Raw genomic sequence first — 60,948 nt, forward strand, 5'->3', positions numbered from 1 at the left:
AGTACCCGAGCAGCACAAGTCAGACGAAATGGGTTACAACAACTTGATTGTGACTGATTCAGGTCACATATGAGTTGCAGTAACCTATGTGAAATATGTGTGCTGCTAGGGTATGAGAAAGAAGGAAGGAAGTAGAAAGCATGGAAAAAAGTTAGAGAAAAGAAAAAAGTGAAAGCAGAAGGAAGAATTAGGAAGAAAGGAGGGAGATGGAAAAAAGAAAGACAGGACAGATAAAAAAAGTTATACAAAAGTAAATAGGAGAAAGGGAAAGTAGAAAATATATAGAAGAGAGATAAAAGGAAAAGAGGTAAGGAGAAGTCAGACAGACAGATAAGACAGTATTTATGTTTACTGGTCAGGAGGTCAGATAAATATAGACCACAGATTTTTTCATTGCCAATGAAAAAAAGAGGAAGAAAGAGCAACGAAAAGGGAAGAAGGAAGGAAGTTAAGCAAGATTAAAAACGTAAAATGGTAAAATGAACATGGAGAAAGAAAAGCAGCAAAAAATGAGGAACAAAGAAAATTAATGAAGAAAGATGAAAAGAAATGTAAAAAAGAAAGGAAATAAGAACGAGAAGTGAAAGACTAAAGAAATGGGAAAAGAAAGAAATGTGAAGCAAAAGGAAGCAAAAAAAAGGCAGTGTTTATTTTTATTTGTGCTGTAGATGTGGAGCATCGAAAACAAAACCGGTCGACAAAAAGGTTAAATTGGAAAATCCTTTTTCAATTGTAAGAATCGTGAATGATATGCTCGAAAATAAGAAAAAAGTAGGAAGTGCGAATATATGAAAAATGGTACTTGAGCCTTCCACCAAAAACTAGTTTTAGGAGTAAATATTTTCATACAATATTCACGGAAATCATAGAAATCACAGAAATTACAGAAAACACAGCAACCGCAGAAACCACAGATCGAAAATCGCAGTGATTACAGAAATCACTGAATTTAAAAAATTCAAGAAAGCAAAAAAATCACAGAATACACAAAAAACACAAAAATCACAGGAACCGCAGAATTTACAGAAATTGCAGAATTTACAGAACTCACAGGAAAACCATGACATGAATGTTGTGCTCGAAAATAAGAAAAAAGTAGGAAGTGTGAATATATGAAAAATGATACTTGATAGTCGGCCGGAACCCACATGAAGACTAAAAAAGCCGAAAACACCATCTTCAAGAAAAAAAATCATAAAGAAGAAAACCAAAAGGGAAAAGATAGACGAAAGAAAAATTAAGTGAGAAAAGAGAACATGAAAAGAAAAAGAAGAGTAGGAACGACAGTCGGGCTTTTGGGCATATGTATTAGTATTCGGAGTGTACATGTATTCCATTTTTATACTTCGGTGTATGAGAAAGGCAAAAATAGAATAAAGAATGAAAGAATAAAAGGAACAGAATCGAGAAAAAAATAAAAGAAAGATGAAAGTTCAAAGAAAAAAGAATGAAAGAATATTGAAAAATAATAATGTGGTTATGAGATGAACAAGGCTTGTTATATCTCCAATAATAAGTATTAAAAGAAAACGTGGTGGAATTTAAACAAGAAATAAGAATGAAATGGAAATCAAGCAAAAAACATAACAGTGAAGAACTGATTCTAATCAAAATTCACGTGAAAAAAGATTAAAAAACAAAAAAACATAATGAAGCGAAAAAATGATAATGATTGATAGATCAGGAAAGAAAATAGTGTAATATTCAGATCGAGAAAATAGTTTTAGTATTCGACCAAACGACACTTTCAACCATTTGTCATTTTTACCAGTCCTGACCTGACACCATCACCAAGAGGCAGTATATTAGCTGAACTCGCTTCGGTAATGAATATTTCACAATTATAATCAATTTGCCATTGCCCACTTTTTTAGTATCTGATTAAAGTATACCTCGTCGTCCAACCGCGAAATTCTACGTTGAAATGAAAAGCTCCCTCTAACTAACGAGTTTCATAATTGATGCGATCCATTCACTAATTTGCCTTCGTCCCATATTCACCCTCATGCGCTTCCGGGCCCCAATCAGGGTAGGTACTCACTCTGCTTCGCATGCAGGCTGACAAGTTCATCGAATATTTACGTCAATCAAATCAACTCAATTAGATTCCAAGCCAGTGCCGCCACACTACTACGCTACTACTGTCTCCAGTCAGCAGAGCAGCCGAGAGCTTCGCCACTTGGCCGCAGTGGTGCAATTTATCAACAATGCCTGCTGAGTGTGATTCTTTTGTTTTGTATTTTTCTCTGCTCCTCTTTGCCTATGACGGTGCCTTTCAGTCAGAACGACAAAGCAGGAGTAGCTTAGCAAACTCGGTTTGCCAACAGCGGGCTGAAGCTGATGATCATTCGGCACAAATTTCCTGTCATTGTCTTACAAGTGATAGTATTCACCCATGCATTTATATAGGGCCGTCGCATTCACACAGCAGCGAGTGATCTGAATAGACTGTCAGTGCGGACTGCGTGTGCAATGAGAAGAGAGGTCTTTTGTTTACTTTATCTTTGATTGTTGCTGCTAACCATTTTCAGTTTTCACTGCTAGGAAGTGAGTGTGAAGAGGGAATGGTATCAATATCCAACAAATTTCAGTCACTGAGATTGAGAATTCGCACCACTGCTTGGCCGTTGATATGAACCGTCATTTGCAGCAGCAATGGCAAAAATAAAACAATCTTCCGTTGAAACCCCTTTCAGCTTCAGTTTCGCAGAGTTTCAGCCCAAAAGAAAAGAAAAACAATCTTCAATACCAACATCTTTCCGAGTCTAACTCTAAAGCCAACTCGTGGCAACAGTGTAGCCATACCGACAAGAACGAATCTAATCTGAACGAGTTGATGCTAATTGATCTGGGGGTGGAACGGGTCGGGAAACTTCTCCAACTTCCTGAGTCAAACGGCACTCGACCACTGCTCCCGTTATTGGAGGCAAGTGGGTGGAAAAATGCTCGGAGTCGGTGGATGAAGATGAAGATGAATCATCGGAAAACGCCAACAGCGAACGGTAGAAAACCGATTCAGGCGGTAAGTTACGGAGTTGCGAGTGGTGGTGCGATTGAGTAACTTTTGATTTATTTATGGAAACTGATTCGGATTGATAGGAAGATAAAGTGATAAGCTGTAGATCAGAAGCAACATTTGGTTAGGATAAAATAATACAAAGAGATTTAGAGCAATATCCTGATAGACGAAGTAATTTATTATCTACAGCAATTCTTTTCCGTAATATGTCCAGAAAAGTAAGAAGCTCTCCTCCTCCTTGTTCATTAATAGTTGTTCGTTCGTTGTCAATAGTTGCGTTCAGTGATAAATAAAGCGCGCCATAATATACCCATTTATCCGAATGCACTCTTAAAAATCATACTTCATTAAGCTAGCAGTTAGTCACTAAGAGAACCACAGTTATTCAATTGAATGTAATACATGTGATACATTTATCCATTTGTGCAATTGAATCCTGTTCATTCAATCAACCTGTGGAAGTACAGATAATTGCCTTTCCAATCCAACGAATGCGTTCCATATGGTTGGTAGTCAAGGGCCGCCTTACTCAATAAAACTCGAACTGACCGCCCGCAAACACGCAACCAATCATGCGGAACGATCCATCATATTTTTCCCCACATAAATAACAACGATTTCATCAATTTCTGCGAACAAAGTACAAATACAAAATTCAATTAGCGTATTTTCGTTGCACTATTCGATCCGGATTCGTTTGACCATCTCATTAAAATTACAAACATTATTAACAGCTTGCACGAACCGATGGTGACCGCCGGAAGCAGCGAGTTCCGGCGTTAGAAAAAAATTTCACCACTTCCAGCACCAGCACACAAAAGGACAACCCAAATGCTACCGGCACGGGCGTTTGTGTGTTTTGGCGTGCCTTAACATTGGAAGCGCCGGAATAGCTATTTAGCCGCCACCACCACGTCGAACTAGAGCGGGTCAATATTGACGCTAATTGTCGGTCGCCGAGTTCCTGAGTTCGATATGAAGCGGTGGCCAGCAGCGTTCGGTAGCAATATGAGCGTCGAAACCAACAGGAGATGCCACTACAAACAGTGCAGTTCCGATTTCCGATCGATTTGTAGGTACTTTGGTCAATATGCGCCGGTTTGGTAAACACCTTTACGCAGAGTGTTAGGTATGATTTATAATGGCAAAATATGACCCCAGCAAATGCCTTCCACAATATCCAACTCCGATGTGCTTATGACGTTGACGGCTTATGTCGTCTCTCGTCACACACTAAATCAGGACTAAACCATGTTTGATGAATTTTGATAAATCCTCCGAAAGTTTCTTCAAATGTTCTTTTCCCCCCTGGAGAAACTCCTATACAAATTCCTGGGGGAAGTCCAGGAAGTCTTGAAGGAATTCATGGAGGAACTTCTGAAGAAATTCAGAGCTGACAGGAACTGATAGAAGTTAAAGCGTTTGAACAGGTACAGAGAACAGCCACGAATGAATTTATTTGACTGCATATAAAATGCAACTTTTCCTAACCCTTTCTGGGCCAAGAAGGTATGGTCATATAGGCCATACAGGTATAACCACAAAAGAAAAATGGTTGCATAAAATCGCACGATACATAAAAGTGAACACTGTGTTCACAGAATATAAAGAGAACACAGAAGAGAGCTCTCCGTCCCGTAGCGTTGATGGCATGACGTTCTCCTTACATGCGAATGGTCATGGGTTCGATTCCTTCCTTGGCGTGATCCGGTGTGTCTTCCTTCTTATGAACATCGATGCAACTTAATGGGCCTGGCATCGCTGGAAAACAGGAGATCTGTAATACAAGCCGCTTTTATCGGTAAAGTGCTAAGAGGAATATTTATATCCCGGAGAAATCCTTGAGACGGCGAAACTTCCTGCTTGTGGTAATAGCAGATTGTAATGAAATTAAAATTAAAACTTTCAGTGAAAAGCATGAGTTATTTGAATCCAAATAAAACTGTTGATCGAAGCAATCGGCTTCTGAATGCATATGTGCCCATCATTATTTAAATGTGAGCACGGTTGACAAAACGGGATAAACTAAAAAGACAACTCTGATACGAACTGATGATACTTGCCTATGTATCACTGAAGCCACATGTTCTTGCTGGACATACTTGTGAGTACACAATCCACGATAATTCAGATGTTCGACGGATGTTCTAAGGATATTCGACACTACTGACACTGCGCGACACTGCTGACAGACGCTCGCAACACCCGATATGGACAACATGACCCCATTAGGTTTATGGTATCCAGGTTCAACGAAAGGTCTCAGCAGTTCAACTTTTTTACCTAGGCTAGGTTACCATATACTGATCATTAATGTTGTGTGCTATTTGTATAATGATCCTTTGACAACATTACTGGCTTAACTGTTTGTTTGTTTTTAATGACGATGTACTTTGACTGATTTCATGATTTATGATTGTACCGAATATTTCTGTAATTTAATTTGGTTTAGTTTTTACTTCATTAAAACATAGGTCAGATGAAGGTGATCAAGTAAATGAATAAAATAAATAAAATAAATTCCCAGCCCCTCCACCAAACCATCGTCAGTCGTCGGAAGCACAGCCCATACGGTAGCGTATTGGGAGACGCTCATTATCGTCACGGCTGCCTGATGACGACTGACAACTTGTTCTTCTCGGAGGCATTCCTCCAACGTTCCCGGATAAATGACAACTGAACAATGCAACAATCATTGGATGCGCACGACATGGACAAACGGACATAATGGACTCACGATGAGATGGACTGGCAACGACAACGACAACGATAATGGGAATGGAAATCTAAAAATAGATTCTGTGTGGATTCTGTACAGCAGAATATCACAGTAGATCTCGGCACAGTAGCGGTTATTACTTAACAGAGGAACATAAAGGAAGGAATAAAAAAACATAAGAGAACTAGGTGCATTCCGTGCCAATAGCTTGTACGAGCCAGACGTGTGTTCTGTGTCTCATCGCGGATTGTGTTCGGTAGTGTGAGTGCTATTTTGTGGTGCATATCCTACCTACGGATCTAAGGCGATCGCTGTGGGCGAGAAAAGTAGCTGCTTCTGGCGACTCCAGTGAAGCAGGCAATTGTTATAACTGCTGCTACCTGCATCAGCAAGCGCATCTAAGGGTCTGTCTCATTTGGCGAATTAAACTGAAATTAAACTTAAAAGTGACATTTCAATAATTATCGAATAACCCTGCTCGCAGAGCAAGATTACTTTTGACAGATATCGAATCATTTTGCATCGATGTCTTATTGGAATTGCTGGGTAGCACCAGCCATTCTTATGACTGGCTGATTTTCTTATTTCCGAACTGTCACTTTTAAGTTTAATTCTCCAAATGAGACAGATCCTAAGGAAGTGTTTTATTGTTTTCTCATCTCTTTGATGCAGGGTGGAATTAATTATAAAAAATTGAATAAGTCTTTCTTTGTAAGTTTTTTTTCCCTCTAATTGGCTGTTAGTTCTAAGTTAGCTTAAGAAATGGAGTCTACCGTGATTATTCTGGATTGCAAGGAATTGCATTCAGCAGCCACGGTAGATGGGAAAAAGGTTTATTCTAAGTCAGGCTCGCTTCGGGTGATGCGACGTTTGCCGGTTCGATGCTCTCAAAATATGTCGATTTATAGAACACGTTGTTTCCGGTGCGTCTCTTTGAGCCAAGGGTATTTAATTGTACCAACTGCAAACAACTTGGTCACACTACCGAGTTTTGTGACAGCAAATCACGTTGTGGTAAATGTTGCGAAAGACATCGGGAAGAATCCTGCCAGCAACAAGCCACAAAATGTGCTTATTGTGGTATGGCCTCTGTTCATGGTTTGCAAGATTGCCTGGTGTACAGAAAGCGCACCCAAAACGTGAAGCGCTCGTTGGTACAGCACTCCGAGCAGATTTAATAGGAAATGGTTTAGGCGCAAGACACATCCGCTGATGTAGCCGGGATCGCGCCATACGAAATCAAAAGTCTGAAAAAAATCTGAAGGCAATGGGGGATTATTTAAAATCCCGAAGCAACCTGCATTCACTGCTCCTTTGGATCCATCTTGCAGCAAGACTTTCCCGCCATTTTTCGTCACTCTAAGCTTGGATATGTATTCAACCATGTCCATAACATATTCCTAAAGATCAAAAGACATGGTCCAAAGACTAATTAAGACGTCACTGTACACTGAGTTAATTTCGCATCTGAAATATATGTGCACTGCACATATATTTTTGCAATCAAGCTTTGCATATGTACTTTATTAATGCCGCACATAGAATTAGAAATTTTGCTACTCTTATATTTTATGTGCAAGCATAAATAAAATTTGAATGCATGTGAAATATTTTTCATTGGCTCCTTTTAATATATTTTATGTGCGGCCGCCAATATTAATCATTAGACCTGTTATTAAAACCGGTTCAAGCTGATTTTTCGAATTTTACAAAAATAAGAATTGCGTTAAGATGAAAATGTTTATTTTATATATTCGCAAATGTTGCAGTTTGGGAAACATTGAGAAACGTAAACAAGACGTTTTTAACAAATTTTCAAATTTGAGTTTGGCTTCGATATTTTGTAAATCATCCTTGGTTCGACAGGTGGTCGGACTTGTTCCATTTACTGGGCGAAATACTACATGGAAACCTTCTGGCTCAACGAGATAGTTGATGAATTTTCCGCTGTAGGAACCCGACGAAGACGCTGCGCGATTATTCGCCTTTTTGAATTATTTTACCAAAACCAGCCAATCCGTTGCACAAAAAATAACGTTAATCGAATTAAAAAAAACGTTGGTTAAAATAAAAATTTTCGTTGGTTCTTTTTCGTAGAGAGTCGCGGATCATTAAATTAAAAGTTCGTCAACTTTCGATTCATAATCGGTAAGGTTGTCATATATGAAATTAAAAGTTTGAACTTTTAAAAATCAATTGTAGAACTGTCAAATAGAAACTATGAAAAATAAAAGTACGAATACTTTTAAATTGATAAAAAGTATGTTTCGTTTATAGTTTTTTAATACTGTCAAACCATTAAAGAATAAAATAGGGAAAATTTATGGATTCTTGTTATTGATAATGGTTAGTTTTTATTTTACATTAACATAATTTATTTATTTATTTGGATGAGATTTGATGTCCAGGCGATCAACTCCAGTTTTCCCGATATGTTGATTGAAGACAATGCTGATTAGGTGGCCACTGCAGGACAGTTGGGGGCTCGGTTTCGCCATCGCCATATCGGGTGAAGTTTGCTGCGCCGGAAGAATAGAAGAGTCGGAAAGATGCTGTAAATAAATAATGTCTTGATAACTTTCATAAGATTAAAAAAACAACATCTCAAGTGACACTTTTTTAATGTATTAAAGCCTTAATTAAAGTGTTACTTACCACCAAAACCTTGACCATAGCGCGATTTGCATCGGCTGCACTCGCTGCACTACTTTTGTTCGATTGTGGATTCTCAAAGACGAAAACAAACTGTTTGTGAGTGAAGAAAAATACAAACATTTGTTTTCTCTTTCCATCGTTCGGTGTCACAGCACCGGCTATGTGTTGTTTACGTAAGGTGATTTAACATTTCTTGAACTTCTGTGACGAAAACGCGTACTTTTAATTTTACACACAGCCTCGAAACAAAATACTTTTACATAAAATACAAACATTTTACGGAGACGATTTTTACTCTCATTTTAAAGAAAATAAGCCGCTTTTCAGATAGAAAGCGCATTACATTTGTTTGTATAGTTTTATTTTTTTCTGTGTGGTAACCCAAATCTAGCAAAATAAGCTACCAATTTCTTCACCACTTTTGCACAATCCGTGCCCTTCTTCATCCATTCTACCTCCAACCACTTTGAGAAAGAATCAACAATCAGTAGAAAAGTGTGGTGAGAAAAATAAAAGAAGTCAATGTGAACTCGGCTGAAGGGTCTTGTTGTAGGTTTCCAGTTGGATAAAACTTTTGTTTTTGGTACTATTACCATACTTCCACACACATCACAATTCGATACATACTTCTCAATGTCTTTATTAATGCCAAACCAGTACACTTGCCTTCTTGCCAATTGTTTCATTTTAACTATCCCTGCGTGGTTGGCGTGTAAAAGCTTCAAAATTCCGTTTTGCATTTTATGTGGAATTACCACCCTGTTCTGGTACAAAATGCACCCTTCAACAATTTCCAAATCATTTTGATTTGCAAAAACGTCCATTAGACATTTATCCAGCTTTTTTGGCCATCCATCACGCAAATATTTCATAAGTTGTTGTAAAAACTCGTCGTCCTTTGTCCATTTGGCAATCGAAACAAAATCAATGGGAAATTCATCACCAAAGTTTATACTTTTTATAAACTCGTGATCTAACTCAATGGGAACCTTCTGCTCCAAAGGGAATCTCGAACAAAAATCCGCGTTTCCCATTTTTGCAGAAAGTATGTACCGTATTTCAAAATCGTAAATCGGGAGTTCAAGTATGTATCGTTGGAGTCTTGTTACAAATATGGAACTTTTACCTTCTTTGCCAAAAATCCCTATCAATGGTTTGTGATCAGTATAAGCAATGAACCTTTGCCCATATAAATATTTATGGAATTTTTTAATAGTACAAACCAAGGCCAAAGCTTCCAGATGAAGAATTGGGTAACCTTTCTGCGCGTCATTTAACGTAAAAGAAGTAAAACTAATAGGCTTTTCGATGCCTTCTATCACATGTGCAATCACTCCTCCTAGGCCATAGCCTGAAGCGTCTGTTACTACTACAATGTCTTTTGATGGATCATAAAAATCTAAAAAATTGGCATTAATCAGTGCGTTTTTGCTTTCTTGGAAAGCTTTTTCACAATTACCGTCCCAAACAAATTTAGAATTTTTCTTCAATAGTTTATACAAATGGAATAACTTGATAGACATATGAGGCACGAAACGATTGTAGTAGTTGATCAAGCCTAAATATGACTTTAACTCAGTCACATTTCCAGGAACCTTTGCTCTTTGTATGGTTGCAATTTTGTCTTGACTAGGTAGTAACCCGTTTTCGCTAAGAATATGGCCCAAATATGGCCCAAATATGGCAATTCTGACACAAAAAAATTACATTTTTCAACATTTACTTTAATATTTGCATTTGCGAGTCTTTCTAAAACAAGAAACAATTTCTCACGACAAACTTCCAAGTTTTCACCTGCTATGAGTACATCATCAAGATAAACATAAACATTTTCAATCCCGTCTAAAATTTGATCCATAACTTGTTGGAAGATCGATGCACTTGAGGAAGCCCCCTGGGGTAAACGATTATATGTGAACAACCCCTTGATTGTGTTAATCACCATAAATTTCTTGGAACGTTCAGTCAATGCTAGCTGTGTATAAGCTCCCTCCAGGTCTAGCGTACAAAAAACTTTGCAGTTTGCCAATTTAGCAAACAAGTCGGCTGCCAAAGGTAAAGGGTAAGTATTTGGTATTAGGGGCCGTTCAAAAATTACGTCCAAGGTTTGAGGGGGGGAGGGGGTCAGAGTTTTGTGACAGTTTGTGACAGGGGGAGGGAGGGGGGTTCGTCTTATGTGACGTCCGTCCACAAGAAAAAAATACTGAAAGCATTTTAGAAACAACTTGCATTTTAAAAACATTCAAACTGTTAGTAAGGGACATAACTCACTATGTTATTGTGAAAATAGTGTACGAAAAAGATAAACCACAGTAATCGCTAAAATATAAATGAGACATGTACGTACAGGGGGAGGGGGGGGTCAATTATTTGTGACAGTTTGTGACAGGAGGGGGGGAGGGGGGTTGAAAATGCCGAAAAACGATGGACGTAATTTTTGAACGATCCCTTAGAACTTTATTTATTGAAACTTTACAATCAATTACGAGTCTTATTTCATTATTTTTTTCTTAACTACAACCACTGGTGATGCCCATTCACTGGTCTTCACCGGTGTAATCACATTTTCTTTTTCTAGTTTTGTCAAATAATCCAGGACTTTTCCCCGCAACCGATAGGGTACATCATAGGCCCTTTTGAAAATAGGAACATCACTTTTTAATACCAAATCAGCCTCAAAATCTTTAATGGGCGTTGAAAAATTTTTCCTAAACACTTCCGCAAATTTGCTTTTGATTTCCCCAATAATACACTCTTTGTCTGCTGAATCTACCTTATTTACCATATGATCACTAAGAAAATTGTTCCTCCATTGAGGAAAGAAAACATCAAGCCAATTTCGGCCAAACAAGGGAATAAATTTAAAATCTGTGTTTAAAATTAAAAGATTTAATTTCATTTTCAATCCATTTAGATTCACTAAAGCATTTGTTTCCCCTTCAATTTTTAGTTTTGACCCATTGACAACTAGCAGTTGCTTCTCACTCATGGTTAAAGGCTTTTTGAATAACGAAAAATATTGAGATTTTCCCATAACGGTTACACTAGAACCACAATCAACCTCCATTTGTACCAAACGATCATCAATTGAGACATTTATAAGACATGGTTCACTTATCTTATTAAGAGACGCAACACACATACACTGCAAATCACCTGAATTCCATTCATCATCATCGCTGTCATTGTCAGCTCCCTGAAACGTCGACATTCTGCCCATTAAAGTGCTCAGGTCTTTCTCCGCGCTCGTACCCGGTTTCGCAACATCCACGAACTTTACTGCATCCCTTTTCATGTTCTTTAACCTAAAACATTTCCTTTTTATGTGTCCTTTGACCCCACAAAAATCGCACGTCATATTAGAGTAGTCTGTCCTACGTCTGTCATTGTTCCGGTAATTGAATCTAATTGTCTTTTGTGCATGATTGTTGTAATCTTGGGTACGTCTTATGTTATTGTATGGTTGTGTGCTCCGGTTGTTTTGTCTGTAGGGCTGGAAACCTAATCTTTCCCTAACTGGTATCCGAACATGATTCGGCCGCTCCGGTGTTCCCACCGGACTATCCCTTGCCGTATTATAAACCTGAAGCAGTTGATTTATCCGAGAACCCTGAGGAAACCCCGTGTTAATCGTTTTTGCATTGTCTTTTGCTATATTCCATGTTGTAATGAATTTGTCCATAGATTCAAGGGTTAAGTTTTCCTCATTAAGAAGCCTTTGCTTCAATGCCTCATCTCTAAGTCCATGCAGAATTCTATCTTGAATAGCAATGTCCTTAAACCCGCCAAAACCGCAGAATTCCGCTTGGAGTTTTACCGCCAAGACGAAATCCTCGGCTGACTCATCTGGTTGTTGGACGCGATGACTAAACCGGAATCGCTGAACTAAATCTGGTTCGGTTTTGTCGAACCTTTGTTTCATTTTATTAACTATTTCGGCATAACTAACTGTCGCTAATGTTCCTTGCTGAAACACTAGTTTCAATTGAGAATAGACATAAGGTCCACATAAATTCATAAAATGTGACTTTTTCTGTACTTCTGATAACTCATTTGCTTCAAAAGAAAACTGCAGACGGTCAACCCAGTCTGAAAAGGACGTTCCCTTGCGGTATGGCTCAATACTAGAGGCCATGCCACCTGGGATCTGATTGCCATACATGTTTGATTCTTTATAAAAGAAATAAAAGGAACAAAAAGTCCAAAATCTTCAGTTGTAGGTTCGCAAAAGAATAAAAAGATCAAAACGACTTACCCGTACGAAGCGATTGGCTCTCGCCTAGGCCTTTGCCCGTGCCGACAATTGTCGCAGTTACCCTACACTGTGTCCGGAAAACGACGTGAAACCGTATTACTCGAGCTACGATTTAGATTTCCTACCGAGGAACTTCCACAAATGCCTATGATTTGAAGGATGAAAAGAAATTATATTAAAATGGTTTATAAAACTAATCTTCAACGAAAAGTAACAACCACTAAGCATTTTTTATCCTTTTCTAGTATCGACAATGGGCAATATGTAACAAAAGAATCACGTGGAATTATCCAATGCACAAAAGGCTTTGTTCACAAAATGGGCACTTTTAACACTTTATTTTTTTGAGTTTTGCTTACCGACCTTTCGACGAATACATGAAATTACAGTAGACGTTCGATAACTGCAAGTCATTTAACTGCAATGCTTTTTAACTGCAATTCGATAGTTGCAACAGTTTTGCAGTTATCGGACCGCTAAACTTCAAACCTACACGGAACCGCGAAACAACTCACTTGACGGTTCCTTTCACTCAAATCCGACCTTGCGTGGAAGAAGCCAAAAATAAGTAAAATGCGAAAAAATCCGGTGAGTACTTTGCCTTTACTCCCGTGTTGAATTTTCACCCACTATGAAGTTTCACCAACTCAAATTTATGTTATTTTCACTCACTCGAGACTATGGTGAAAACAACTCAAATTTGACTTCTTCCACGGAACAGCACACGTTGGGTCGATGCAGCTCTCTTTGTTTATAATAACATTCATGAGAGGGAGTGAGAAAACTACGTAATATTGAGTTAAAAATTTGAACTTCGTACTCAAAGTTGCGTTCTTTAAACTTTTTTTTAGGTTCTTTATTTTTTCTGTGTATGTCAGACTCAATGACAGCTGCATTGCGCTGCACATTTAGATGCACTTTTATTGCATCTGACGTCGATTGACAACCGTTTGACGTCTAGAATGCGTTGGAGTCAGGCTTGGAAAATGTCATCTGCATGTCATTTGACTAATTTGCTCATAACTTTCTTTAGAAGCAAAATTTCTTCCATAATTTTGAATGTACTCATAACGCTTGAGTAGGGTTATATTTTTGTCCAAGGGTACATTGCTCTAAGTATAACATCAAAGGCTGGAGAGTGAAAACTCTCCAAAATGTCACGTGTCATTTGACATAATGTCATTTGAATGACATTTTGCCTCCCACGCCCCAGATTACATATTTACAGCAAAGTCTCGTTAGACAAAGTTGTAGGCCCATTTAACCGCTATAAGTTCGTCATACAACATGAATTGATTGCTACCTTCTGAAACAAGTTCTGGGAAAATTATACAAACGAATGCAAATGACATTTTACAACACTGGTTGGAGTTATCGAACGGCATTCGATAACTGAAAAGTAAACATTTTGCAGTTATCGAACGGCTACTGTAGTTGCCTCCGTCGATTTTATCCGGCTTCCGTAGCAATCAAATTGTGCGTCCGCGTTTCGTGTGCTTTATCCAGTTTTCCGCGAGCGGTAATGGCCGCCAGCTTTCCTGCGGGTTAGTCTCTGATTTGACGTTTCTGGAGGTCAACTGCACCCACCGTTCGAGAATTTTGATCAATGTGGTACATAAGAAGGCTTGAATTCACTTAATCAGCACCTCGTCCGGCTTTGTTGGCTGCCGTCACAGTGGGGAGCCTTTGGGATGCACAGAAAATCACTTTTTGATCGTTGTTCTCGGCGTTTTTTCCTGCCTCCGTAGTCGTAGCTTCCCTCGGCGTGCCTCACAATAGGGCTTTTGTTAATATCTTCGGTTTGCTTAAACAACTTTTCGCCGCCGCGATTGTAGTATTCGTTCACTAAATCTTCACTGTGCAAACCAACGGCGATGAAAAAAAATCACTGTCACCGTCCTCGGCGTTCGGACTGGCTAAGTAGTTGAAAAAAAGCTCTAATTCTTGCCGCTCCCTTCGATATAAACCGCCCGCGGCGCTGTTTTCCGCAACCGTTGAGGAATAAAAACTAAAACACACGCAGCCTCCGGAAAAATACCGCTCCAAGGTTTTCTCACTAACAAGATTTCGATCCTATTTTCCGAACAAAATACTGTTCAAATTTAACACTTTTATGGTTTTTCCTCGTCGCCACTTGATGAAAGAGAAACACGTGTGGTTACGTTGCTAGTCCAGATGAAAGTGGACGATCATTTATTTGATCATTACCTCGGAACAACGAGGTAAGATTCGTTTGACGTTTAAGCTCAAGGTGTTTTACAATACAGGTATATACATTTTTGTACAATCTTGGTGTGGGTGACACAACAAGTACTTTAACACAAAATAGTCCAATGAAAAGAGGAATGGCAAATGTTGTCTTAGTAAACACTCAAACTACAAGACGCAGTCTTAAAAAAAACCATTGATTGGTCTGATATCTGTACAGAAAAAAAGCGGTCTTTCATGTTCAAACTATACCAACCTTGATACCAACCCATACTAAGTTTCGAAAGCACCCTAATGTAATGACATTAAGTCAATCAATCTACAATATAACTATTGTTGTTGAAGCTTTCTTAGCTTATATACATGTCTACAATATGTGGAAACATTTTAAAGGTTTTCCCAACACATTTAATTACAACTGGAAACATTCAGACTACAACGACTTTTCTTTTCGAGTCATACAGGGCTATAAGGTTTCCGTGCTAAAGGTTCCAAATGTTAATCAAAATACCAGAATAACCGTTCCGGCTTCCCGACCGATGTGATCTCATTTGGATGCGCGATATCTACAGGGTGATAAAATAAACCTTTTGTGGATCGACTTAGACATTTGTGAAATATCAGACTTGTCGACAACTGGGCAGAACAGACTCCTTATAGAGTACTTTCAGCGAGCACTCAACTCGAAATGGTTATATTTCCATCGTCTGATATTATTTATAAGATTACTGATTTGTTCCTCCTTTTCACCCTGAAATAATAAATAAGTTATCCAGTTTTAGGTACAATTAAAGCCATTTCTTAAAACCAATCCTGTTTCAACGGTGCATTATGTTTTGACTTTCCAAACATTTACCAAATCGCCTTGGCAACTATGATGAAGTTAAGGATGAAGTAATAGTTTCTTAGTTTTTTTTATAGAGCAAGGTGATTTCAGATGGGGGTATGATAATTTCTATGCTAGTACTGCATGAGCGCAAAAAAACTGGGCAGTTGTATGGGACATGAACGTCTTAATTAGTCTTTGCATGGTCAGATATATGGTCGAATATATAACAGGAACACCGTCTTCGACCAGAGGTCGTACAGACTGAACACTTAACACCTAGACAACGGACAGGACATATAACACCCAGTGGACCGGTGGAGAATTTTTCGATCACGAAAAGTTTCCTCCTTACCGGGGCGGGAATCGAACCCACACTCCATAGCCCATGCGTCTAGACGATTGACGTCGCTAACCGCACGGCCACGAAGCCCACAAATTTATTAAGAATTTATCGGCACCAACACTGCACTGTTCAAGAGCACTGTTCTAGCATATCAATTTGTATCCTAGGAAAACAAATACAAGCGACGGCATGCTGAACATTTTTCGTCTAGTAATGGAACACGTGGGCATCTTACGGATAGAAATCAAGAATGCTCGTATGTTTTTGCATAGTTTTAAATCTAGGGAACCTTCGTTACCATGATCGTTTTTGCTCAGTACTGTGTTCAAAGTTCAAAACTAAAATAAATTGGACGTGTTCAAGTTTTGAATTCGAAATTCCGATTGCGACATATTTGCACTCTGTGAAACATGGCTTTTTTTTCTGAAGATGAAATCAACTTCCACGATTTAAATATTATTCTCTAAGATCGCGATGATCATTATGGTGGTGTACTTTTGAGGATCAAAAAATGCTACTACTTCTACAGAATTTCCATTCAAACTATTGCCGGCTTAGAAATCGTCGCATGCCATGTGAATGTAAAGAATAAAGATCTTTGCACAGCTTCAGTGTACATTCCTCCAAATGCCACACTTAATCGTCGACATATTTGGAGCCCTTTTATCATCTCTAGTATTGATATTGGGTGATATGAACGCACATGGTATTGGATGGGGCGAAACGTATGACGATTATTATAGAGCGCCTCTTTTCTATGATTTGTGTGACGATTTCAACTTGAATATTTTGAACATAGGTGAACACAGAATTTTCGCAAATAAGTGGAGAAAATATCTAAACTTTTTTGCAATCTACTACAAATGATACGAAGGCTTCGCCCTTTGGCTGAGAGACCCGTGTCATCTGCAAACAAAGGTTTTTGACACCCTGGTGGTAAGGCAGGTAAGTCAGAAGTAAAAATGTTATACAATATGGGCCCCAGTATGCTGCCTTGGGGAACACCAGCTCTTACAGGTAATCTATCAGATTTAGAATTCTGATAGTTTACCTGCAGTGAGCGATCTGATAAATAATTTTGGATCAGTTTAATAATGTACAGAGGAAAATTAAAATTCATCAATTTTACAATCAAACCTTCATGCCAAACACTGTCAAATGCTTTCTCTATATCAAGAAGAGCAACTCCAGTCGAATATCCTTCAGACTTGTTGAGCCAAATTAAATTCGTAACTCCTAATAACTGATGAGTGGTTGAATGCCCATGGCGAAAACCAAATTGCTCATCAGCAAAAATAGAATTGACATTAATATGAACCATCAATCTATTTAAAATAATCTTTTCAAACAGTTTGATTATTGAAGAAAGCAAACTGATTGAGCGATAACTAGAAGCCTCAGCTGGATTTTTGTCCGGCTTTAAAATTGGAACAACTTTGGCGTTTTTCCATTTATCTGGAAAGTATGCCAATTGAAAACATTTGTTAAATAAATTAACCAAAAAGGATAATGAGCTCTCCGGAAGTTTTTTGATAAGTATGTAGAAAATACCATCATCACCCGGGGCTTTCATATGTTTAAATTTTCTAGCAATAGATCTCACTTCATCCAAATTAGTTCCCAACGAAGGGTCAAAAACATTATCTTGGTTGAGAATGTCTTCGAAGCTCCGTGTAACCTGATCCTCAATTGGACTAGTGAGACCTAGACTAAAATTATGGGCACTTTCGAACTGCTGAGCAAGTTTTTGAGCCTTTTCGCCATTTGTTAATAAATTTTTTTTTTCAAAGTTGGTATTTCTCAGAATAGCGAAACATTTTTGCCTTTCTCGTACAACAAAGTTGTATCGAAAGGCTATAAAATTGCTTCAAAAAAGAACTTTTGATAGAAGGCCCGGAGACCCATAGTATTATATACCAATCGACTCAGCTCGACGAACTGAGGTGATGTCTGTATGTGTGTATGTATGTGTGTGTGTGTGTGTATGTGTGTATGTGTACAAATTTTGTAGACACACTTTTTGGAACTTAGCATTATCCGATTTACTCGCAACAAGTTGCATTCGACGGGGAATGCAGTCCCATTATTTGCTATTGAAAATTGGCTCGATCGGACATTGCATTTTGGATTTATTGAAAAATCATTGTTTTTCCTAAGGGTCCCCCCTTGGAAAAAAAATTCAAAACCAAAAAAAAAAAAATTCCGAAAATGGTGGCAATGTATTTTAACTAATGCAAAAACATGCAAAATGATCGAAAAAATGTGATCTATTCTCCTAAAGAGCTTTTTTGACCTTTCTAATGTGATTTTTTCAATATATTTTATAATGCACGAGAAAGGCATCATCACTGCTAGGTGGATTAATCTGGGTTTTTAATTTCATTTTGCAAATCTCGCCAAATAACTTTCAACGCGGGATCGTGAGTTCTTCGGTATTGCCTTCTTCTCACATTTTTAAGACGGATCAATAGCTGAAGATCGTCGTCAATAATAATGGAGTTGAATTTAACTTCACATTTCGGAATTGCAATGCCTCTGGCTTCGTCAATTAAATTTGTCAAAGATACGAGCGCATTGTTAATATCACTTTTGGTATCCAAAGGAACATCAACGTCAAAATTCTTATCGATATATGTTTTATATAAATCCTAATCAGCTCTATGAGCCAGAAAACACGGCAACAGATACCACAATTGGCGGAATCCTTTGCTTTTTTACATGAATCGAATCACCTGGGCTAGAGGTAGATTCGATGTGCTCAATTTCATCATTAATCAAATCGAACTGATTGCTCAGTTCGATAGGAGAAGAAATAATGTCAACGTTAGATTTAGAAGGAATATCTGAAGTCTCCAGCTTCCTTCTATTTTTTCCGCGCTTGGGCAGGACGGTCTTGAAACCTTGTTTCTTTGAAGGAAGTGAAGAATTCAGAGACTCCCCATTCCTCTTGTTTTTATTAATACTCATTACTGAGCGTGGAGACGTGACCTTCTAAGAGGTTTTTTTCCCAGAACGGTGTCCCTGCAGGATTACCACCGCTTGTCGGAATTTTACTTCCGCAAACGGGTCCAACGTAAAACAAAGGCACGGGTCCTTGCAAAGATCGTAACGGGATCAGTGGGTACAAATAGCGCTGAGAAGCACTATTGAAATTAAAATAGCTTCGAGTAGTATTAAAAACTTTCTTCCGCAAAGAGAGAAAAAGAACCACACAGCACGAAAGCACGATGCGGTCTGAATGTCATTAATTAAAAGCTCTTCTTGTCCTGTGACTCGGCAGCAACAGTCAGATTGTCGTGAGCTTCCCAACCCGTGTTCTGAAAAAAGGCAATGGTTGTTCTCTTATTAATTGGCTCCCACTTGAAGAGCACTGCCCGTTCTTGTTTGTTCTCTATTTAGAGACTTAAAGTTTTGTCACAGAGAACAGACGTTCATCTTTATTCGAGTGCTTGTGTAAAAGTTTGTACTGGTCATTTTAAAGTATGTCGTTATGCTCCCGTTGCGCGGTGCTAGTGTGCTGATGAACATGGTTAAAATTTGCCGTGTTTTACTTTTTAGCGCTAGTGTTCATTCCGAATTGCTCTTAGGCTCGCTCCTAGGTGGCAGCACTACATTGTTTATGTAGTGTATGCCAACGCCATCACTTAGTGAGATTGAGTTTTTATGTCGGGTAGCCTGCGTTGGCGGCGCTGAGGTGCGATTCAAATGTTTACACACGTTTTTACCGAAATTTTGTTCGAGCATCCATATCTGTTCTCTGTGGTTTTGTCCTGAGTCAATACTAGGTTGTTGTTCGCCATGATGGGGCTGCAATCTTCATCATAGCTTCCGATAAAGAGCTTTCCATATTAACCGCTGAATACCGATACAGATGCTGTTGTGTCGATACTGATCCTAGAAAAGCAGGATTTTAACTGAAACATCAGCTTCAGAGATTTATTAAATTTTAATTACATCTACAATTCCACAGAAAAGACCCGACGAATTCTGGCAGCTGTTTCCCATCTGCCAACTAGTGGTCATTAAATGTATACATTTTTCGTTGAATTTTCTGCCTACCGAACACGCCAAACGAAATTGATCGTTCGATTTCGGTGGCATTCGAAAATGGAGCTTATTTACAATTGTGGGTTCACCATATGGAATGGAATGGTGGAATTCTCGTTACAATTTCTGTGGAAATGTTATTTAATTATGCCAAAAGGCAGATGGCACCGTTTCATGCTATGTTGGGTAACATCCAATATTGAACACACGATGGACCGGGTCCTTTTCAATCACTGTTTGAGCTTGCCAGATTTTAACAAGCAGTATCGGAATGTGACTTAATTTATGGACATCGTTTGGTCACCAATGGTAGCACGTTTTTAAAAACAATAATGTTTCATTTAATTAATATCGGTAACCAAATAAGGATTGGTCATTGTCGGCTGTTATTATGAATTCTCTTTATGGCATGACAACGACTTTATGATTTATTGACACCAATATGGGGGTTCAGCATTGTGCAAACGGCTGGCGCACCAACTTTCAAGTAATGTATCTATATAATTTGCATTCGAACCAAAAATAATTAGCCTTTTTTCAAACGTTAGCAACAATTCGTGAAAAAAGTTAACAGGTATAAGACCGTATCGTACTGTCGTTCCTAATTATTTTAAATTTTAATTGAAATGGGTGGTTTTAATTAATAAAATTAATAACTAATATAAAATGCTCAAGTTGCAAAAACACAAAAATTGACTTGACTCTCATTTGTTTGTAGATTTAAAAAAAATTTACATATGCACAGATCCACATGAATTTATTTCTAGAAGCTGATGTAAAAAACGTCTTTTTAAACATTTCCTGCCATGGCCTTCCCCAGTCACGGTTCCCTCCTGAAGGATCTCAGTGAGCCATCGGAAAGTGCATCGCGTTCTCACGTCCCTATGGCAACAGCAAGCACCAATCGGCTGTCCTGCTGCCGAAATTGTCGTAGTCCTCGCCGTTGTCGACGTCGTCGCCGATGCAGAGCGGAAATTTTTAATTAAACCTGGAGCACGTTGTGTCTGCTCGGATTTCGTTTGTCAGTGCGCACACCCACCTGACGGCCAGGGGAATGGTTCCGTCAGGATCCAAATCAACACCTGCTGCAGCGCCGACCTCCACCGATGGCGCTTGTCAGATGATTATTACTTTCGGAGGTGCTGAACAAACGACCGGGGACCATCACCGGGGGCATCATCACCATCCACGGTGGGGCTTTTGGCACTGGTTTTGGGTGCTGCTGCTGTTGACGCTGATGGTGTTGTTTTTGCTCGGTATATATGGGTGAAACGGGTGCTGAATGCAAATATTAAATTTCCGTCTTTTTTTGTCCTCGCGTCAACTGAAATTGTTGTGCATTGTAGGGTGTGTCAAAGCCGTGCTCGGATGCTGCTGCACCTGGATAGGGAAGTGGAAATACGACTTTTTGCAACCCGATGTACGGTACAAGGATGCTTCACGGTACGTTTTTGTCCCAGTATTAGACTCTAGTGTATTCAATTTCGAATGATATTTTTTGATGATTCTCCACTAAAACTAGAACTTAGAAGTGCACTAATTTCTATTACAAGATTAATATAGTAGTTTTAAGTAGTTTTAAGCCAAATCATTAAATATGAACAATGTGGGAAGGAAGGGGGCGCAATAATCCCTAGCGAAGCAAACTTTGCATTAATGTCTTAACTGTTACGATTTGAACGGGTATTTTTGCCTTAAGAAATAGTTAAACAATATGCTGGCCATAAATGTATAACAGTCCCATGTAGATAGGAAGTCAAGCAAATATGGGACTGTATTTTTACCTCATGCAGCAGTTAAATAATATAGCTAGCTGATGCCATCTTAAAATTGGAGAAAATGTCAATCATATTGATAATATTTACATTAAAAGACCCTGATTGATCCACCTAGCGGTGTTTATGCCTTTCTCGTACATTAGATAAACTAAAAAGAATTGAGCGAGAATTTCTCAGCGTGTTTTTTGTATATATTTTGGGCATAACTTTTGATCCCATAGTCCGATCTGGCCAATTTTCAATAGGAAACAATGGGACAGGATTCCCCGTCGGATTGCAAACAAATCGCATCAAAATAAGTACCTAAAAAATGAGTGAGTTTTATTTTGCCCACATACATACACACACGCACACACATACACACAGACAGACATCACGCCGCGCTGGGAGTAGCGCAGGAATGTTGGTTCCAATGACTACTGATACCCCGCGGCGTGGCAGAGGAGTGTGGGTGAGCATTCCAAGTCAGTCTCACATGGTACGAAAGGAATGAGTTGAGTTGTATTGAGCTAGTCTCATAAGGTATGAGCGAGGTGAGTCAGACTCACATGGTATGTCAGAAGTGGGAACCTAAGTGGAATGTCCCACAAGGGATGCCAGAGGGAGTGTTAGGTCGAATGACTAGAGTAGTATGTGTCAGCGCGAACTGAATGAAAGAGGTGAGCAGTCTCACATGGTACGATAAAGGTGGGCATACAAGTTAGTCTTACATGGCATGAGAAGGGTGGGCAGTGCCCACTGGGCACAAAAGTCAGACCCACACGGCATGATAGAGGTGAGCACACAAGTCAGACTCATAGGAGCGTTAGCGTGTGTGCAAGCATGGAGTGCATAAGCGTGAATCAAGGGTTTGGGTGAGCATACAAGTCAGACTCACACGGTATGAGAGAGGTGGGCATACAAGTCAGACCCACATGGCATGAGAAGGGTGGGCACACAAGTCAGACCCACACGGCATGACAGAAGTGCAACAGAGTATGTAGGGTGTGTTTGAGGGTGCGATAGAGTGAGCACCCAAGTCATACTCGCATGGGACGGGTGCCTGTGTGAGCGAGAATGAGCGAGTACGTTTAGTACTGCCATCCCCCAGAAGTAGTACTGGGAGGTAGTTCCTGGGGGAAACGATGGTGGACCCCAAGGGAGTTTAGTCGGTATTACCGGTATGGTCGAGTCCGACTTCCGTACACTTCCGTGTGGTAGTTTGGCAACTACAATGCACGTGTACTGGGTTAGTGTGTAAATGCATTCTCATTTGTAAAAAAAAAAGCACAGGCAGACATCATCTCAATTCGTCGAGCTGAGTCGATTGGTAGATAACACCTTCTATCACAAAATCGCCTTGGAAGTGAATATATAGCCTTTTCGTTACACCTTGGTGTACAAGAAAGGCAAAAATGGAGTTATTTCGCAGCGGGAAAACGGCTTTTAGTCGGCAGTTCTTCACAACTCATAACGCGTCGGCGAATCCGCATTCTGGTGTGAATGTTTCGTCAAAATATCGAAAATTTTGTTTTGTTATCCTAAAGCATGCAGAAAATCTAGAATAGCTCCATTTCAAAGGGCCTAAGAACCACATTGAAATAGTACTTTTTATTCATGGTGATGTAAACAAGCAACAGTAAAAAAACAGGAATAAATAAAATAATTAAATTAAATAATTATGAATTTATTAAGGCTTCTACACGTGATACAGACTAGTGTCACACTTATTCGTTGCACGGTAGCGAAATAGCAGTGAGAAAGATACTATAGTAGGTATTTTGCAATTAGAAAAATAACCTCGAACTAATCAGCGTTTCTCCAATCTGTTTTAGGAATTTTGTAATCCTTTGTTAAAACTCGATACTAGGAGCAGGAGTACGCCCTGTTGGAGGAGTTGGAGAGTGAGACTTTATCCGCAGCGAGCGATCCAGGGTCCATCGCGGAGAGTGCGTTAAAAATACAGCAATGGATAGATCTTACTGACCAGGCTAGCGATGACTCCGGTCTTGTCGACTCGAATCCTGACAATGATTGCGAATCGGTTGAAAACGTGTCTACAGAGCCGCAAATAACGCCGCTTCAACGCAAAAAAAAAATCTACAACAAGGTCTACAGCGCATGCAGTGAGTGGTAGACTCCCTATTCAACGATTACCACTAACAATGTCACATGACAAGCCAATCTCAAACCAGGGGCGTATGCACCCGCAAGCCTGAAGTAAGATACGGCAGCTATTCCATTCTCGCTAGCATCACAGAATATGTGCAATTCTACCCTATTCGTCGACGCGGCGGACATTATAACTTGGTAGCAACGAGGGATGCTGGCTTGACGAACATTCGGCAGCGCTTGCCACTGATCTCGTCGTCCTAACCGCATCCGGAACGCCATATTTCCTGCAGCATGTTCTTTAAGTAGATGAGAAAGTTGGCGATTAGTCACATCGGATCATATATTGCCATCAACGTCCTCAGAACTTCACGTTTTGTAGGTATTCTGGCACCAGAGAGTAGCTCTACATCGTGCTTAGGTTTTTTTTAAACGAAGGTAATCTGCAAGCAGACACCTGGGGAGGCGAACCTAGGTAGTGTGGGGATGGGATCACCACTCATGACCCACTAAAACCAACTTCTCCTTCTCCAGTCATTCCCCCGGCCCGCAATTAAGCAATATTTCGGGGGATGACTATTGGGCATTGCGCCCCCTACATGACGTACACAAGTGCACGTGTGCGCCTCGACTCTCCGACACACATTTGCTCAAGACACACTGGCACCACATGTGCCCCAACACTCACCTGCCTATGCCGCTTGAATGATTGCAAGAATCTTACAGGTACCCTGCAGGGGGTACCCCATGCCTCCATCTCACAACAGTCTCATTCAGTATGGTGTTTACCCCGTCCTGCAACAGGGTGGCATCACTTGTCTACCAAGCCGGAGGCGACCCTAGGTTGGTGGCTCCTTTGCCGCTCCTACCTCAGCTACGAGGCAGACCCTTTCATGTCTCCTATTTCTGAAGTGCCGCAGAAGCATCAACCCCCCGATACTCCTGCCAGGCATAGCGAGACTTTCGTGTCCCCCAATTCTGAGGTGCCGCACACAGATAAAAATATGTTGTGATTTTAAATGTATTTTCATGCACATATTTGGAGCATGCAAATAAACGTAACATTCAATCGATCTCACTATTCTTTTAGATCGAAATAAATGTAAACGGTGCTTGCTTGTAAAATTCAATCAAATTTTATTGATTTTCGAATGCTAATTCGTTTGATGGGATAAGCTGCAATTTTACACGTCGTTGAATTTTCAAAATTATTTGCTGTGCAGAGGTATCTGCCCCCCGATACTCCTGCCAGGCCTAGCGAGACTGCACTCAATCCGTCCCTGGCAGCCGGATCACACTACTGCCTGGGCAGTCACTCTGACCACACGTACCATGCGAGTCTAACTTGTGTGCTCGCTCATACATTCAGTCCCTATCGCTTGCACCACTTGTGCACCACTCTCTTTACATTCAGTCACTCACTCAGTGGGGGTCGTAATACCCCCTTCTCCCATTTGTATCCACTCTGTGCACCTCCTGTGCATCGTTTGGGCGTGGAACACCCGGCACGTCACGCGTGCCTAACACTCACCTACCCGGGCTTTGATGCTGTCAATAGGTCTCGGACAGGTACTTTGCAGGCAGCACCCACCTATTGATATTTCGAAGCCCAGGTAGTCCTCAGTCAGTGTGGTGGTTTCCCCATCCTGCAACGGAGTGGCACCACTCACCTTACATGTCTCCAATTTCTGAGGTTCCGCAGAAGCACCAACCCCCCGACACTCCTGCCAGGCATAGCGAGACTTTCGTGTCCCCTACTTCTAAGGTGCCGCAGAGGTATCTGCCCCCCGACACTCCTGCCAGGCCGCACCAGACTTCAGTCATTCTAACACTACCGACCATGCGTAACATGCGAGTCGAGTCTAAACAATTAAATTTTGAAAGACGCATTGAAGTTACATGGTAAAAAATATCCAACTTAATGATTTTGTTTCGTGTTTGCAACATGAAGTGCAGTATTCTTTGTTTGTTTGTTTCCAAATGTCAAAGACGTACTGTATTGTAATTTTAATGAAACATTGATCACAATTCGAACGTTTTTGACATCTTGATGCAACTTTTTCGTGATTTGATATTTTTTCAATGCTTTCAATGAAACTGAATAGAAACAAAGTGCTTTTAGGAAATGTTGCATGTGGTACTTGGGAGATTATCGTTCCAGACTCTATAGAACAGGGACCATATACCATCCATCCCAGGCGAGTTTTTGAGGCCACCGGTTCGTTCTCGCTTCCTTCCAGGCATGTCCAAACACCGCACCGCACCGGGAACGATTTTGAAACACACCACCAAATGCATTAAACTTACCACTCTAGTGCGGTGCCTGACGAATGAGTAAGCACCTCGACGAGTGCAACACCGCTATCGGTGTCTGTTTTTAACCATCAGCACCGTGTTAGGACGTTTAGCCTAGCACCGAAGCCGGGAACTCCCGATTGTGCAAAGCACCGAGCCGAGTTTTACCGATTATAGATCGCACTCGACTTGGTTTCTTAGGGCTCATTCACAAATTACATAACGCAAAAAAGCACAGATTTGAACCCCCACCCACCCCTCCGTGACTTGTTTGTAACATTTCCTTCCTACCCACCCACCCCCATATGTGACGCATAACGTCTTACTAAAATTTCACAAAAATGATATATTGGTATTTTTAGTGAACTCTTCCTTAACTTCCTTCATAGTGCATGATAATACTGTAAAATTTGAATTTAATTAGAAATTTCGTTTTTTATATTATTTTATTATTCATGTTACCCGTAACAGAACTAAACAAACCCACCCACCCCCTAGACAAACCGTAACATTTTGTAACGCAATGTTGTGTACCCACCCACCCCTTGATGCGTTATGTAATTTGTGAATGAACCCTTATCCGGTATTTCCATACTCTACCCGGTAAAAATCGTTTACTCATTAATGGGTACTTTTTCTCTGCTATCTCTTTCTCTCTGCTGAAAAATTCACCCATTTTGGAAGAATAAGTGGATTTACTCATTTAAATGAGTAGATCCACTTATTCTCCCAAAATGGGTAAATTTTTCAGCAGAGAGACAGAGATAGCAAAGAAAAAGTACCCATTAATGAGTAAACGTGTTTCTCCGTGTAGGCGCACTATGCGGCCTCTTTTGCTAGGTAATGGTTCTGTAAGCGAGAAAGTTATCTTTTGATCCTTGCTTCAGTGTTTCGCGGGTTGCGGGTTGCGGGTTGTTTTGGATAAAAAGCCGATAATCTTTTACGAGGGTGAATAAAGCAACCCCGTGAAACAAGCACTAGTTCTTGAAGCTACCGTTTGTTGGTGTGGCGCTAGTGCTGTTCTTGAAATTTAAAGCTCCGTTCATATTGTACCGTATATTTCGCGCGGGTATTTAATTATGTATCGCAAAATGATTTTCGATCGCGAAAATTTAAATTTTAATAACTTAAGTTATATTGTTCTGTTTTCTTCATTTATCCAGCATTTTACGTGCGGTAATAGCTGCCACAATAAATTATCATCAAAATCAGCCGAAATGATCACCGAAAAAAAAACAATAAATTAATTTCAATAGCCGCCACAATTTAACATGTTCTGGTAAGGTGCAATCTATTTGACTTTTGTCTTGTGTCGTTTGTCATCGCAGCGATCATCATCATCCTCATGAATTTATCATTATTGGCGAATAAAGGTTGCATGAAGAAGAGGAAGTCTAAGGATAATATTTGAAAAAAAATGCACGAGGAAACATACGGGAAGTGTTTTAAAATTCTTCTCAAAAATTTTAGGAGCAATTTGATTTAAAACGGTTAGCAGATTTTTGGCAATTTTTCGATTTTAAATTTTATTTTGTGATATCACACTTGATACACAGTATGAGAAAAGTCAAACCCCGTACTGTTTTCCGTTTTAAATCAAACTACTTCTAGACATTCCAAAATAAGCGGCCGTTAGCGCTCGTAAGATGCTGTAGATGACCACAATTATCATACGATTTTGACAATTTAGGGATGCCTGGACCGGAAATTTACCGAAAAATTAGGGTAACCAACTTGATTTGGACCCCTACATATTTTGGACCCTCCTGTTGACATTTTATTGATATCTGAACTAAATTCAATGCCGCTGCTGCATCCCGCATGGTCTTTATGTAAATAAGATTGCTGCGAATGAGTTTAACTAGTTTCATGTGCGAAAATAACGATATTTGGATGAAATGTTGATGAAATCAATTTTTTTAAGAAGGCAAGCGTTACAATACGTTACGCTTCAAAGCATACATCATTGAATACATCATTGAACACAATCACTTTATGTTGAAATTGCAAATTTAAATCGATGCAATCTTCTCATTGATGCATGTCAATCGAAAGATAAGACTTTGCTTTAGCTCAAATGAAATGATTGACCAAATGATGAAAATTCATTTTTGAACAAACTAAAAAGGGGGGTGTCCAAAATGTGTACATTTGGGGGTCCAAAATATGTTGCACTTTCCAAAACGAAGAATATTTTCATTTCAGATAGTTAAAAATCTAAGCGATTTATAAACATCCGATGTTCATTTCAAACTTCCTTTTCATAAATAAAACTTTCATCTATGAAATTTTGTGATTTTAGCCTGTATCACACGACTCATTTGAAAGATATAAGCGGATATAGCACTTCCTCTAGGGATCCAAAATGCAACATTTACCCTGAACTTGAAAGTGCCAGTTCGAAGATTTAAAAAAATACCCAGTCTTAAAAAAGGCTGATGCACCTCCCAAAACCATTAAAACGTAAATCTATATAATATGATAATTATTGAACTGCCTCTATGAGATATGAGACAGCAACTACTTTTCAGTTGACGAACTTAATTTATCTACTATTTGATCTTGACGCATTAACTCTTTGGTTACAAACTTGAGCTCAATATAATGTGGGCGTCGAAACTAAGATAAATTAATCTAGTCATTGTACGTGTCATCGACAGGTGTTTTATGAAACACTATTGGAACCTTTTTCTTTACATTTGATCTGATCCAACTGGAAGTGGATGTCGCATTTTGGATAAAAAATTTCTTTAAACTGGACCATTTGTGTGTTGACAGAATAATAGTTTTTTGAAGCATAATTGACTTAGCGTTAAAGTCAAGAGACTAAAAATAATAACTATCGAGCTGCCAATGATCATGCACCAAAAGATATTTTAGTTACCAGATAAAGATTGGCCCTTCGGTTCCCTTTGTTCTGCTGTCCGAAACATGTTGGGTACATACCTGTCAAATCGTATGTATTTTTCCATTTTGACATTTAGATCCCCTATCCTCGCCAGCAAAAGATGTTCCGGACAGCGACAACAGCGACAATGTTTATCTGGTAACTAAAATATGTTTTCATGTACCGGAAAAAAGTTCTTTTAGCTGACGAGAAACCTAACCATACTGCTCATGTCGCAAATGTATAATATTTGAATTTTTTATCGATTATGAGTTAATCTTAAGAATCCTAAGTAACCCAAGAATAAAATAAGATTAGTAGTTGTAGGATATATAATGGACATGACAATACATGCAACAGCTTCTTGGACTAGTCACGTTTGTTGATAGATTCCTGATTCATCGAGCAACAAAGACGCAGCATTTGAGAACGCTTGTCAACTCTTCCAAATTCTATTGGACCGACAATGAAGAAGTTGAGTTCCGTTCATTGCAGACTGATGCGATAATAGCGATAAGGACACTTGGATATTTCAGTAATACGGACCAGACGGAACTTTTTGTTGACGCATCTGCGGTTGGTTTGGGGGCTGTATTGGTACAATACGGCAAAAATGGATCGCCCAGAATAATAGCATGCGCTTCAAAGGCACTCACTAGCACTGAGCAGAACTACCCTCAATCAAATAGGGAAGCATTGGCGGTAGTTTGGGGCATCGAGCGTTTCACCTTCTACCTCACGGGTAGACCATTCGTGGTACGCACTGATGCCACAGCAAATGAGTTTATCTACCACTCCAACTATCGTATCGGCAAAAGAGCATTCGCAAGAGCAGAGGGATATGCATTAAGATTACAATCATACGATTTCACGATGGAGAGAATAAGTGGACAAGACAATGTTGCGGACGCATTGTCAAGATTAATACTCGAAACTCAGAAGCCAGAAGCCTTTGAGGAAGACAACGATTCCCATGTACTTTGCGCTTTAGATGCGGGTTGCATGGAAATTTCAATAAGTGAGATTGAAAGCTGCTCAGAAAAGGACGAAGAAATGGAAAATCTGCGGTTGGCCTTACAACACAACATTTGGCCAGTTGAACTGCGCAAGTACGAACCACACAGGAAGAATATGTATAGTTTAGGATCCTTGTTGTGCAAAGGAGATCGGATAATCCTACCTAAGACATTGCGAGAAAAAGCTTTTACATCGGCTCACAGCGGACATATCGGAGAGGTTGCCATGAAACGCATCATGCGTGAATTTTTCTGGTGGCCTAGGATGAGTACCGAAACGGAAAAGTTTATCAAAAACTGCGAAACGTGCGTACTTTTGTCTAGGAAAAACCCGCCGGTTCCATTATCATCACGAGAACTTCCAGAAGGCCCGTGGGAGATAATTCAAATAGACTTCCTAATGGTACCGGGGTATGGATCCGGTGAATTTCTCATGGTAGTGGATACATATTCACGGTTTTTGGTGGTAATTGAGATGCGCCGTACTAACGCCGAGGCAACGAATTTGGCCTTGTTGGATATTTTCAAACGCTGGGGCCTACCACTCATAATCCAGAGTGACAATGGACCGCCCTTTCAGAGCTCGGCATTCTGCGACTTTTGGCAGGAAAAGGGCGTCAGGGTGCGGAAATCGATTCCATTGAGTCCACAGTCAAATGGGATGGTCGAGCGGCAGAATCAAGCCATAATTAAGGTTCTATCAGCGGCCAAATTGGAGTCTAAAAACTGGCGAAACGAACTGGAGTCTTTCGTTCATAAACACAATACTGTAATACCACATTCTAGATTGAATGTAACTCCATTTGAACTGCTCGTTGGGTGGAAGTACAGGGGTACTTTTCCGAGCCTCTGGAACGATGTGGAAAACAAACAACTGGACCGTATAAACGTGCGAGAATTAGACGCCGAAGGGAAGCTAACCAGTTCAAAATACGCGGATAGTACACGAGGAGCAGAGCCATCAAACATACATATTGGAGATATCGTTTTCTTGAAAAAGCACAAGACATCTAAAGTAGACCCAAAGTTCTCGCCGGAAAGATACACCGTAATTGCACAGGAAGGGTCAAAGATGGTTGTCATCAGTGGTAACGGAGTACAATATACAAGAAGTATCAATGATATGAAGAAGGCCCCATGTTCATCACCAGCAAACCTAAAATCTAATGAATTTGATAATGCAACAGCTGATAAGGAAGAGCTAGGTAATTTAGTGCATCCAGGACTTCGCCGCAGAGAGACAGTAAAATGCCAGCTAGATTTAATGATGACTTCGTCTACAGAATCTACGAATAAGTTGATTGATTTGATAATTTACCATTTATATCGATAATAAACTTACAATGTAACTATAAATTTCCATTTTAGTTTCAATATCAGTATTAAATCACATTGTAGTTACTAAAGTTATTCCAACGCATAAATCAAACATTATTGTAGTAATTTATTTTATATTTTTGGGATAAAACTTCATAATTGCTCCAATGGACAAATTCAAATAGCAACAAGTTTCATTTTAAAATTTTAAAGCCGTAAACAAATATATTGGTCAAAATCTATATGGATCGTTACATTAGAAATTTGAGAACCCAAAACAGGCGATTTAAAAGTATAAACCGTATAAACACTGTAGCATAAACTTACATATTTGGCCGTAGGTATTGTTCACGGAGGGTTTAGGATCAGCATGGTAAGTTTTGGATCGGGTCTTGATTCTTGATGTGATTTTGCTGTATGGACATCACCTCAGGGAAAACAAGCAAAATTTCATCGGATATCGTGCTGTAGTATTACTAATAGATGCGTATCATGACCGAGACTTAATTTATATTGATTAATACTTAATTATTAAGAGGAGGTTCCGCGGGAATTTTTCTTTGTTTATTCCGACTTTCCGTTGTATTTGACAGGAGAAGCAATCTCAACGATGGGCGACATCGCAAATTGACGTTTGACTAGGGTTTGGTTATATACTTATATTAATGAATAATACAACCTGCTTGATAAAAGCTGGCAGAGCCGTCAAAAAAAAAAAAACAAATCTGCTGTCGTCCCTAGTCCCGACGTGATTACAAAGGAGGTGCCACCGTTGCCAAGGGATGTCTCTTTGTGCCGACTAACATTTTACCGAATCATGTGAGAAAGTTAATATAGATTATAGATAAATAGTAGAAGCTATAGATGAGCGAAAGCATGGTTGGGTTCGTTTTTTTTTAAAACGCAAGTTTGATCGTGCATCATGCGCATATGAAATCACACCTTTTAATGTCGTGACGTCATGCTCGTTTGGAGACAGTTCCTCTTCTTGTTCCTCCACAGTAAAATCCCATAAGGAACTGTCACACTGTGCGTGCAGAATTTACCTTCGTAGTCGCGAATAGTGCTATAGCTAATTCAAGTTATGTACAAACAATATCACGTGTCACAAGGCAGGAAGAAAATTAATGCATGGGCATTGGCATCAAATTACAGTAGACGTTCGATAACTGCAAATCATTTAACTGCAATGCTTTTTAACCCTTAAATGCGCAATGTTGTTTTAAAACAACAAACCGAAAATACGTTTAATGTTAATAATTTCAATGGTTATTTACGTTTAAAATATTTCCGACGATTTCTAAAAAAATCGCCTTGCGCCTTTAAGGGTTAACATGCAATACGATAGTTGCAACAGTTTTAGAGTTATCGAACGACTAGTATACTCTTCATTAACGAGACTGGATCAAAAAAAAAAGACCGATACGAAAATGAGTGACTAACTAAAATGACAGCGCTGCATAGGTGATCAAAATACTCATTTAACTGCAATGCTTTTTAACATGCAATACGATAGTTGCAACAGTATTAGAGTTATCGAACGACTAGTATACTCAGGTATACTCTTCATTAACGAGACTGGATAAAAAAAATAAAAAAAAAGATCTTAGTGATCAGATGAGAGTAGGGGAGGGGAATATTGTAGGATATATAATGGACATGACAATACATGCAACAGTTTCAAAGGTTTTTGACACGTTTTCGGGTTTATTTCTTTATCGTGTGAAACGCATAATTCAACCAGAGATAACGTGTGTAGCAAACGCAAGTTTAAAAAGCTTGCGAAAAGAAAACGGAAGCGATGCATACCGGAAGACTCGAAGCGTTGAAGAAAAAGCTTCGATGGAGTTTATGACAGCTAGCGGAAATAGGTTCGTGCCAATGCATAGATGTGAGCTCTCTGTCTCGGAAAAGAGCAGGGCAGAAAGAGCAAGCATTTTACGATGATGCTTCAACAGCTCATTAGAATGAGACGGAATAAAAAAAAAAGCTTTTGGACGGGGTATGACTGAGAGGAGAAACTGGCATCAAGTCATTCAGTGTACGGAATTTGAAGCGTATAGACGTATATTGAGCGCTGCAATATTGGTCCAATCGTATCTGGACGGAATCAAATACTGAGGATGAATCCCGAGTACCACAGTAGTGATTCAAATTGTACTGCTGCATTTAATTTTAATATGAATCTGAAACATACATTCTCCCAGCAGCTGCCTCAGATTAATTTAAGTGCAGATGCAAAAGCTCAAAACTGTTGCACAGCTTTGTTCTATTTTCTGCAGATTGAATCACGAGATTCAAATTTTGTATGTTTAGGCGATTGAACGCGTTATTTTAACTACGGAATTTGGATCAATGCACTTTGCAATTACGCCGCATTTCTGAGCAGCAAAATAAATAATAATTATTTATATATACATGAACATGAACAGAAAACTGCTGGAGATACCAGCGTTTTTTTTTATTTTGCTTCAGATTCCAACGAGAATAGTGTTCTTAAATTTGGAGGAAAAATAAATCACTGCTGATCAATCAATTAATTGGTTTGCAGTCTTATTTTTTCTACTTGCACAAAAATTGTTTTTTTTAACAGAACGATGCATTAGAAATTAAAAGCCCACTCTTTAACACAATGCCTAATATTTGTCAAATTCCTTCAGACATCTATTAAACCGTTAAAGATATCGACATGAGTATCAGACAGACTTGACAAATTTGTTATTATTAATAATTCGGTATATGTTATTGTGACAAATACAGTGCTGATAACTTTTGCGCTATAACGAAACATGTGTATCTGAAATTAACGAATGAGAGATAATTGCAATACATTAATGAAACATATTTTAGCGCTTTTAAAAAAACTGTTTCTTTATTTTTTTATTCGAATTAAATTTCTTCTCGAGCGATATTGTCGCATGCGTCACTGTGTTCCGTGCTTAAAGCCACTGCTTGACAGCTAGCACCAAGTTTAGCACCAAGTTTTCGGCTTCAGTCATGTTGTATGCAGATGACAGCCGTTTCAGGGGGCTGGGATAAAGGGACTTCTTCATTCAGAAAAATGGGGCGCGGCCAGAATGTTTAGGTGGAATGGAAGGAAAACCAAAATGTTACATAAATAGTTTTGGAGCCACAATGTTTCATTATTAGTTTTGTCTATAAGCAAACTCACGGCTTATGGAAACAAATCATACCGTATTCAAAACATGTGTTCTGAATTGCTGTGATTCCATCACACAGATTCCAAGGATTATCTGTTCCGCATATCGAAATTTACGTAAGTCGATGATCACTCATGGAGGATTGACTGACATTTAATTAATAGTAGTTTCTTCATAACATTTATCGACTATTTTTGTGTTTTGTCTTTCTCGTTAACACGTTCAATAGAATTAATATATGAAATATTCTTCTTCTTCTTCTTCAATGGCTCTACATTCCAACTGGAACTTGGCCTGCTTTTCAACTTAGTATTCTATTAGCATTTCCTCAACTATTAATCGAAAGCTTTTCTATGCCCACCATTGCATGAGTATGTATCTTGTGCGGCAAGTACAATGGTTACATTATGCCCTGGGTGTCGAGAATGTTTCCAACCCGAAAACATTCTAGATCGAACCGAGAATCGAACACGCCATCTCCGGATTATCAATCCTACGCCTTTGCTAGCAAGGCTACTGGGGACTAGATATGAGATCTATCCCATGTTTATTAGATGGGTGTTTGATTGTGTGTTCGTATGAGACGCGAGTTGATCGGGCGGGTCGTGAAATGTCCGAAAAGATAGCTGAACTATTATTCATTGCAATCGATCAATTCAAAATATATCAACATTCTCGATTCCAAATGAAATTTATTTCTCTCTTTAGATCTCGATTTTCATTGGACCTCTGCGATTTCCGAAACTACCTCAAAAGATGGTTAAGTTCTCGACCTAGGAGCCAGCCTAGGGCCGAAAGCCTCTTTAATAAAGATATAAAAAAGTTCTCGAAAAATCTATTGAAGTCTTTACTGAAATTATTTGTTAGAAATCCAATTAAACTTCAATATTAACATCAATCAAATTAGTATAGAAAATCTTGGGTTTCCTTGGGGTTGCAAAGAATATGAGTAGATCTTGCACCGTAGGTATTTCAAACTAACAATTTTCAATTTGTTATTTACTAAAATATTACATTAAGATACTCATCTTATAAATAAAAATGAAATGGTCTGTGTTCGTATCCGCATAACTCGAAAACGGCTGGATGGATTTTTTTCATTTCTTCAGCAGATATGTTCGTTATCGTTTCCGACGGGTTTATATGCTATTTCCGCATGCGAAAATTACGAGTAGGGTTAAATAAATTGTGAAAAACTTGAATTTAGATTCGTATGGAAATTTCGCATAGGCAGTTCACAACGCGTATTTTCGCCTACTATGCAGGACAACGTCTGCCGGGTCGACTAGTTTTTCTTATATTTTTGCTGTTAAAACATGTTAATTTTTCTCAAAATTGAGCCCACGGCGGAAAAACTTTTTTTTATTTTTAAAAATCAAAATGTTTACTCAAGTGTATAGTACGCATCGGACAAAAGTTTGGGTTCACCCACTATATGATGAACCGGTTATAAGTTTGGGTTCCGTCCCTGATATGCGATTTAATTCAATTGTAGCCGAATATTGTCTGAAGTACAGTTCTTGATGTTTTGTTTGGAAACTCACTTACTTCAATGTATATTTTGCCTGGAATTATACTGAAAAAAGGGCGATGCTGTAGAATGTAAAGACTTGGAGTCAAATTCACCAGAACAATATTTGAAACTTTGTTTAACCATAATTGAATGCAACAAAGAACAAAGTTGGTTGCTTGAACTAGAAAATCTAGCTTGAAATGAATAAAATACAGATTAATCCACCTAGCGGCAATTTCTCGTATTGAAAAAATCACATAAGAAAGGTCGAAAAAGTACTTTAGGGGAATAGATCGCAATTTTTCTATCATTTCACATGTTTTTGCATTAAATACTATGTATTGTCATCATTCTTGGGAAAAACAATGATGTTTCAATAATTCCAAAATTTTCAATACCAATGGGACCCCATTCCCCGTCGAATGCAACTTGTTGCGAGTAAATCGGGTAATGCTAAGTTCCAAAAAGTGTGTCTGCAAAATTTGTACCCATACACTCATATATACGCATACAGAAATTTCATCGGTTCGTTGAGCTGAGTTGATTGGTATATAACACTTTGGGTCTACGGGCCTTCTATCAAAAGGTTATTTTTGGAATAATCCTATAGCCTTTCGATACAACTTTGTTGTACGAGAAAGGCAAAAATCATTTTATCAAAAACTTAGTGCTAAGCTACTGTTATGTAGGGGAACTGTTCCGTTTTCCATCTCATTGAATATTCATCTCATCGCAAAACAAAGAAATACAGCACCTCGTCCCAGAAACAAACCAAATTTCTTTTCATTGCTTCATTTTTGATAGGATGAACATGTGAGCTATCAGCTGGAGTGCCGAACCGTTCCCCTATTATGAAAATTGCAAATAAGATAGAGATTCATTATTGCCGGAAATAAGATAAATTTAATGATAAAAGGAAAATTTCCTAAAACTGATGTACAATACACTGGATTTAATTTTTAAACGATTTATATTTTCTCAATTTTGCACTCATCCTAAATGCTTAATGCATATCAATTATCATGTGATTTTTCTTTGATTTATCCTGGATTTTTTTAAACATGTTTGGTGGTAAATTGAAGTCACACGATCAACAACACGAGCGAAAAAAAATCGTGTAAAAACAAAATCCTGTGTACATATATCTTTCTCACTGAAACACATCTGCATCTACCAATAAAAGCGATTTGCTTAGTATGCATATTATATGTTACTGTCTAATTTACTGCAATGGGTTAACAAACAACAGACGTGATTTTTAACAATACAAAGTGTTGGTTAAGAAAACTTTGTTTGAACTAACCATAACCTTTTGTTTAATTAGTTAAACAAACATTATGAATTTCGAACAACAAACATGCAGCTCAAAATAAATAAATTTCAATTCAACCATCAGAATGGTTGCTTTACTACATAAATCGTTGCCTTCTATGCGTCTTCCACTAATGTTCAATAGGCGAATCAGGCTAGAGTCTTTCAAAATTCATCAAAACCCACGCATAGCCGTAGGTACCACGCATAGTTGTACCGGACGATTTCATTTAGATGCATCCAGTGCCGTGTCATCGAGAGAACCAGTCTGCGTACTCCCTGTGAAAGTGAACACTCGGGTAATGTTCGTAAAAACCCGGCTCCACTTCGTAACACTGACTTCGAAGCACCTAATGCGGTGTCGAACATTAACCACCGCCACCGACACTGGTGCTTACAGTTTTAAGTGCCGTGCTCGTTCAAAGTACCGAAGCAAGGTGGTTAACAGAATACACTCGGTGGCGTGTATGATGATAAATTTGCCACCGGTGCACAACGGTTCGGTGTTTCGCCCATGTCTGCTTCCTTCTATGCTTCTCGACGCAAGCCCAAGCCGACAGTTATCCATACCTATGATGGATTATCCATTTCGTATGCTTATTGCAGCTCTGCGTCGTTGTCAATTCGATCGTCGGCTTGGCGGACTCAGTTGCCGTCGTGAGCTTACTGTACCGCTTGTCGTCGTGTAGAATTATATCATGCATGAATGTGCAGGGGCCCTCCTTAGCCGTGCGGTAAGACGCGTGGCTACAAAGCAAGACCATGCTGAGGGTGGCTGGGTTCGATTCCCGGTGCCGGTCTAGACAATTTTCGGATTGGAAATTGTCTCGACTTCCCTGGGCATAAAAGTATCATCGTGTTAGCCTCATGATATACGAATGCAAAAATGGTAACTTGGCTTAGAAACCTCGCAGTTAATAACTGTGGAAGTGCTTGATGAACACTAAGCTGCGAGGCGGCTCTGTCCCAGGGTGGGGATGTAATGCCAATAAGAAGAAGAAGAAGAAGAAGATGAATGTGCAGCTATTCCTCCCGCACGGTGTCTTCACTTGACAGGCGCCGAAATGTTTCCGCAAACACTTACTACACAGCTTCTGCTCCTTAACCACTGACCAGCGGGAAACGACGTCCATGTCGAGAAACTTCTGACACTTCTGTGGGCCGCCACAGTCATACTTGCAAACGGAACAGCATTTTGTAGCTGTAACGGGACTGTCTTTTGTAGAGAACGTGACATACGGCTTACTTTCAGAGTGAACGTTGATGTAGTTGTCTTCCCTGCGTCCGCGCTTCTCTTGTTTCGGAGCACTGAGAGATGGTAACGTGACGATGCTCACTGCTTCGACCAATCTTCGCAACCAATCTCCAAACTCCGAAAGCGAAACTCTCGGCAACCCCTGTCGATGGTATGGCCAGTTCAACCTTATTGACGGTGGCAATCTCTCTGTCAGCTTCTGAAGTAGCGTCACATTGCACATGTACTCTTGCAGTCCTGAAGTAGTAATGGTAGTACATATGTTTTGAACTGCAACTCCGAAATCAATCAATGACTGCAGTTTCTCCTTCGCCTTCGCCTTCGATGGCGGCATCTCCCGAATCGTGTTGACCGTTGAATGAACAATTATCTCCGGCCTTCCAAAGAGGGTTTTAAGGCTATATCCACAGATCCTGGTAGAATTCTCGTAGCTTGCGAGGAAAAGCGGCCATTCTTCTGGGTTACCAGAAAACAATGGAAGTTCTTTAGTAACAGCTTGGCGTGCTGAGATTTGAATTTGGCTTAGCGTGGGGCCACCGACGAAACTGCTAAAATTCGGCTCAAAGACAGTAGCTTGAGCATTCAATCCGGTACCTCTACCATTAGCCCCTCCATCAATCGACGTATGACGATGTAGCAACCTATTCCGTTCTTCGAAATGCTTCCTTTCTAATGCTTGCCTTTCTTCCTGCAACTTCAGCTCCTGTGCTGGAACATCATTGTCTTGACTTTCGTCGTGCACACTGATTCGTGGCTGCTCCGAGTGTCAATTGCAGCTGTGGGTTTCCATATGGGTCATTCCATATGAAGTGACCGAGAAAAAATGTAAACGTGCAATCGACTTTCTTAGAATTAAATGAAATTTTGACCAATTGTTTATATATGGGTTATACCCCAAAATCCAAAATTTCGTAGTGATTGGACCTCCCCACGATTAATACGACCATCCCCCTTTTCGGACAAATGTATAAAACTCATCATTTTGTTTTGTTAATATCTCTGGAACTGTGAGGTCTATAATGAATCTAAGGTAACCATTCAAAACTTCTTTTTCAAGGAATTTATAAAAAATATTTTTTTGATGTGCAGTGTTGCCAAATGAACAATTTTTAAGTTTTTGTCCGCAAAATGCATTTTTTACCCAATGAATATAATTTTATTTAAAAAATAACCTCACCAACGTGTTCTTTGGCCATTTTTACATTGGAAACGCTTGAAACCCCGAGGTACTATGTTCCGATCTTGAGATACAGGATTTTAAAAATGAGAAGTCCTTTTTTCACTGTGAAAATTGAATATTTTTACCAATTTCCGAACATACACACACATTCGCATTGACACATACACACACACAGCTCAATTGGTTGCTTCCCCACTTTCCGCATCGCGTTTGAAATTTATATGAAGATTAGCATGGATTTTTTTTGCATTCTTGCTCCTAGCGGCTTTATTTTATCGTTAATTCTATCATCTGACTCAATACGTTAGCATATAGTCTGAAAGATGCCGAAAAAGTTTGCTGAAGAATAAGCATTGCTGGAAATTTTACAACGCTTGGGAGTTTGATTGTTGAAATGTTTCTGCCAGCACTATACTACAATTTGTTCGTCATTCCTAAAAAAAAAAATTTTTTTTGAAATAACGCTCAGTTGAATGATTGGTACATACACGTAGTTTGGCAGTGCTGGCAGAATAAACAATTTTGATCGTCGTTCCAGCAAGGATTACTCACAAAAAACTCCACATTATATTCATGAGTTCACACATGGATTTTTGCAATGGGGTTGGCGAAAAGGATTCCATATTTTCGACACATATATTCCATGGGCCCACATGCATTGCATAAGCCTTCACACATACTATCCATCTGGGTCATAGTATCCATGTGTGAATTTGTATGCAATTAGGTATGTGCCGACGCATGATATGCACATTTCAAAATACATGGATTTTTCCCATACAGTATGTGTCGATTTTCCTGAGTGATCCTTCTTCTGCAAAGTTTTTCGGCATCCTTAGGGTCAACCTTTAACGCAATATGTCACATGGTTTAAGAAAATCTGAATTCTCTAGGAGTCCAAAATGCAAAAAAATACAAAAAAAATGGATAGCAAATATTATCCATTTGTTTTCAAAATACAGAAAATAAAATCATTATCTCAAAGAAGACCATTTTTATGATGTTTGTTTTTGGTCTACTATTTTCATATTTTGACAATATACATTAGGGTGGCTCAAAAAACACTTTTTCAAATTTTTTGATGGGCCGCCCTCTTATTCGGATCTATTTGATGTCCTGATGCTCTGGACAAAATTTCAGCCAAATCGGCCAACGTTTGGGCGGTGCTAAACTCGTTGGAAGTTTATATGGAAAAATGTATGCAGAAACATCCAAAAACAGTGATTTGCAGTTAGACGGCACAATTTACGATCAAGAACAATGATACTCATTCAGTTCTTGTAGAATTAAATACAGAATGTTATGCTGAAAACCGCGAGAAGATTAGAGTTTATTAGGCAAAGATATTAACATTTTACTGGAGTGTTGTAGGGGTGAATTCATTTCTTTTCAAAGGTAAAAGAAACGAAATTTGCTCAAATCCCACTTCAAAGAAATGCTAATAACTTAGCCGGGCAAACTCTAATCTTCTCGCGGTTTTCTGCATAACATTCTGTATTAAATTCTTCAAGATCTGAATGAGTATCATATTTTTTCTTCGTAAGTTGTGCCGTCCAACTGCAATTCACTGTTTTTGGATGTTTCTGCATACATTTTTGCATATAAACTTCCAACGAGTTTAGCACCGCCCAAACGTTGACCGAATTGGCTAAAATTTTGTCCAGAGCATCAGGGGATAAAATAGAACCGAATGAGAGGGCCCTCCTTAGCCGTGCGGTAAGACGCGCGAGTACAAAGCAAGACCATGCTGAGGGTGGCTGGGTTCGATTCCCGGTGCCGGTCTAGGCAATAGGTTTGGAAATTGTCTCGACTTCCCTGGGCATAAAAGTATCATCGTGTTAGCCTCATGATATACGAATGCAAAAATGGTAACCTGGCCTAGAAACCTCGCGGTTAATAACTGTGGAAATGCGTAATGAACACTAAGCTGCGAGGCGGCTCTGTCCCAGTGTGGGGATGTAATGCCAATAAGAAGAAGAAGAAGAAGAAGAGAGGGCGGCACATAAAAAAAAATGAAAACAGTTTTTCCCATACTAATTTGAGCCACCCTAATATACATACACAGTTGACAATTTCGATTCCTTGGTGAGTGACTGAGAGCTCATGGCTGTCGTCAAATCACATTTGGGTGCTGTGAAGTGTGGGTTTAATTCCCGTGGTAGTAAGATAAAAACTTTTCGTGGATAGTTCTCATCTGGTCGACTAGTATTGACGTTAATCTTTTCTTCTGCCTTGTGTATAACTACAAAATTCGTTTGAAAATTGCATCCAACGTTTTTTGCCATTTTCAACCCTCTTACCTCCCACTTGTCACAAATTCTTCTTCTCTTCTTCTGAAAGTACAAGTATCATTTACTTAATGATTTGCCTTTTTCATACCCTTTTCCCAAAATAACATAGTGAAAGTCTACTTCCTTAAGAGCTACTTTATTCTTCCCTTTCTCGTACACTAAGCGTTCTTAAAGGCTATAATGTTCGCTTCGAAAACAAACTTTTTATAGAAGGCCCGGGGATCCATAGTGTTGTATACCAATCGATTCAGCTTGAGGTGAGTTGATGTCTGTGTGTGTCTGTGCGCAGAAAAGTTTTATCCACTTTTTAGGCACTTGCCCTTAACCGATTTGCTCACAACATGTTGCATTTTACGGGAAATCCTGTCCCATTGTTTGCTATTTAAATTTGACTGGTTCGGACTATGGACTCGAAACATATGGTCAAAATACTATTTTCAAAATGCACGAGAAGTGCACCATTCCCGCAAGGTAATTTAATCAAGGTTTTTTAGATAATCATATCGTTTCCTCTGTCGTAATTGCCTTTTGTATGTCTTTTTTTTCTGTTTTTAAGAAAATGTTTGTTTCTATGATTAAAACACGAGTCTTTCGGAGAACTTAATCTAACGTTATTTTGTAAGAATAGAATAGTAAAAAAAAAGGATTTCGGCTCCGTAACGCTTAACAGCATATGAGCCGAAAGCTTTTGAAATTAATTAATGATCTATAAAATTTAAAAAAAAAAACTTTCCATAGCAGGTGAAATACTATAGTACCTATGTGAGTAATAGTTTAATAGTACGCTTTACAACAATACAGAAAAGTTATTTTTCCAAAGTGACTACGTTGCCAAGTACATTATTTTCTATTCAATGTTACATGTTTTACAATTTCTTTTAAGAAAACAATATCTTGGAATTCTTGGCAATTTTATAAAAACACTCTAGCAAAAAGGGTAAAGGTTGGGTATGGGTATGCATAACAAAATCTTATGTGATTGATAAGCTCCATATGAATCATATTACATTCAAAACTACATAACTCGAGAACGGCTCATAGTACCTTGGGGTTTCAAGTGTTTCATATGCAAAATTCTCTGGAGAACACGATGCTGGTGTTATTTTCCAAATAGAAATATACTCATTGGCAGAAAAATACAATTTTATACTTAAAACGCAAAAACAATGCAGATGGCAACACTTCTACTAAAAATTAATATTTTTCTCAAAAAGTATGAAGAATTCTTCTCAAAATGCATAAAAAGAAGTTATTTGTAGCTTCAAAACTGTCCGAGATATGAGTCCTTCAAAATATGGTTTTACAAATCGTCAAAAACAGGGTGCTCGCATTTGCCGAGGGGTTGTCCAATCATCAAATAAATTTGGATTTTCACATATAATCGGTAGATAAACAAATCCACAAAATTTGATAAATATTGGTGTAAGTCGATTACAAGTGGTTCGGTCACTTGGTATGGAATGACCCATATGCAGTTACCGATCGTCCACCAAAGGCGCCTTGAAGAGGCAAATTGTCAAACGAACTTGCTGTCGCTCCACCACCAATCGACAATTGTGTGGGCTGATCACCAGACATTCCCTTTCTTTGCTGTTCCAGTCTGCCATGGTTGGTTTACCATTTGTTCTTTCTCCTTCATCATCCTCTCGAACTTCTTCTGCATCGCCGCTAGCTGTTTCTGTAGATACTCTTCCAGACTCGGATCCGTTGGTGCTCCGCTTGCTGACTTTGGTTTTACTCTTTTGCTTGCAATTTCAGCTGTGGCTGTTCCGGTTGGAAGTTTATTCGCCACCTCCAGGCATTTCTTGCAGCACCACTCCCATCCTGAACACTCGAATCCACACTGACACACGTAAAATGATACCACTGTCCGCACTCATCACACGCTACCATACGGCAGTTATCTGGTTGCCGACATATCTCACAGCTCACTCCCGGCGGCGGATTTTGGCTCGATGGGGAAGTTCCCCGCTTCTGACCGTCACCTCTTTTCGACATACTGACTGAAGCCCCCGATCTTAAACGGATTTTATAAAATATTGCGCCAGCAATCGGACAAATAGAAAAGTAGTTTTCCGGTTTCGTAACTCTTGTATTTATTGTGAAGTAGAGAAGGAGTTATAACATCCCTTTGGGGAGAAAATACATATGTCGAATTAGTTTTATCGTCTTCACACACTATAGTGTATAAGTGTTTGTTTTTAAGTTTTTCTTGGGCTTGGGCACATGATAGATATTCATTAATAACAAATGCCTGCTAACTACTTACGTTTAGTTTCTTTCTAGTGATAATTTGCCCGTATTAGATCGCAACGATCCGTACTATTTTCGTAGTGAGTATATACTTACTGTGGAAGGCATGAGCTGTTAGGTTAAGTTTGCATGAATTTAATGTTCGATTTTACCTTCTTTTGGCATGTAGTTTGGCATGGCAAATGCTGGGTAAAGCGTACCATTGGTACTTCGCGTACCTGAAGGAATAAAATAGACCCCAGGGAAGGGGGGATTTGCTCCTCTCCGGAGGTGCAAATCTTATTGAGCGTCTGTTCTCCATGTCAGGATCGGCTCACAACAGCGTCTGTTCTCCGTGTTAGGGGCGGCTGATCATCGTCCGAGTGCCAGCGAGGGACTCTAAGTGAAACTGTGCACCATGGTCCACGGAAAATAAGAAGGAATGGTCCTCCGGAAATTTAGAGGGTTTGGTGTCAGGCCCTGCAAGCAAGCCTTTAAAAAACATATGCAACGAACAATCAACAAGAGAGTACGGACTGGAACCATCCGCGAAGATCACTGCGACGAAAAGGGACTAGCGATTGGAAACTCGGTTCGTGGAACTGCAAATCTCTCAACTTCATCGGGAGCACACGCATACTCGCCGATGTGCTCAAGGACCATGGATTCGACATCGTTGCGCTGCCATTCGCAGCACCTACTTCCAACACAGCCTTCCGTATCGGTACACCTGGAGATCACCACTGCAGACAGAATCACAAATCGACCACGTTCTGATTGATGGACGGCACTTCTCCGACATTATCGACGTCAGGACATATCGTGGCGCTAACATCGACTCTGACCACTATCTGGTGATGGTTAAACTGCGCCCAAAACTATCCGTCATCAACAATGTTCGGTACCGACGACCGCCGCGGTACGACCTAGAGCGACTGAAGCAACCTGATGTCGCCACTGCATACGCGCAGCATCTTGAGGCAGCGTTGCCGGAAGAGGGTGAGCTCGTTGGGGCCCCTCTTGAGGACTGCTGGAATACAGTCAAAGCAGCCATTAACGATGCAGCGGAGAACAACGTCGGGTATATGGGTCGAAGTCGACGGAACGGATGGTTAGACGAAGAGTGCATACAGATTCTGGAGGAGAAGGACGCAGCGCGGGTGGTCGCGCTGCAGCAAGATACCCGGCAGAACGTGGAACGTTATAGACGGAAGCGGAGACAGCAGACCCGCCTTTTTCAGGAGAAGAAACGCCGCCTGGAAGAAGCGGAGTGCGAGGAGATGGAACAGCTGTGCCGTTCTCAAGAAAAACGCCAGTTCTATCAGAAGCTCAACGCATCCCGCAAAGGCTTCGTGCCGCGAGCCGAAATGTGCCGGGATAAGGGGAGCATCTTGACGGATGAACCTGTGGTGATCGAAAGGTGGAAGCAGCACTAAGAGGAACATTTGAATGGCGCTGAGAGTACAGGCAGTGAAAGTCATGGCAGCGGAGGAGATGACTACGTCAGTTCAGCGGACGATGGAAGCCAACCAGCCCCCACCTTGAGGGAAGTTAAGGATGCCATTCAACAGCTAAAGACCAATAAAGCAGCTGGTAAGGATGGTATCGGAGCTGAGCTCATCAAGATGGCCCCGGAAAAGCTGGCCACTTGCCTGCACAAACTGATAGTCAGAATCTGGGAAACCGAACAGCTACCGGAGGAGTGGAAGGAAGGGGTTATATGCCCCATCTACAAGAAAGGCGACAAACTGGAGTGTGAGAACTTTCGAGCGATCACCATCCTTAATGCCTTAATACAAAGTGATATCCCAGATCATCTTCCGTCGTCTGTCACCATTAGTGAACGAGTTCATGAGAAGCTATCAAGCCGGCTTCGTTGACGGCTGCTCGACAACGGACCAGATCTATACTGTACGGCAAATCCTTCAAAAATGCCGTGAATACCAGGTCCCAACGCACCATCTGTTCGTTGATTTCAAGGCGGCATACGACAGTATAGACCGCGTAGAGCTATGGAAAATTATGGACGAGAACAGCTTCCCTGGGAAGCTTACCAAACTGATCAGAGCAACGGTGGATGGTGTGCAAAACTATGTGAAGATTTCGGGCGAGCACTCCAGTTCGTTCGAATCGCGCCGGGGACTAAGACAAGGTGATGGACTTTCGTGCCTGTTGTTCAACATTGCGCTAGAAGGTGTCATGCAGAGAGCCGGGTGTAACAGCCGGGGTACGATTTTCAACAGATCCAGTCAATTTATTTGCTTCGCGGATGATATGGACATTGTCGGCTGAACATTTGCAAAGGTGGCAGAACTGTACACCCGCCTGAAACGGGAAGCAACAAAAGTTGGACTGGTGGTGAATGCGTCGAAGACAAATTACATGCTTGTGGGCGGAACCGAGCGCGACAGGGCCCACGTGGGAAGCAGTGTTATGATAGACGGGGATACCTTCGAGGTGGTCGAGGAATTCGTCTACCTCGGATCCTTGCTAACGGCTGACAACAACGTTAGTCGTGAAATACGAAGGCGCATCATCTGTGGAAGTCGGGCCTACTCCGGGCTCCAGAAGAAACTGCGGTTGAAAAAGATTCGCCACCGCACCAAATGTGTCATGTACAAGACGCTTATAAGACCGGTTGTCCTCTACGGACATGAAACATGGACAATGCTCGAGGAGGACTTGCAAGCACTCGGAGTATTCGAGAGACGGGCGCTTAGGACCATCTTTGGTGGTGTGCAAGAAGACGGTGTGTGGCGGCGAAGAATGAACCATGAGCTCGCCCAACTCTACGGTGAACCCAGTATCCAGAAGGTAGCTAAAGCCGGAAGGGTACGATGGGCAGGACATGTTGCAAGAATGCCGGACAGCAACCCTGAAAAGATGGTGTTCGTTTCCGATCCGGCAGGTACGAGACGGCGTGGAGCGCAGCGAGCAAGATGGGCAGACCAGGCGCAAAACGACTTGGCGAGCGTGGGGCGTATCCGAGGATGGAGAGATGCGGCCTCGAACCGTGTATTGTGGCGTCAAATTGTTGATTCAGTGTTATCTGTTTAGATGTAGACTAAATAAATGAAATTAATGGCATGTAGTTTCAGAATCAACCGTGACACTGCCCATATGAGTACTAAGCTAGATTTAAGAAGGATAATCAATTCACCTTTAGGAAAAACTTATTCAATGTTTAGTAATTTCAACACCCTACCTATGCTAATGCACTTTCACTTTCTGCTGACTCAACTGTGCTCTTTTGTTCCTACTTACGATTAGCTGTCTGTCACCCGTCGACCGGTGGGTGGTTGACAGTTATCGAGCCAGGGTCTAGATAAACAGCAAGATAAATTCATATGCAAGGGTGATGTTAAACGCAAAGGTGCGTCGCATCTCGCAGGGTTGTGACAACACCCTTCAAACGTGCAAGAAGTGATGTCCACCTTGAAGAGACTATTGGCCCGTTTACATATATAGTAGCTCTAGCGGACAATGCACTATCCGACAATACTAGCGCAAAATTAGCATAATGTAAACGCTTATTAGCGAGAACAATTCCTGTTTACATTGTGCTAATATCGCGCTAGTATTGTCGGACAGTGCATTGTCCGCTAGACCTAGCGAATATGTAAACGGGCCATATACGGGCGGCCTTAATCGATTATTCAGGCATTTGTGAGAAAACTTCGCTTACCTCGAAATCCAAACCAGGGTTTTTATATCAAGGTTCACCACCCTACTGTCATCGCCTATCTCTCCAATGGGAAAAAAATGGTGGCTAACATCTCTGGGGTTAGCGCGCGGTGGGCCCCACTGACAATTCAAAATTAGTAAACAAAAACATCATTTCAGGATTAATTTTCTGTAATGGAGTAATTGTGGTTAAACGATTTGAATGAATTTATTACTATTATCGTTACTATTATCGTTATCGCCACGTTTACCACGTATTCCGTGCCGTGAAAAATGAGTTCGATTTACAATTTAATTGTAATAAGACCGTCATTCAACACAACACAGTTAGTACGGTGCAAAACAAATTTGAATATTTGGTAACAATCTTGTTTCAGAAAATGACGCCCACAGCAAAATAATAACGTGAATTTTATGCTGGAGCCAGAAGCATTAGGTTCTGCAGCGTCTGTACGTAACCTCAATCTGGTGACAGATCAGTAGTACTTCTTGTTGGACTCGGGGGCAGCCAACCAATCATGAACTCGACCCTTGTCGGAGTTCTCGTCGGAGTCAGTGGAAAGTACTACTGAACTGTCAAAAAAGTTCATTTGACGAGGACCGAATTCATTCGTGACGTCATGCTGCAGAACCTAATAGCTGTGTGTCATCCGGCTGAGGTTCACTCACTTCGACAGTAGATGGGAGAGATTGGCGCGGGGGTGAAAAATTCATTTTCAGTGCAAAACATAAACAAACTCGGTGGTTGCCCCATCTAAAAATCCAAGATGCCTGAATCATGAAATAGACTAACGCAAAATGAACTCCCCCAAGAAATTATGACGTTTGAGCGGGTCGCATAATGAACGCAAAATGAACTTTTGTTCGAGAAGACGACCCGCTCAAATGTCAAAATCCATCGGGTGAGTGAATTTGATGAACTCCTGCACAGGTCTATTAGGTTCTGCAGCGTCTGTATGTAACCTCAAACTGATGACAGATTAGTAGTACTTAGGAATGGGCGATACCGATACGATATATCGGGAATCGATATTTTCGCTCTGATTAATCGATATTTTGTATCGATTTTTTTTATGTTCGATATTTGACCGTATCGATTTTTTGTAGCTGATATCGTATTTCGATTTTTTCAAAATAATAATATAGCACATCGGTTCTCAACCTGGGGTACATGTACCCCTAGGGGTACCTACGCTGGTCTCTGGGGGTACCTGAGGCAAAGGTGCGTAATGGCGGATGTTGTATTATAATTTAAAAAAAAAACTAATTTCATGATTGACCTCGAAATTTCAAACGACTAGGGACACGGCAGGTATTTCCGTCCATCGTCGTAGGGGCTAAAACCAACGAAAGCAACGTACATTTGCTAAAACTTCACTATAGCAGAACGTTTCTCCTGAGCTAACGATTTGGTACGTATGAGTTTTACAAAAAAGCGTCTCTTTTATTGGTTTTCGAGACTATGACGAACAGACGAAAATACCTGCCGTGTCCCTAGTACTTATTTATTCAGTCTATTTTGTTTATTTAACTAAATACCAGATAGAACGGAATATTTTTGTTCTACTGAGGAAATTTGCCGTCCTGAACAAAGAGCACAATCCTAGGGCTTGGGATTGGGAGAGATTCTTGAATCGCTGTTCAAAAGCCTATGGTCAATATTTATTACACCCATTTGGAGAAGGTCCATAAATTGATATAAGTATTAAAAAAATGTTCTCAAATGTAACAAGCATGTTTACGAAATCATGATTTCTACTTCATAATTGGCAAAAACTAATTCCGCTCATTAGATTTTTAGACAGATTCTGTAACATGCATCACGTCTTTATGGCCAAAAAGGAACTAGCTACGGGTCTGCTTGTGACAAACTGGGCGTCAATTTCAACACATTTTTTACATACCCTCGTAAAACACGGAAAATCTCCAATGATCGATGATTTAGGTAATGGATAGGAAAAATAGTAGAATTTCTACGTTCGATGGTTTCGGTTTTATCAAATTCGGATTATTTTAAGCATTGAATTTTGTCAAATTTTTGCCTATCTCAACTTTTTGCCCAACCCCTATACATAGGTACTTGACTTCTTTAGGCAAAATTACTAGCAAGTATTATAAAAACTCTATCACATTTCTGAGACCAGGAAATCAAATTTCTCAGCAGCTGACACCTAGTAATATCCTTCAATATCTTGGAATTTCGATCAGAATTGCAAATGTTTTACTCAGAATCCTATATTTTAAAAATATTCTGAAAAATTCAAATCTTGAACTAATAGAGAGGTCTAAGTTATGACCTTCCAGAATATAATTTTTTTCATCTTCATCGGCATTAAATTATTGATTGCGATGTTTATAAGCCCAGTCATTATTTTTGGAATGCTAGCACGATAAAACTCATATGCCCAGGTAAATGGATAAAAAACGAACCGGGAATCGAGCCCAGCCTCCTTCGCTATGGAATTGCATCAGAAGGAAACAGACGTCTCACTTAGAACAAAATGCAATCAAAATCATCGTCACGGAAACATTCTCGCCCAATGCTAAAAGCACTTTATGATGACAAGCGGCAACCAGATGGCGGTAGTGAGCAAACGTCAAACACAAGCAAATCCGCTGGATGCGCTATCGGTGGCCGATCGACCACCCACAAAAAATTTAATCCACCGATAAAAAGATGAACAATGGAACATGTGGAGAGTGAGACCTAAACCTAAACAATTTGAAGTTAACTCAATTATGACAATTATTAGTGTTACCAAAGCTTAAAACAGCGAAGTCAAAGTACGTAAATTCTTTGGAAGCCCAAAATTATTTTTTGAAAATTCAATCGGTTTGATAGAAGGCATTCGAATCTAATACAAAATTATTACTTTAACATGCCTCCAGATAAATTTTCAAAAAGAAATTCAGGGGGTGCCTCTAGCTATGCAAACATTTGAAGGGGTACCACCGAAGGAAAAGGTTCAGAACCGCTGATATAGCACATCAGGCACAATTTGTTAAAAACAGCGAACTTTTGATGTGTGATTCGACGATCTAAAATGGGAAATCTATCCATTTTTTTGGTCGTGCTTTTAATTTTTCGGACGCATCGATATATCGGAATATCGATGATTCAACGCCGATATTTTTCGGCATTGATATTTCGATAATATAAACATCGATTCGGCAGTATCGATATTTTTCCGAAAAACGCCCATTCCTAAGTACTTCGCGTTGGACTCGGGGGCAGCCAACCAATCACGAACTCGAAACTTGTCGGAGTCCGCGTCGGAGTCAGTGGATAGTACTACTGAACTGTCAAAAAAGTTCATTCGACGAGGACCGAATTCATTCGTGACGTCATGCTGCAGAACCTAATTAGGTTCTGCAGCATGACGTCACGAATGAATTCGGTCCTCATCAAATGAACTTTTTTGACAGTTCAGTAGTACTTTCCACTGACTCCGACGAGAACTCCGACAAGGGTCGAGTTCATGATTGGTTGGCTGCCCCCGAGTCCAACAAGAAGTACTACTGATCTGTCACCAGATTGAGGTTACGTACAGACGCTGCAGAACCTAATTGGCATACTGCAACACCTGTTTGTATTCATTTTGGTCCAAACATTGAAAAGATGGACACTGTAATTCAGTTCGCATTGAGTGTTGAGAATTTAGTCGCAACGGTGGAGGCCTAGGGGTGGAGATAGGGGACTTTATGTATAATGCGTCGCTGAGACACAATTTGGTTGAGAGGCTGCCACCGACGCTAAGACTTGATTGGGCCAAGAACTCTCGAAATAATCCCACTCCTAATCTCTTGGACTTAAGCACGCGGCTACGTTCCATTGCGGAGGACGCTAGCGCTTACATATTCCGAAAATCGGGTTAAACCGAAAAAAGAGACAATTACCTGAATCTTCACTACGAAGTGTGCAAGAAAGTCGTCAGATTCTCAGTTGAGCTACAAGAACTTATCTGGCAGAGAATGCATTGGTTGTAAAGGAAGCTGTTCATCTCTCTCGCAGTGCAAACAGTTCAAGGAACTCAGTTGTGACTCTAGATGGGCAGTTGTACGAGATTTCAAAGTGTGCCGGAAGTGTCTAAGGAAACATAACGGACCCTGCAAGCAGAAAAAGGAATGCGGCATTGATGGCTGCTCGTACTTGCACCACCCACTTCTGCACAGCAGAGGAATGGAATCGGCAGTATCCTCTCGAGCCCAGAATAGTCAAATGTCCACCAGAGGCAGTCGGAAATCCTCTTCAGAATTGTTCCAGTCATTTTGCATGGCCCATCCAAGACGCTGAGAACCTACGCCTTTGTAGGCGACGGTTCGGAACTCACACCTATGGAGCCTGGCCAATGAACTAGGTGTATAAGGACCCGAACGGTCCCTGTGCCTTCGCTGGACGGAAGATACTAGTAAAACGGAAAATTCTTCTCAGATACGTTAGAAATTCGTCAAAGCGGTTCATGCTGTCCGAAGTACACACCGTTAGCAATCTTCAACTTCGACCGCAGACACTTCTAGCTCCAGAAATGCAGAAAAAATATCGCCATTTAAAGGGACCTCCGCTAGAATCGTATCAGGACGTAAGTTTTTGACTTCTCATTGGGTTGAATCACGCAAGCCTAGGGAATATGAAGAAATGTCGCGAAGGAAAACCGTACGAGCCCGTAGCAGTCAAGACCCGCATGGGATGGATGATCTACGGTTGCTGCTCCAAGGCTAGAAATGGTCCCATCACGTAAACCACCATAGCGTTCAACGTTGTCAATGCGAAACTAAATCAGACGAAGGACTACATGAGGCTATGAAGCAGTACTTTTCTTTGGAAAGCCTAGGAATTAGTAAATCGATCAAACTACTGTTATCCATCGACGACCAAAGGGCAAACGAGCTGCTACAAACACTAACAAAACGGGTAAATGGGTGATACGAGTTCGGTCTTCTATGGCGATACGATAAAATTCGGCTTCCAGATAGCAAATCGATGGCGTTAAGGCGATGGGAATGCCGTGATCGACTAATGCACTAATGTGCTTAGATTACCATTTAAACGAGACATTCTATTGACTTCAATATAGTTGTTCTGCGATTGAAAACCACGATGTTAAGACAAGTTAATTTTGGAGTTCAGTTTTCAAATGCATTAATCGGTTTTTCAAATGCAATATGTTCAACGCTTATCTTCGCGTCGCAAAAATAACTTTAAAAAAACACTGCGTCCTATGTTAGATGATGGGGTTTGAGTAAGTAACATGAGCTTACCACCTCAGCGTGTAAATCGGTAAGCAGCAAGCCATGACTCGGCCTCTTCTTGTCAGATCTCCGTGACACGCACCGACGGAGAGCCGCTGTCATCGCATTTCACTCCAGCCATTTGGAGCCACACAGTTCAGAGCTCTGCTTGTTGTCTAGTGTGTTCAACCACCAATACACTACTGGTTGGCGATTGCCGAGTGACTTAGTCCTCCTGGGCGTCGTTGCATCACATGCATGTGTGAGACATCAGATAACTCATCTCATCTCACCTTAGGCCATGATGTGTATTGTTCCAAATGCCATTGTTCAGTTGCATTTTTCTAATTTGGTACAAGTATGCGTAGAACGACAGTGAAGGATTCCCTCGGAAATTTGTCAAAAATCGAAAGAATTTTTCCCAGATATTTAGCGGAAGTTTCCGTGGAATTTTGAGAAAAAAAAATGAAAATTTGGATTTATGTCCCGTGAAAATTCTATTGGGAATTTGGAGATATTTTCCATGGAAATTTGGAGGAATTTCTTGACAATTTGAAGAAGTTTTCCTTTGAAATTTTGAGGAACTTTCAAAATTCTGGATAATTTGCTTCAATAATTCGAAATATTTCTACCAGAAATTCGGAGGAGTATTCCTGTTTAATCCATGAGGAGCTTCCTGTGAATATTCGAAGGAATTTTACGTTGTTATTCAGAATAAATTCTCCTATACACCCAAAAAAAATGTCCGTGGAAACTCGAAGAAATTTTTGTATAAATTAGGGGGATTTTGCTGTGGAAAGTCGAAATAAATGCCTTTGGATTGTTGGAGGAACTTCCCGTGGAAGATCATAAGAATCTTCTGAAGAAATTTGGAGAATTATATGTGGAAAATCGCGTCAAATTGCGCGTGGTAGTTCCTAATAACATTGTTATAATTATCTTTTTCTGAAGTTTCCATAGGGACCTTTTTATTCTCTACGGGCTCCTCCGATGTCCATGCATTTGTTGAAGCAAGTTCTATAAATCGGTTTCTCTTACCCTCTTTTATTTCAGATATCGAAGGTTTCTCATAAACGTCATATTCTTTCTGGTATACCCTTTTGTGCTGTGCTGTCGCTGCTTCGAGCGCTTGAACGAAGACGACGAGGATGGAAACCCCCGCGACTATCCTGGTGGTGGCGACGATGACCGGGATCGTTTGCTCCAGCAGCATGGTTTGCTCAAGGGTGCCATGGTGGTCCAAAAACAGGTGTCACCTTCAGTAACGTCCGATACCGGCACCAGTGTCGAGGGGGAGCATATGCCCGGCTACGGACGCTCCAGACAGAGACATCTCACAGAGGTGGCAACAACCGATGACGATGAGCTGGACAAACTTCTGCAATCGGAAGTTCAGGAGGGCGGAACGTGGGGCTACAACGACAACGAAGAAGAGGACAGGGACACTCGATACGTGATCGACGTGATGAATCGAAGCCAGAAGGCATTACAATCGTTAGTGCGTTCAATGGTAGAATTGGAGGGGGATCGATTTTGCATGTTGCAATGGCTGATTTAGTTCTGCTTTCAAAAACTCCAGATCAATCGACTCAGCTTGACGAATTGGAGTAATGTCTGTATGTGTGTTTGTGCGCAAAATAACTCACTTTAGATATTTTTCGTTAACCGAATCACTCGCAACAAGTTGCATTCCACTGGAAATCTCATCTCATTATTTCTTATTGAGAATGGGCCAGTTCGTGTGTCCAAAGTTATGGCATAAGAAAGGCACTAGGTAGATTAATCAGATTTTTTTAATTTTCTGTCTGCCTCCATAATATTGGTGGTGGTTGATCCCTAGAAGTTATGCCTACCTCCGTTCAGCTCATCTTGAGTATCTTGAGTTGTCAGCACTCATTATTATATAATGTAGGGGGCTTGCATGAAATAGAACTTGAAACAAATGAGTGTTCAGAACAGGTATCCACCGGTTGACACTAAACGGATCAACTTAAAATATAAACTTTTGCTTATGCAATCTGATAACTATTATTTATTTTTCACGCATCAATTTCTTAGAAGCTTTTTTAATGGATATTACATAACGCAAGAGAGGGTTTAAACTCTGCGTTGTATTGCATGAATTCCCCGATTCGATGCGTTATTACTACAGTAATAGCTGTTTCGGGGTAGTTGCGATCGAGTTTGGATAACTAAAGTAAACATGATTTTTAAAGCATGTGCACGTAAATGTTCTAATGTACTTCTAAAATACTTTCCGAACTACCGAAACGTTCCATTCACATGACAGTTGATTCTTTCAGAAACGAATGTGCTGCTTCAAATATGTTTCAATTCTTGTCAAAATTGATAAAATTACGTCGAATCCTTTGGATATAACATAAGTGTTTAATATAGACAGACTTTGGTGATGTTTAGGCAAATAATCTGGTAGCGACACGGCAAGTATTTCCGTCCATCGTCGTAGGTGCTAAAACCAATGAAAGCAACGTTCATTTGCTGAAACTCCACTGAAGCACACAGATAGAAAAATCCACTGAAATTTACGCTAAAGATGATGCACATAAATGGAACGCCATTATTAGCTTAATTACACGCGTGATATAGCCTAAATGTATACAATAATTGACGTGAATCGTCAATATTGCTTGCAAGTTGTAAGCAAACTTGTTAGGAAGAGATCCATTTCCGCGTAGAATAGTGTAAATATCCGCATCTCAAGTTTTACGCGCTGTTTACTTTTCATTATTTTATTCTGTGGCAGAACGTTTCTCCTGAGCTTACGATTTGGTACGAATGAGTTTGGGAAAAGGTGTCTCTTATATTGGTTTTCAAAACTATGACGAAAAGACGAAAATGCTTGCCTTAACCCTATAGAATAAGACTGAGTGAAAACTAATAATAATAACAATAATAGGAATGACAAAAGTTTATACTTGTTAAGGGAGTCAATTATGTGACGAGTAATTTTATATTTATATTACAGAGAAACAGATGATGCGTGGAATTGGGTGATAATTTTCGAGAAACTGATTTGATTTTGTTTTAAATTTAACGTATCTTTGGAGTAGTTGTCCAGTGTTTGGAATGTTTCTTTAGTGACTTTAATATCAACAAGAACGTTATTTGGACAATTACTAATATTCCAGGGTCAAATGGCGGAGGCCCTTTTATTATTTTTGTTACAGTTGACCGGCATTTGAAGAAAATGAACATAGACGGAGCTAAAGATATCGGTTGAAAGAAAGGCGTGGAATCGAACATCTAGGAATCCAAGGACTAGCATCCGTCCGTGGTGCACAATTACCATGCTAATCATAATTAATTTGTCTCGTTTCAGCAAACGCAACTCTTCTCCACTAATATTTCCCTTTCCTGTCAACTCTCTTTTCTTGAATGTATCCGATACTTGTGGGACTGGTTAAGCCCAGCGCCTGCTTGTGGTTGGAAACCGGTGTACTATACGGTCTAGCGCATGCTAACGGTGAAGGCTTGGTAGGTCTTCACCTAACTTAAGTGTAGATGGGCGGACAGTGTCTGCCAGGGTGAAGGCTGATAAATTACAATTACAATTACAACTTTCTGTCTGCCTCCATAATATTGAACTTTGAAGTACACTTTTGTCCTTCGTTAAGAGCAAATCTTCTTACCCCATTGTTATCGAGAAAAAAGTAGAGCAGTCGTTTTTATAAAAATATTTCTAAAACCTGATGTGACACCACATTAAATTAAGAAAGCTTCTAAGACATGCCTTTATTCAGTTTCAGTTTATTTACTTAGCTTATATACTGATTATGGTCATGCATCGGAACTGATGTTCAAACACATTCTTGTTTCTTATAAGGTACGAATTAGTTTTTGCTCGAAGATTTGATTTCATTGCGTTTGATAATGCTATTAGAATGTCACATTTAGATCCATCTAATGAAACTCGCCATTTCCGGATTGGAAATCCTGAACTGAAGACCCTTCTTTTTATCCAATCATTTATAATACTCGTGACTTTGTACCGGTGCATTTATGAGTTGCAGGCAGGCATAAATTGAATACAATAATGGTAGAACTTTTTATGTGCTTTTTCGCCATAACGAGCAGAAAACAATAAAAACCACGTACAGCAGTAATCCTGAATGCTGAACGGTAAAGCCTATTTTTATCCGTCGGAATCGCTCCATTTCTACGTGTGGATTTACCACCCCATTGTCACACATATGCCGTCCGCGTGGTGGCAATTAAACATAAAATTGATTGGAATTGTAGTCGTTAAGGCTGATTGTTTTAATTTCCATATTTTCCACAGAATGGCACATTGATGTTCTTTTTTTTTCTTTTCACTGAATTTCATTATTTGATTTAGAGCTCGTCATCCGAGACATTCTACGAAGCACGGCGTTCGAGGTCATCATCCCGGATCGGAAGCATCGGGGAGGACGATCAACAGCAAATAGCGAAAAAGTTGGTCCGAGGTTTGTTGCAGGCGAAAATCGTCTATCGACGTATGGATCATGCCTGTGGGCAGGTGTTGATGGAGGACGGGCAGCCGTACTCCGTTCAGGGGTTCTTTATAGCGATTGATCGGAGGCGATTTCAATTTTTCACACATGCGAAGCTACGACAGCATTGGGTGTCTCATCGGAACGAAGAGGTGAATTGAATTCGTGAATGTGTAGTGATTTACGAAGCTTCTTTTGATTTCATTTACAGGGAATTATATCGAGAATAAGAATTCCGGAGAGGAGCTTAATACCTAAAAGTTTTACCAAAATCTATGCCTCCGAGGAAGATGTTTTGCGGCAAAATGAACTTTCGGTTAAACCAGACAAAGATGCAATTTGTATTAATGTTGAGGATTAACATATTATATTACGAGGGAATTGTGATTGTCATCATGAGCAATATATTTAACAGAGAATGAGCTTTTTCGGGGATTCGTTTTATTGCTATCGGTCAAACATGTTCTAAAAATCCTACTCCATTCAGCGTCTTTCCTTATAACCATTCTCCTAATAATTCAATTCACATAAATCTATGCTTCTATTTCCTATAACCTTTTATAACCAGTCAACACTTGCTACTGTCTATCATTCTATGTTCATTATTTCTTATTTTCTTATCTCTTCTCACTATGACACTACACGGAAGCATAAAATGAATGGAAAAAATGCAACACATGAAACCAACTCAAAATCAATCCGCTTTTGATTCCACCTAAAAAGGAAATGCATTTTTTTAGAGAAGCTAATTCAAATTCATTTATTCGAGCTAACAAACTTCTTAAAAATCGAGTCTTATTTATTTATTAATTTTCTGGAAGCTTTCGAAGCCACAGTTTATTATACAGCTGCGGAAAGTCAGAAGTCAAATCTAGCTTTTGAACTGATGAGCCAAGCAAAACTAATAGGAATACTTGTGGGTACTAAAAAAGTTTCGTTTTCTAATGATAATATGGTCGGGGTTCTGCCGAACTGACTTGTGATATTTGGTTGGTAAGACGAAAACGGGAATCATTTCATATCGATTCAAACGTGCATCTTTCTACACTTGTCATAAGACGAGTTTGTACAATCCCATTTAATTCCACCACTTGGATATTCCTACATTTCTAGTAGGATATCCTCAGGCTCAGCTAAAGGGTTGAGGGATATTTGATACGATTTGTGTTCAGTTAAATCTGATAAACGTAATCTTGGGCAGAGAATGATTTTTTTTGTCAACACTTGGTTGCGATTTGGCCGTATCCCGGCCATATAACAGTCTTAGAAGCCACTCCACTGCTTAGACTGAAAATCAAAATTAAGACCAATAACCTTCCAGGACTCGCAAGTCTCAAAAGGTTAAGATCACAATGAGGTACTAAGTAAAAAAGCATACTGCTGCAAAACTGCTTATTGAATACCTGCAAAATGAACGTAGGAACTGATATATTTTAACCGTCAATCTCAATCTATAGCAGATCAGTCCTATTTTCAAACCTATCAGATTCTTATTTCAATTTAATGTTTATTCTCAACCGTTGCCATTTTTTTCTGGGTTTCTAACACTAGGAGCTTACAGTCTATTCTCACTAATTTGGGGAAATACCTAATACTTTTTTCATTTTGTAAATGCAATTTCTTTTTCCTGTTTGATCGGATCAATTGGTTGTCTTTTTTCCTACTTTTTTTGTCGTGATTATTGGAATTGTGCTTTTATCTGCGTCGTGATATTTAACTCACTCAATTGAGTATTATTATCTTCACATGCACTTTCATTTTAAACTAGGTTATACTGTAATTTAAGGGACACTTCTTATTTATTCTCGATTCATTCACGACTTTTACAGATTACTCGGAGTTACTCTAATTTAATGTTTGCATCCATTAAAATGATGAAGGTTGTTTTTCGACGAACGATCATTCCATGAAAGACATTCCTCTGAAAAGCTTAAATATAAATTACTTCTCAACATTGCATAAATAAAATAAAGCATGACATATTAAGTAACAATTCTCTAATTATTCAAACTATTTAACTCATTTGAAAGACAAAAGACTCGAAATTCAATCATCTTTGTTATTAGCTTATACTTGATCACATATCTATGGCAAACAACAAATTGAATTCCAGACCGCATCGTGCTTTCGTGCTGTGCGGTTCTTTCTCTCTTTGCGGAAGGAAGTTTTTAATACTACCCGAAGCTATTTTGATTTCAACGGTGCTTCTTAGCGCTATTTGTACCCACTGATCCCGTTACGATCTTTGCAAGGACCCGTACCTTCGTTTTACGTTGGACCCGTTTGCGGAAGTCAAATTCCGGCAAGCGGTGGTAATCTTGCAGGGACACCGTTCTGTGAAAACACCTCTTAGAAGGTCACGTCTCCACGCTCAGCAATGAGTATTAACAAAAACAAGAGGAAGGGGGAGTCTCTGAATTCTCCACTTCCTTCAAAGAAACAAGGTTTCAAGACCGTCCTGCCCAAGCGCGGAAAAAATAGAAGGAAGCTGGAGACTTCAGATATTCCTTCTAAATCTAATGTTGACATTGTTTCTTCTCCTATCGAACTGAGCAATCAGTTCGATTTGATTAATGATGAAATTGAGCAAATCGAATCTACCTTTAGCCCAGGTGATTCGATTCATGCGAAGAAACAAAGGATTCCGCCAATTGTGGTATCTGTTGCCGAGTTTTCTGGCTTTCGGAATGAAGTCTTGAGTAACCTTCAGGGGATCAAGGTTTCATTTCAGATTGCTAGGAAGGGTGACTGCCGCGTTTTGCCGGGATCCTTTGACGATCGCAAACGTCTTCTTCAGTATTTAACTGAGAAGCGCCATAAATTCTTCACATACGACGACAAAACTGAGCGATTGTTCAAAGTCGTCTTGAAAGGTCTCCCCAGTGATGATAAATCACTGGATGAGATAAAAATTGAAATTTCTCAATTACTTGGATTTTCACCAGTCCAAGTAATTAAGATGAAAAAGAAATCCCACCCTGGTACTTCCCAGAGAGGCATTTCTCAAGAATTTTATTTAGTTCATTTTAACAAAAGTGAACTAAATAATATGAAAAGTTTGGAAAAGGCCTGTATTATGTCCCATGTCCGTGTTATATGGGAACATTACCGCAGGCCTGGGGGAAATTTACAAAACCCCA

General features: G+C 39.8%; 1 protein-coding gene across 2 annotated transcripts; it reads left to right on the forward strand.

Moving 5' to 3' along the window:
* The first annotated feature begins 20,919 nt into the window (after positions 1 to 20,919).
* Positions 20,920 to 58,230, forward strand: LOC134225149 (uncharacterized). Of its 2 annotated transcripts, XM_062705031.1 has the most exons (5): positions 20,920 to 21,331; positions 21,422 to 21,518; positions 54,369 to 54,813; positions 57,673 to 57,960; positions 58,020 to 58,230. In XM_062705031.1, exons 1-5 carry the CDS (start codon positions 21,130 to 21,132, stop codon positions 58,167 to 58,169), a joined length of 1,182 nt encoding a protein of 393 aa, XP_062561015.1. In that variant the 5' UTR covers positions 20,920 to 21,129; the 3' UTR covers positions 58,170 to 58,230. The 2 variants fall into 2 exon arrangements, with proteins under 2 accessions (XP_062561015.1, XP_062561092.1); XM_062705108.1 differs by lacking the exon at positions 58,020 to 58,230 and having other exon boundaries at positions 54,369 to 54,809; positions 57,673 to 57,909.
* Positions 58,231 to 60,948: the final 2,718 nt, after the last annotated feature.

Source organism: Armigeres subalbatus, chromosome 1, assembly GCF_024139115.2.
Source record: "Armigeres subalbatus isolate Guangzhou_Male chromosome 1, GZ_Asu_2, whole genome shotgun sequence".
NCBI lineage: Eukaryota > Metazoa > Arthropoda > Insecta > Diptera > Culicidae > Armigeres > Armigeres subalbatus.

Coding starts and splice junctions, on each gene's coding strand:
- LOC134225149 (XM_062705031.1), top strand. CDS start 21,130: ATGGTTCCGTCAGGATCCAAATCAACACCTGCTGCAGCGCCGACCTCC. Junction 54,814..57,672: donor AGAAGGCATTACAATCGTTA/GTGCGTTCAATG, acceptor TATTTGATTTAG/AGCTCGTCATCCGAGACATT. Junction 57,961..58,019: donor TGTCTCATCGGAACGAAGAG/GTGAATTGAATT, acceptor TTTCATTTACAG/GGAATTATATCGAGAATAAG.